This window comes from Talpa europaea (assembly GCF_964194135.1).
Source record: "Talpa europaea genome assembly, chromosome: 15".
Taxonomy (NCBI): domain Eukaryota; kingdom Metazoa; phylum Chordata; class Mammalia; order Eulipotyphla; family Talpidae; genus Talpa; species Talpa europaea.
This window is the reverse complement of record NC_140083.1, coordinates 80507667-80568614: the sequence shown is the minus strand read 5'-3', so window position 1 is coordinate 80568614 and position 60948 is coordinate 80507667. Positions and strand designations below refer to the sequence as shown.

The 60948-nt window shown below is 46.1% G+C and overlaps 1 protein-coding gene across 1 annotated transcript; it reads right to left on the bottom strand.

The window, feature by feature from the left end:
• Positions 1-1231: 1231 nt before the first annotated feature.
• Positions 1232-38879, bottom strand: NCKAP1L (NCK associated protein 1 like; the record flags this gene model as incomplete). The annotated part of the gene is made up of 31 exons (XM_084255627.1): positions 1232-1420; positions 5685-5774; positions 7509-7618; positions 7959-8075; positions 8981-9074; positions 12031-12111; positions 12413-12495; positions 12614-12707; positions 12847-12944; positions 15735-15865; positions 17601-17819; positions 20524-20655; positions 20893-21038; positions 23117-23236; positions 23393-23525; positions 26353-26498; positions 26714-26772; positions 26958-27039; positions 27430-27562; positions 27733-27842; positions 28380-28476; positions 28753-28809; positions 30013-30169; positions 30266-30314; positions 31953-32090; positions 32178-32268; positions 32765-32907; positions 33611-33667; positions 36706-36798; positions 37526-37636; positions 38778-38879. The coding sequence occupies 31 exons, from the start codon at positions 38877-38879 to the stop codon at positions 1289-1291; spliced, it is 3405 nt and encodes a 1134-aa protein (XP_084111753.1). The 3' UTR covers positions 1232-1288.
• Positions 38880-60948: the final 22069 nt, after the last annotated feature.

Genomic DNA, 60948 nt, shown 5'->3' with positions numbered 1-60948 from the left:
TAATGTCAGCCAAATGGTTTTGCTGAAAATCAACTTCCTTCCAATTTGCTTCCCTTTCATTATGGAAGTACGGCCTTAACCCTCATTAATCAGCCGGCTGACTACATTTGCCCATGCCAGCCACTCCGGACCGGTGACGTGGATGAGCTGTTGCTCTGGTCCTCCCTGCAGTAGGCGCACAGAAGCCATGGGTGGAAGGCACTGTTCCCTCCACGGAGTTAACTAAACCCAGTTTTCTGCTATCTTGAATGCCCCAGGCTTTGTGACACTTGAAAATTCTAATTAGTGCAGAAAAGGGCTAAGTTGAAACAGCTTGAACCTCCCTCAAGTATACCCACTTTCAGGGCCTTATAACCTAATGAGCGCTACGAAATTTAAGATCTAGAAGAGAAATCCCTGCCTGGAGCAACAGAGGTACCCAGGATGACAAAGGGATCTGGTTTAAATAAGTCCCTCCAGGAAGCAGGGGGAGCACCCCCAAATGGCTTGGAAGGGAAACCAACATGACTCAGGGCCAGTTAGTTGTGATGTCACTTTAACTGGACCTAGACTGTCCCTGGGCTGTGGTAATATCAAAGAAAAAGCAGGTGAGGTCAAGGTGAAAGAAATAAAGGAACTTCCTCCTTACCCACAGGGATGGGAGAGCACGGAGCGGAGCGGGTGGGGGGAACCAGGCCCAGCGACAGTCTTTCCAGAGCCCCTCCTCACTGCCCCTGTGGGGCGCAGAGCTGGAGGCAGAGGCCCCGGGACTCCTAAATGGAGCCCCCATGAAAGAAAAGAGGGGTTCCGTCCCTCCCACGGTACAGTAGGAGCAGGCTGACCGTTCGCTGAGCACATGGGGGGAGGAGGAGAGGAGATGGGGGCTCATGAATGTGGAGGAGACAGCGCAGCCCCAGCGGGAGGGGTGTAAGCTCATTACGGTTTAAAGTGATGACTGATCATCTCTGGCCGCCAGCGTCAGCCCCGAGTAGTGATGAAGGTCGGAGAGACCCATGCCAGTCCCGGTGCACGCTCTGGCCACCAGAGGGGAGAAAACAGACTTCTAAGTCACTTTTTTTTTTTTTTTCATTGTGAAGAATTCCCACGTGGCCCCAATTCCCTGTTTCTAAGCTGTCCTCCATCCCCCCACCTCCCGCCCCACTTCCCCATGATTTCTCAGGCCTGGACTGTTCCTCTGTGTGCTTGTCATCCGCTCTGGCTCCCGACCCTGTCCCCAGTGACCCCACCCCATGAGAAAATGGCCACAGCGTCCAGGAGGGCCTGGGTTTAGGCAGATCCAGAGGCCCCATCAGTGGGTATTGGCTTGCATTCGTTGCAGGTAGAAGGCCCGGGACACCTCCCGATAGGCATTTCGGAGCAGGACGTAAGGGAAGCAGGACTCCAGCATGTCCAAGGTCAGGAAGGATGACTCCTCCACCACCTGGAAGAGAAGAGGCCGAGGGCTGAGGTCAGGCAGGACCTGCTTCCATGACACTGTTCTTCATTCAGTCCCCGGGGTCCTCAGAGTTACAAGCGAGCAGGGCTCCACGTCAGACTCCCCTGTCCCCCCTCGCTGGGTTCAGCTCCAGGAAAGCAAGGTGGCCCCTTGCGCTCCATTTCAGCAGACCCTAAGCCCCTCCTGGGTGTTCTGTGTAGGGCTCAGAAGAAGACAGGGAAGAATCATTTCTCTGTTGGCAGAAAAACTCCCGTTCTCGCTCATGCCGGATGCTAAATCATCTGTGGGCGGGCAGCACAGATGCAGGTAGGGATGGCTAAAAGTGTCAGAGACAACACTCTGCAGAGAAGGAAACAATTGCTGCTGCAGGCCGAGAAAGGGGCCTGAAATCCACACGGGTCCCCTGGTCTCCTCTCTGTCTCCTCTCTCCCTCAGCACAGAGCTTGGGGAGCAGTAATGATGCTGCATAAAGGAGCAGGCATGATTAATTAGTTTAATTAGAAGCCTGTGTGCTGTGGTAATCCCAGCAGCCCCCACAGCCAAGCAGAAAGATAGATCAAGATGCTGGATAAGAATGAGGGGGTGGGGCCTGGGGGTTGGGGGGGCGTATTCACAAGCCCAGCCCAGCCCAGCGCTGGACAGAGGGTCCCCAGGCCTGAGGAAGGCACAGGGGACGTGTCCTTCAGTACTGAAAAACACCCCCTGGAGGGAGGACCCTCGTGCTCCAGCGGGTCACGCGGCCGACCCTCCCCAGTGTGTCTGGTGTTTCAAGTCCTGAAAATTCAGTCAGAAAAGAGGATCTACCAAAACTATTATAACACGTTTCTCTCCCTGAGTCCTTTCACATTTTAAAGCGTCTAAGAGCCTGCTGTTCTCCAACATCACACACAACACACACAATGGGCTCAGGAGGGCAGGCGCTGCAGGCTGGCGGGTCGGAAGTCTCCCCTCGAAACGACAGCTCTAATCTTAGGTCCATAGCAGAAAGAATGTCTTGCCAGGCAAGACTTTCAAACCTGAAGGCAGGAAAGAGATAAAATCTCTTTTCCAGGCTACTCCCCTCGGGTACAGGGAAATGAGTGATGGCTTCAAGATGAATGCACTGGCGCAAGACCTCCAATCCTTTGCTCCACTAGACACAGAAAATAACAGCTCCTCACTGGAGGACGTTCACATAGTGCAAACAGCCCTGAGAGAAAGCCAAGAATCTTGGGTTCTGGTTCTTAATGTATCAGCCCATGTGTTTTGGGCCAGACTCTGCTGTCAGCTTTCGCACCCTCTCTGCATTTCCTTGCCTGTAAACTGTAAGGACTGGTCTGACTGCCAGGAGCTGGCCTGGCTCTGACGTCTAGGATCCCGTAAGTTTTGGAGAGCCATCTCCTCCCCCGTGAAGCTCATGTCAAGAACAGGCTGGCAACACCGGGGGTGGGCACTACCCACACCCAACAGCCAACACATAAAGACCCCAGGGGGAGAAGTGCCTAGCCAGGATGTGGGGCTACATGAGTAGCCTCTTAACTCAGAATACAGCTCCTTCCCCTTCAGTCATTTCCAATTTCTCTGTGGAAACATTTGCATTTAAATTGCTTTTCAGCAGTTATTCCCTCTGTCTCCCCCTCCAGCAAAAAGCACCTGGTCCTAGTTCTGTTCCTATCACTCCACAGGCCTCATGGAGAAGTCACGGGGACAGTGATTTTTCCCACATTTTGGGGCAGTGGGGGTGGGGGGAAAGCCAGAGGGGGCAGCGGGGTGGGGCAGCAATAAAGAATCACCTGCAATCTCACAGAGGTGAACAGTGCCAGGGGAGATGCAGAGGCCTGCCTCAATCATCCAGGAGCTAGAGTGAGCAGCAGAGAGTTGGGGCTAATATTTATTGAGCATCTACTATGTACTAGGCACATTCACATCTATGACCTCGTGAGTCCTAGCATGAGACAGTGTAAGGGTGATTGCCCACTTTTATGGATAAAGAATCACTCTCAGGGGCCTCCCCTGGTGGCACAGGCAGTTGAGTGCAGCGCTGTGAAGCTGTCTGCAGCCTCTGCAGTGCAGGTTCGATTCCTGGCCAGCTGGCGAGATACCCACATGGCATGGCAGACCTCTCCTGTCTTGCCTGCTGCTCCCCTCAGCAGTGTATTTCAGTTAGTCTGCCTGTTCTGTTCCCTGCTCTGTCTCTGGTGAGTCCTCTCACCCTCCCAAACCTCTGGCCTGTACCCCAGTTCTTGTATGAATAAATCTTTTTTAAAAAGATTTATTTATTTATACAAGACCCAGGGCACAGGCCAGAGGCGCAGGAGGGTGAGAGGATTCACCAGAGACAGAGCGGGGAACAGAACAGGCACACTGATGAAATACACTGCTGAGGGGAGCAGCGAGCAAGACAGGAGAGGTCTGCCACGCCATGTGGGACCCTCTCTGGCCGGCCGGGGATCGAACTGGCGCTGCAGAGGCTGCAGACAGCTTCACAGCGCTGCGCTCAACTGCCTGCGCCACCAGGGGAGGCCCATGAATAAATCAATCTTTAAAAAAAAAGAATCAAATCTCAGAAAGGTAACACACCATCAAAGACGGCTCCACTTAGCTCACCACCAGCATCTGCCTTCACTCTGCTCTCTCACCCCTTGCTACACCCAACACACGGCCTCATGTCTGTTCTCTTCTCCATTGTAACCCTTAATCAGACCAACCTAGGCCTTTTTCTATCTAGAGAAACAGGTGCAGATACCACTCAGTGCCTGTGCTTCAAGAGGGAGACATGGGGGGAGGCCTCGGCATGCTTGCCCCTATTGTTTGCGGACCTGGGCCATGAGAACAAACATAAGCCCGCACAGCAAATCAGCCATTGTGTTCTGTCTCTCAGCTTCACAATATACCTTTTGAATTTCATGGGAGGCCAGGTATTAAGAATTCTTAGGCTCCTCTTAGAGTTCTGCCCTATGACCAGATTCAAGGAGAGAATCACTCTAGGCCCCTTCTCTTCCCAGCCCACTCTCAGGGATTTGGGACGCATGTAGTCTTCCTATTGTACATCTAAACTCCCGCCATATATTCCCGAGGCCCCAGAGGTGGATCCGCCATCCACACCATGGGCCTCAGGAGAATGGACTTGGAGAAGCAGCCCAGCACAAGCCCTAAAGTGGGCTGGAGCTGCTTAGCAGCGAATTCTGAAGACCTGGAAAATGTTTATGTGGGCTTTGAGGTGGCCCAGGCCCCAGATGGGAACAGCCATTCCCCATAGGCCAGCGGAGGGGCCAGGAACGGAGCCCCTCCCGTCCATCCATTCTGAGTGTGATACTAACTGGGAAAAGCAGACATTCAGAGCAAAAGAGTAAGCGAGTTGAAGAGGTAAACAGGGTCAAGGAAAGTTTTTTTTTTTTTTTTTTAAGTTAATTGAGTCAGAGTTAGCAGAACTTTCTGCCAGAAGAGGGAAAAACCCTCAGCTTGGCAATTAAGCAGGGAGAGCAAGAACTGGCCCCTTCGTGGGCCCTCCAGCTCCCAGCCCCATAGCTTTGCAGGTAAAATCCCTCCCTCCTCAGTCCCTCCCCCTCCACCAGTTCAGCTTTGTGCTACTCAGGACCCTCTTCACAGTATGATTAAGGACAAGAAATAGGGGCCTCCCTGGTGGCGCAGGTGGTTGAGCGCAGGTAGTGAAGCTGTCTGCAGCCTCTACAGTGCCAGTTCGATCCCAGCCGCCCTCGGAGCAACTCCCATGGTGAGCAGACCTCTCCTGTCTCGCCCGCTGCTCTCCTCAGCAGTGTATTTCATCAGTCTGCCTGTTCTGTTCCCCACTCTGTCTCTGGTGACTCCTCTCACCCTCCCACGCAGCTGGACTGTACCCCATCTCTTGTATAAATAAAATAAATCTTAAAAAAAAAAAAAAGGACAAGAAATACAGTGGTGGACATGATTAAGTAAACCAAACATGGACTTCACAGAGAGTTAGGAAAGCAGACATGGTTCCCAGGCCCAGGCCAAGGACTTCGCAGGAATAGGGGCCTGGAGCTAGGGGTCAGGAAGGATCCGTCCCACAGAGAAGTCCTTGAAGACTCTGCTCTGAGATTAGCGGCAGGACTGGAATGCAAGCCAGAATGTGAGGACTAGAACCGAGGACCAGGCAAAGTTCTTGTTTTAACATTAAGTTAATATTTTGGGGAGATGACAATGCCTGTGATCCAAACCCCCAAAGAGGAGTCTCCCACGGCCCTGGCCCTCCCTCCTCCCCCCAAACCAACATAAACCAGATACATACCAGGCGCATGAGCAGAGAAATGGATTCCCGATTTCTGGTTTTGAGCCTGTCAGTCTCCTGGCCCAGTTGCAGGAGGCTGACAGAGGCCACCTGTGAGGGGAGAATTTGTAAGGAAGCAGATTTTAGAAGGTCAGAGTAGGACAGCCTCAGGCTACAGGAAGTTAAGAAAAGATCAAGGAGAAATTGTTAGGAAGTGCTGGCATGCTCCTGAAGACTGGGGTGGAAAAGTGGCAACTCCCCTAGGTTTCAGAGACAAGCCTGGCCTGTAAACCAGTCAGTGCAGACAACTGGAGGGTGCCGCGGGTGAGGAGAGGACCTAGAACAAAGGCTACACAGGCTGGAGAGTTGTCTCTTTTCCTCCAGACACCACTGTCATCAGGCTGTTTACAGCTAACTCCCCAGACCAGAGGCCTCTGATGCAGGCACAGAGCTCTTGATATTCTCCTCCTGTCAATTCCCAGATGGTATCCTCTCCTTTCACCTCCAGGCCCACAACAGATCAAAGGAAGAGGGAAAAAAACCTGATTAATTATATTCCAGGCCCAGCTTTTACTTGCATTTAGCAAACAAAGAGGGGAAGCGGGGATTCCCTCTCATCCCAGCTCAGAGATGTGGGGTGAATCCTCTTTATATCTAAAATGCTCAGGTTGTCCCAGTTTAGAGACCCTCCAACTCAGTTTCCAGGACCCCAGAATGTACTTCTCAGGACAGTGGGCTGATGGATGAGAGAATAATATGATCTGTGTGTCTTCCTGAAGGGAAATAGAAGTGGTCCTGGTTCTTAAGTCAGGGCTACGCTTTGCAAAGGGATAAGCTCTCTACTGCTGAGAATGCGCCAGCGAGCAGTGGGTGATGGACCAAGTATCAAGTGTGTGGATGGGATTCCTCCATGGAAGATTTAGAATGGAAAACTCTGGGGCCTCTTTCAACAATGGAACAAGATGACTTATTCTGTGTTTTTTCCAGAGGTAAAACTAAGATCAATGGTGATATTTACCAGGAGTCAAAACTTGGCTAAAAACAATTTTTTAATTTTTTTTTTTCCAAAAAATTGGATGTATCCACTGGTAGAGTCAGCTGCCTGGTTATAAATTCCAGTCCCTAAAAATCTAGACCAGTGGTCATCAAAGTGAGATCCCAGGATGAGCAGCATGAATGTCACCCCAGAACAGGCTCAGGTTGCAATTATTCAGTCCCAGCGCTAAACAACTACTGAATCAGAAATCCTCCAGGTGATTCTGGAATACACTAAAGTTTGAGAGCTTCAACAAAGTTTGGCTTTTTGCCAGTGCTAGAGTGGGAAAGGGCAGTGTCTCTCCCACTTCCTCCTGCCACAGATCTTATTAGAGATCTTATTAAAAGAGAGCGTATTAGAGCTCATTAGAGAGCTTATTAAAAACATAGACCTGGACTCACCCTAGGATATTCTAATTTAGTAGGCCTGGTGTAAGGCTGAGACCGCCTGAGTTCCTGAGGCACTGTACTGCACACCACAGAAGTGAATAATGAGTTCCACTGAATCTCCCAATTTCATAAATGGGAAAACTGAGGCCCCAAAAGTTTGGCTCTTTGGAGGTCACACAACTTCCTAGGTCTAGATCGGGAACTAGATTTGCTGACATTTAGTCCAATGCTCTCTCCGTGCACTCAGGCAGAGGCTGCGATAGCAACTATTAGGGAATTTAGAAGAGACTCCTGCCTCTCACATTTCCTGGGAGTTTAGACCCCAGGGCCGGTTCAGCAACAACTGTGTCTGGACTAAGATCAAACAAGTTTCCACTAGATTTTGCAACCTTCCATGCCTGATCACCGAGTCCCACTCACCAGCAGAAATTCCTTAAGATGAGTTTCGATGTTCTTGTTGTAGAGCGTGAAGAGGGCGGCGGACACTTGGATGATGGCTTTGGTCAGGCAGTGAATATTGTTGTTGTGACCTGGGTTATCGTCGGAGTTGGGAGAGGGGACCGACAGAAATGACAGCGTGAGTCGTCCCAAGCCACCCCCTGATGCTACTTTCTCTTTTTTCAAGGCTGGACCACCCCTACTTGACACCAACAGGCCTAGGAGGTATTGGGGGACTCGGGGAAGGCTATTCCTACGCAATTTCACTGAAATGGAATTTCATGGGTCGTTTCTTCTCAAGGGCTTTTTGAAACAGAACTTTGCGCCTGAATCAGAAGTCTGCATCTTCCAGATAAACGTCTCTGCCCCATGTGCCCACCCCAAGACACGAACCCAAATAGCCCAGGCCCCCCAAACTTACTCCTCACTTACCATCCCTCTCTATGCTGTAGAAGGAAGACGGGTCAGTGGCGAGGAGTGGGAGGGAAACAGCGACGAAGACCAGGAGCAGACAGGCCACCTTGTAGTCTTCCTCGCGGGACGACGAATCTGGCGGGAGAGCAGCACAGAAAAGAGGGAGCGTGAAGGCCCCCAGCAGACAGGCCTTGTCTTCTGCAGGGGGCTTCACAGTCTTTCCCAGAAGCGCCGGGAGGCTCCCGAGAGAAGGGGTCTGAGAAACGCTCCACCAAGCCCTGTGAGCAGCTGTCGGGGCAGGCAGACATGTGTCCACTTAGAGCGCGGCGCCCACGTCCTGGAGGCCTCCTCCGGACACGCAGCGGGACTCTGAGTGAGGGGCTGACACGCGGTCCGAGGACCCACCCTCCATCAGCTGCCTTTTGGGGCGCAGAGGCAGGACGGCGAGAACGTGGTCTCACCCACACCAAGAGCGAAGACGGAGGGCAAGTCTGGCAATTTGGAAAAGGCCTAACAGCCCCTCCGCGCCATCCTGCTGTGAGTGTGTGAGCACCAAAGTGCTTGCCAGAGGAAATGTGAGATGTGGTGCCAAAGACACAGGTGTGTGAGGAGGAAGAAGCGGATCCCTGGGGAGCGGGGTGAGAAGGGAGGGGCAGCACAAGACCTTGCTGGGGAGCCCAGATGCGAGCCCGCTCCCGGGTGAAATCATATGCTATTGTATGCTGTTCGCCATTGTGTCATTGGCATTCATTTTACTTCCCGGGCCGGATTATGCGTTCCTTTGAGCGCTCGCTAAGTATCAAATAGACGCTCACTTCATACTTTTTAGCTGATTTACAATCAACCGGCTGGAAGCTGACTAGAAATCTAAACTCCCCGTGTATTCTCTGGGGGTCAGGGACTGACTACATTTTAAGTCTTTCCTTAGCTTGCAGCTTATGTCCTCCGAATTCACAATCCCCAAAAAAGCTTTTCTGACACTGACATTTTCCCACCCCAAAGCAGGGCCCAAGCCCACTGTTCCCTTGGCCCCATCTTACCAGCTTTCAGATTGGCAATGGCAGCCACCAGGGCTGGGTCAATGTCACAGCCCACTCCTGCGGCGGATGCCAGCTCAAAGATACTCAAGGTCACCTGGTAATGAAGAAAACAACATTCTGGAGAGGATCCCAGGAGAGAAGTGCTTGGCAGAAGCTACAGGTCATCAGGAATCCTGGAGCAAAATTTTAAACTTCTGGCGGACCATCATCTCTCCTAGGTATCCGCTCATCACTCTCCCCGACCCACCGGGAAAAGCCCCAAATGCTTTAACTGGGCATTCAGATACCCCCTAGCACAAATTTGCTTTCTCAACCTTCCTTCTCCAAAGGAGAAATCTCTTCCTGCAGCCAGTGCAGCCACTGTCTTCAATCTACAACTGACTCTCGTACTTTCATACTTTAAAGTAGGAGTCCCCTGGCCTCTCCTCGCCTCTCCTACCTACAGGACACTCATTCCCTTGAGGCTTAACTCAGATCTCATTCTTCGTGAAGTCTTCCTGGAATCCTTCTGCCCAAATCCATCTCTCCCTCCTTAAATTGGCACCAACGGTTTAGCATTGAAAACACAGGGCATCTGGTGTTACCTGTTCTCTTCAGACAGGAAATGAAACCTGTGGTTTATCCCACCAACTGGAGTATAATTTTTTAAACTCCTGTTGGGTGTGGGGGCTGGAAGGGGATGGCTTTGGAGTGAGCAGATCTGGGTTCAAATTCTAGCACCACCACTCACTAAATGTATGACCTCGCTGAAAGTTACTTAACTTCTTTGAGACTCCGTTTTCTCATTTGTAAAATGGGGACAGTGGTACTCCAGAGTGTTGTGAAGATTGAATCAGACATGTGTAAACCATCTACCCAAGCGACTGACAGAGCCACAAACAGACTAAGAAATAGTATTCCTTTTCCTCCTCTTTTTCTGAAAGTCAGAAACTTTGACTTTTTGACCTCTCTGGTTTTATCATACAGCTAAGCACATAAAAGGCATTCAATTAATATTTACTGATGGATACCTGCATCCCTCATTGTACTTAGAATCATTCCCAGGATGCAGCCCCAAAGCCCCACTCCCACTTACTTAAGAACTTAACCCCCTTTTCACAAGGGAAAATAAAGAAGCATGACAAACTGGGGGGGGGGGATAGAAAAAAAAATTTGAGGTTAAAAAAAAAAACGACTAAAATGTTCTGAGGGAGCAAGAATAATTGTTTTCATGCAGACAACCAAGAGCATGTTTTGCAGAAAGCCCCACAGACAGAACAGTACATATACTTTGCCTATGGTACTTGAGCCAGAGGCAAACCATAGCCACAGTCTGCTCTGCCCTTTATTTAAATTCCCTCCTAACTAGATGATCCCCTTGTGGCAGGAGGCCGAGGAGGCCTGGTCCCTGTAGTTTCCTGGAGAAAAAAGGGATAATTGCATGGGGTCTTATTTTCGCCTCTCCAAATCTCCTCACCCCTCTGAGGCAGTAACAGAATCTCTGATGAGCAGGCCATGCCCCCTCCGCCCCGCCTGCTTATTTTCACAGGCAGGCGGCCGACAGCGCAGAGCTTCCCGGACATACCAGTCAGACAAGCTCCTGACAGGCTAGAGCTCTGCGTCCCAGCTCAGCAGCTGCCAGAAACTCACTGTAAAATCAGACCATTCAAAAGGGGCAGCTGTCCCACAAAAACCTCACCCCCACCCCCCACAATTCCCCCATGACCCTTATCTGATTTCAGGGAGTGAGGAGGAAATTTCACTACTTTTCTTATTTCCAGGTAAAAAAAAATTTCTGACCGTGTAACTTTAATTCTTCCTGCTGACCACTTTGCTCTTATCACTGACCTCCCGCCAGCAGAGGAACGGGCCTAAGTCCTAAGGAGCCCGCCCTCTGGGTCCGCAGGCCTTTGTTCCCAACCTCCAGCTGTATTTCCTGAATAACATAAGCGTTTGTTCCAGGTGAGTCGAAAAACAAAATGATGTAAAGGCGGGAGGGGGTGGGCAGAGAATGGATGTTTAACTTGAGGGGTCTGCAAAACCCTATCTTCCTCTGCAGTAAATGCGGCCTGAGAGAGCTGACGTGGACACAGAGGAACTGTTAGGGGAGGAAGGCTGTCCTAAAGCTAATTCCACACAGGCTTCATGTTCTCCACCCCCACCCCAGACCAAAGCCATGAGGACATTGGGAGAGACAAATCCCATCACCACCCAAGGGAAGGTGGCTGGAACCTGAGGGTGGGGTGAAGCAGCCAGGTTTGGCATAAAACCAGACACGTGGGCTTTGAGGGGGGTCCCCCATTTTGGCTCTCCGCCAGCTCTGAGAGTGACTTTGGGTTTCCAGGTCAGCGGATTGGGTAGGACGCATTGAAGACTTTATTTCCCTATTTTCTCCCTGAGTTGTACATTTCCTCAATTCCCTTTCCCTTGTCATAAACCTTTTATGAACCTTTTGTGTGTGCCTGCAGTGGAGTAGTAATAAGTCCTTTTTAAGCGCGCGGGTGAGGACCCACAGCCAGGCAACCCGTTTTATATCGGGGCTGCTCCGTAACAGAACCAAAAAGTTCCACAAGTAGGAAAGGGCCAGAAAAAGAAAGGAAACTGAGGCCAAGCTGTGTGGGTTGAAATGGAAGGGAGGAATCATTTTACAAAAAAAAAAAAAAAAAAAACAAAAAACAAAAAACCACACCTAAGCTCCTGACTAAAGAAGGGACTCACCTGCACACAGGTCAGCATCTAATTTGCATTCTTAGACGGAAACTTGCAGGCGTGGTCCCCAGAGCAGATGCTCCCCTCCAACACCATCTCCCCACTCACATGGGGCCCCAGGCTCCCTTATCTTCCTCCCCGGCAGCTCCCCTACTCTGGCAGCTCCCCTACTCTGCCCCCTCCATGAATACCCCCTGACCAAAGGCCTCTCTCCACAAAGTCTCCCCCCAGGGCTTTCCTATTCAAATCCCGCTCTTCTCTCCGCAGTATTCCTCAGAGCCCTCCCTCCCACACAGGGTCCTAGGACATCCTTCCCACAACAAAACACTCCTCACTGGATTCCACTCTGCACGCCCCTGTACCTTCATGTCTGTGTCCGGGGTGACGAACTCCTTCAGGCACTCAATGGGGCCCATAAGAAAGGGGCAATGGGAGGAGAAAACCTGGAGGAGAAAGACAAATTAGTCCACAGGACAGCGGTCAGGGCCTTCAGAGACAGGTGGAATTGAAAAAAAAAAAAAAATGGCCTTTGGCTTAGATGAGAAACGAGCCAGCCTCCCACAGCACCCCACTACTCCAGTCTCCAGGCTTCCTCAGCCCGTCCCTCCCCAGAGATCACCCAGGACTTCTAGCAAATTGAGCTCCTCTCCTCACGGCTCACCAATCCTTTCCACGCCTTCTCACACCACCCCGACCCACAGAGGTGTCTGCGTTTCTGTGGCAGCACCCTCTCCCTCAGCTCACCTCCCGAAGTCCCTCTTGGGCCACTTCCCTAAAGCTGAGGATGACACCAATGATGGTCATGCGCTTCAGCACATTGTCCGCCCCTGAGGGGAGAAGAGAAGTTAGAAGAATAGTGATGGCTTTGCTTCTTCACACCCAGATCCGGGTCACCCCAAATGCCTGTCCTCGGCAATCCTTTCTCCCTTCCAGGAAGGTGCTCACCCATCAGCTGGGGCAGCAGAGAAGCCATCAAGTCGGCCTTGCTGTAGTTGGACCTGATCTGAACAAGGACATCCATGTTTTCCACCACCAGCTTCTGCAGTTGGCACACAGAGACATTGAGCAGGAGAAGAACAGAAGCCATTAAAACACTCCCCTACTCCCCCCTCCAACAGGTTCCTGCTGCTACCCCATGCCCTGCGGCTGGGCCTCCGTCCCCACCCCTTCCAGCGAACCTTCAGTTCCACAATCTGGGAGGTCACGTGCCACATCAGGTTTTCACTCAGGAACTTCATGCCGTAGGGGCCCAAAAGTTCAGCCAGGGCCCGCATCTCTGGAACAGAGTTACAGAGGTCCCAGTGGGACTCAGACTCACTGAGCATCTGAACAGTGTTCTAGGTTGTTCCGCAAGGAAAGGAAGCGGGAAGTTGGGAGCAAAAGTGGCCTGGAATCTTGCGTTCAGGTGACAGGTCCGGCCTGTGGGATGGCTCTCTCTCCCCACGGGTGCCCACACCAAGACGTAACACAAATGACAACTGTTCATTTACATTCTTATGAGAAACCATATTTTTCCAAGTTCCTTTACATGGCACCTGGGCTTTACTCTTGCTGGACAAGCCGTACTAACTTCATTAGACGTAACATCTTCAGTTACTGAGCCTCGGTTTCCTTCTCTGCACAATGAAGAAATTAATCTCCCCTATTTCACAGAGTTGATAAGAAAATGAATAAGATACTATATTATAAAAACCTCAGACAACGATAAGGGATTATATATATTATAGAAATATAATAAGGAATTATAATTATAATTAGTAACAGCCCTCTAAGGCACGAGACATAGATATCATCCTGGTTTACCAGAAACGAGAGTTGAAGTGCTTGTCCAAGGTCACTTAACCAAGTCAAGGCCTGGTTCGGGAAAGCTCTGGCAATGCCCCACTGCCCCTAACTGTGTCCTGGCAGACACCACACCATTTCCTTCTCTAAGGTCTGACTTTTTCTCCTCCTCCTTCTACTTCTCTTATTTAATCCCTCGCTGTTATTCTTCGTGCCCAGCCTGTCTCTGGCCCTTTGCAAATTAAGTAAAATCCGCCTGGGGAAATGCCAGATCAGAGACACGAGCAACAAACTGAGGCAAGAGGAACTCTAGCTATGACCTCTGGCCGCCGGCCCTCCCAGCAGACAACCCCAGAAGACCAGAAGTAACAACAAAGTGGCCAGGAGAAGAAACGTGAGTCCAGAGAGCAGAGATCAAGGCTCCACATGCAAGTCTCTGAAGGCAGGGCCCGCTGATCTCCGGCTCCACCAATGACAGGAGGTGGAAGTGGTCATAGCAGCCGACACAGCACCTCGCCTGCAGTAGCCACCAGACATCTTTGAAGTCCCCCATTGACAGTGAGAAGTGAGCTGAGAACTTCGTAACTGGTTCACTTAGATAATGCTAAAGTGGCTGCAGAGAGGCAGAGGGGCCGACGGTCTTCTCCACAGCGGATCAAGGGGACACACACTGATCTACCAGCTTGGGTCTGCCAACCCCCCTCACTGTTGTCTCCTCCACCCCAGGCTAGGAGGGCATCCTTCTCCTGCCATCTATCTATTTTTGTAGTAGCATTGCCCCATCACCATGGCAACCCAAGGAAATTGGGGTGGGGTGGTAGAAGGGGAAATCAGCATTACCTCCTGCTGCTTGTCACTTGTCAGCAAGACCTAGAGCTGATTTTAGATGCTGCCTACAGCTTGTGGGTGGAGCTGATGAGAAGGGGACATGGAAACCTCCAGCAGGTAAAGAGTAGGGTCAGCTTACTGATGGAGTTGGGATGAGGTAAGAAGGAGGCAGAGCTGGAACACACGCTGTGTATCCCGGCTTTCATAACACCCCCCAGGAGAGGGTCGGGTCACTGAGCCATCCCCTACGCACCCAGATCCCATGCAGGAGCCATGATTTAAATGAAGGTGAGGGCAGGAGGAAGCAGCGGGATAGTTCATGAATCAGACGGTAAAACAACTCAATTGAAAAGACTCTGTATGGTTTCGAGCCCTCTTTGAAGAGAATGACTTCCCAGCCCATTCACGACACACTCCTCACCCCGTCCCCCACCTGGAGACACGAAAGCTTCTCTCCACTGGGAAGCGCACCGCTGGGTGGTTAAGCTCCTGGTTCTGGAAGAGTCGAAATCCCAGCTCTACCACTGATGAACCTGTGACCCCAGACAAGGTCCTCTCTGTGTGTCCTCCGTGTCTGTGCTGAGACAACGTGCCCAAGGCCGCTGTGAGGACTGAGTTAACACACGCGAACATGTAGGACTCGGCCCATGTTGCAGCCATCCGCTCACTAGCTTATCATCATCGTTAAACGCCAGCAATCTAAGCACTGGCTGAGGCACTAAACTTTACCCCCAAGGAAGAAGATGCTGCAACACCAGACCACTGTTTAGTAATTCCAAGCCTGAGGAGGCCATTCCAAGCCTTATGCGTCATCCTTTATCCCACCTGATATGCGCTACTCTTTTATTTTTTTTATTTTTTTTTAAAGATTTATTTATTTAATTTATTTATACAAGCACTGGGTACAGTCAGAGGCGCGGGAGGGTGAGAGAATTCACCAGAGCCAGAGCGGGGAGCAGAGCAGGCAGAAGGACCGAAGGACACTGCTGAGGGGAGCAGCGGGCGGCAGGAGAGGGCTGCGCGCCATGTGGGACCCTCCTCCGGTGGCCGGGGAGCAGCCGGGGATCGAACCGGTACGGCAGAGGCTGCGGGCAGCTTCGCAACCCAGCGCTCAACCGCTGCGCCACCGGGGAGAACCGCTACTCTGTTATTCTTTGTGGAAATGGAAACTAACAATTGACTACCCTTCAAAGAATAAACGCTTTCAGTGACTGGCCTAAGTCCTACTCCTCTCCACTCCCCTCTGCTCCTCAACCCTCAGCCCGCTGCCCAGCTCTGGGTCTCACACGCCGGCCTCTTTCTGTGGCCCTCAGGTGGCGTCCAGCAGAGACTCTGAGGAGGATGCAGATCGAGCCCCTGGGAAGGTAGACAAATTTAGATGGGGTCTGTGGGCTGAGACAGTGTCCTGCGGGGACACGCTCGGTTCCTTGACAAGGAGACCAGGCCCTGGACTCACCAGAGACATCAGAAAACTCCTCCGCACTGAAGTTCTGCTCCCCCTCCCTGGGGAGGCTGATGAAGGCCTGCATGGCTGGGGAGAAGAGGATGGTGCCGCTGCTGGCCTGTCTAAGCAGACTCTCCAGGTACCTGGCGGGTTGGGAAGGAAGCACAGATTAGTGTTCAGTCCTTTCTCCCTTCTACTGTTCCCTTCCACCACCACTGGGTGCAGGAAGAGCAGCAAAGGCCAGGGTGGGGAATGACACTCAAAAAAGAGTACAACACTGTAATTAGCACCCCAAACCGCTGGCTCAAAACAGCTGGCAGTAGTGTGCTCCTGCTTCGCCCCTAGTCTGCAGGGACGTGCCGTGCTGGCATGTGCAGCCGCCCTCAGCCCCTGCTCTTTCCAGCCGCCTCACTCCCCTCATCCTGGCCTTTCTGTCAAGAAAAAGTTCCTGGGCCTCCCTGGTGGTGCAGGGGTTAAGTCTCAGCGCAATCAAGCTATCACTAGCCTCTGCAGCATGAGTTCAAAACCCGGCCAGGGAGGTGACCCACATGGCGCAGCAGACCTCTCCTGTCTCACCCGCTGCTCCCCTCAGCAGTGTATTTCAGGGGATCCATCTGTTCTGCTCCCCACTCTGTCTCTGGTGAATCCTCTCACCCCCTGCTCCACCTCTAGCCTACACCCCAGTTTTTGTATGCATAAATAAATCTTAAAAAAAAAGAAAAGAAAAAAATCCTATGAATTGGGCACCTCTGAAATATACTTAGCCTCAAACTCTCTTTGGAGGACGCTGGACTGAGGACTAGGGTGCTAGAAGCGAGTCTCCAGCCAAACCTCTGAGAGCGACGCCTGTGGACACTGGTCATGCAGCCTCCAGACAGCCCCTCCTGTGCGGGTGAGCGGAGGAGACTGACCTCCAGCTGGTGTCAGCAGAGGAGGGCTCTGCCAGTCCCTGCCACTCACCCCGGCATAGGCTCTGGCCTTGGTCTTACCGGAGTCACAAGTTAACCGCAGGCGGTCCAAGCCTAGCCATCAAATGCGGGGTTCTTTTTCCATTTAGCTGAATTAGTTATAAGATCAGTTTCAAAATTGTGACATTAAAAATAAGGAGTTAGTGGGGCAGCAACCAGGCAAAGCTAAGTGGTGGCTGACCCTGCTAGAGGAGTCTACCCTGGCCACTGCTCGAAGTCCCCACACAGGCCACAATGCCCACTTTTTACCTACCTGGCCCCGGCAGGCATCTGATTTGCAAACCTTGGCTTAGTCTTTCCCCCTACTTAGGGGCGTCTCTGCCAGCGCCTGCTGAGCTGATATTGGATTAAGAGCGCCACCCAGTGGTTTGGGCAGGTAGGACTCCAGGTCTGTTCCATTCTTAAAATCTCAAAAGAAACGTTGCTGATTCCTACACCTCCGGTTTGGGGAGAGAGAGGACCCCCTCCCCGACCCACCCCTGTCATATTAAGAACAACCTACTAGCCTACTAAAGTCAACGTGGTCATAGCTCCGAGGGAGAGATGGGGGAGAGATGGCATTAGAATGGCATTCAGAGGAAGTGGCTGGGCGAAGAAATAAGACAACTTCAGAAAGAGGGCGTGATAGTGCTTGAAATTAAAACACAAGAATCCAGAAAAGGCTAGAACTGAAGATTAAAAAGAAAGAAAAGTCCAATTGCTACTAGTTGGGTGGACAGATGTTACATGAAGGTTAGAAAGAAACCTCCTGAGGGGAGATCAGCTTTATTACTCTAATCCTCGAGCAGAAATAAGATTCCCTTTGGGGCTCTATGACCCTTGTCACTAAAACACTTGGACCTTGAAGGCCTACCGGAAGGAAGAAGCACTGACAAGAAGTAAGGCAGTGGAGAATATAAGTAACACTGACCAATTTGTGTAGAGAGTGGTGATCGTCTGCTCCCCACTCGAGTCCAGAGGCTGCGTCTGCTGCAGGAGGGCATTGCGGATGACTCTGGAAACATCTGCACCCAAAACCTGGGCCAGCGATTGTATGAAACTGATGTAGGCCTTGACTCCTGCCAACAGCTCAGAAGGTCTTGCAATCTCCTGGGTTGTGGCATTATTGCCAGCCAGCCACACGATGGCTCTGGGCAAGAAAACGCATAATTACAATCACAATGACAAACATAGTAACAGTAGTGGCATTTATACCGTGTTCCAGATGCTGTGCTATGATTTACTACACACATTACCTCATTTGAACCTCACAGCAACCCACTGAGGTAGGTATATTATCCCCATTTTATGGATGAAGACACTGAAACAGCAATAATTCACACACGTGACTCTAATAACATTTGACTCCTAACCACTAGGCTCTTCTGCCTCCTCTGGAGAAATGCGGTCAAGTGGTAGAAATCCTAGGCTTCCCTGCCGTTTGCCCGAGGGCTCACGCACCTGCGGGCTCGGGCCAGCACGTGTGTCTTCTCCTTGGGAAGAATTAGCTCAAGTCACTGTCAGAAATGGAAAGGCACACCCAGTGACCCCTGGACGTGCCATGCCATGCTGAGCAGCTGCAGACGCCAGGCTGGTTGGAGAGCACATCTGGCTGGATGCAGTTCAACTGCCCTTTGAGAAGCAGAACAATTGTCCATCCTGTATGTTAGGGACACAGGAGGAACACCTCCCCACTGCACCCCCAATTCCTTCCAAAATACCTTCCCCAGGGCCTCCCTGGTGGTGTGGGGGTTAAAGTCTCAGCACTATGAAGCTATCTCCAGTCACTGTGGTATGAGTTCGATCCCCAGCCAGGGAGTTCACTGACATGCGCAGCAGACCTCTATCTCGCCTGCTGCTCCCCTCAGCAGTGGATTTCAGTGGATCCACCTGTTCTGCTCCCTACTCTTTGTCTCTGGTGAATCCTCTCACCCCCAACACCTTTGGCCTACACCCCAGCTCTTGTATGCATAAATAAAAATCAATCTTTTTAAAAAAATACCTTCCCCAGGAATCTGACAATTCACAATTAGAGTCAGAACTTTGACTTGAGGTTTTTCTCCTTGTGAGGATATAAGTAAAGGAAAGAGGAACCTCACACTTTGTCAACAACACTTTATCATCTCATTATTTATCCCTCAGTATGAATGGGTTTATCAGAGTCTTTCTAAAGCCACGGATGTTGGGGAATTTTTCCTTCCTTTTGTGTTTTTGGCAAAATATTTATGTCAAGAGAAGGGAAGGAAATTGGAGGGGCTGCCTCCAGAGAGGAGGCACCACTTGAGGGAGAAAAATTCAGAAAAGACCAGGACCAGCCTAATCTACCTTAGAGGTTTTCCTCAGGCCAAAGCTCTAGCCCAGACCTGGGGCTTTAGGAACGACATCCATGAAGAAAGTATGTCAGATATCCAGGGAGACAGGACTATCACCCCATCCTGGTCCAACCTGGAAACTACCAACAGCTTCTGAAGCTTTGCAAAGACAATCACCAAATTGATACCCTCTTGAGGCTGTGGAAGCACCTGAGACACTTCCTTGCACGTGGCGAGTGTATATGGAATAAAAAACTAATTTTCCTGTTAAGTAAACTGAAAAATAAACCTGCAACTCTTACAAAGAAAACACAGACCCCCACGTGTTCTCCCCACTTCTGCCCTTGTCCCCTCGCGGCCAGCGTGATGCTACTGAAACGTTGAGTCAAATTGTGCTACTGCTCTGCTCAAGCCCCGCCAAAGCTCCCCACCTCATTCAAAAGAAAAACCAAAGGCCAGACAGTGACAGAGAAGCGCCTACACAGTCTGCACATCTCGAACCGTGACCCTCATGGCTTACCAGTCTCCCCAGGCCCGTTCTGCTCCAGCCACACTGGCCCCTTCCATGTCCCCCAAACACACCAGACAGGTTCCCACCTCAGAGCCATGCTCCACCCCAAATGCTCTTTCCTGGATAGTCACACACGTGGCTTCCTGGCTTCTTCAGGAGCGCACTCCATCAAGCCGGCCTGCACCGCCAGCCTCTGTAAATCTGCCCCCCACATGCTATTCCCCTGCCCTGCTTTTTTTTTTCTGTTTAGCGTCTACCACTGTCCAGCCTACTACATATTCTACTTTTTTACATTCTTTGTCTCTCCCCCTCTGGAGGGTAAGCTTTAGGAAGGCAGGGATTTTTATCTGTTTTGCATATTACTGTATGAACAGTTCTAGAATACTGCTGACAGACAGCAGCTGCTCGACGCAGTGAGTGAACACAGTATATATTCCAAAGCAAAACAGAAAACTACAGGGATTATTCATTATAATTCTTTCCTTTATTGCCCTAACTGCACTGCCCGATTCAATACACGGGAAATGTTCCTCCTACGTTAAGGGGCAATAAAATGAGGAGGCAAGGCCAAGGCAAGGGAACGTATTTTATTGAGGCCTATTACATGTCAGGAACTTTGCACTCACTGTCATTTCTAATTCTCTACCAAGTCTCAATTACTGGTAATTTTCAACTATCTGTCTGTCTATAAGGAGAGTATCAGAAGTCTCACATTATAAGGCAGGAAACTAAGATTCTAACACGTTAGACACCCAACTCTGTATCCTGGCTGGTGTGAAGGATGGCAACATGGGTCAACCGACTACAAAGGCCCCGCTCGCCCTGCTAAGTCAGCGATGATCAATTCTGGCTGTTCATCCAAACCACCTAGGGAGGTTTGGGGCTTTTTTTGTTCATTTGCTTTTAATAGAGACGCTTGGGACTTTTGGTCTGAGGCTTCTGCCTCGGAACCTCCAGCGCGTGGCATCACCACCACGATGGATCTCACGGGACTCAAAGATACAAGCACAGGGACAAGGAACAAGTGATACCTGTTGAGTCTGGCTTCCAGGTGGCTGCTGAGATACTCCGAAGGGAAGATAGTGTGTTCGAACACAGAGAAGCTTTGCACATGATTCATTGTCAGCGCTAACTCTGTCAGGTGTAAGTGGAGCTTGTCCATGCTGGGGAAAAATGAGAAAGTAAATGAGCCTTAGTTACGGTCTGGCACGGCCTTGTTTGGCTCATAACCCTCAGACCATTTCACCTCCTCAGACTACTCAGCCCGGACGGGTACATGCTGACGCTGACCCCAAGGGCAAAGGAGAAAATTCACAGGTCAGTGCCTTCCTGTATCTGTCCTTCCCGCCACCGCTGCTGGGTTTCAGCGGCCACTTGGCCTTCTAGGCCCCGGTCCTCACTTGGTGACGACACCGCGGTTCTTCCGGTGACTCTCCGCTCCCGGCTTGTCCCTCTCGGGCTCTCCTTTTCTGGGAGTCTGCTTCTGCTTCATGGTCTTCTTGTTCTTGGCCTTGCTGATGGTCGTGGCGCAGTGCTTAGGTAAAAGCTTCAGAAACGAACACGAGTGAGTGGAAAAGTGAGGGTCCTTCCTACAGCTGCCGAGACGCCCAGCTAAGAGTTATGAAAGGCCTCTCCAGTCTGCCTTTCATCTTTCTGCCTTTCTCTCGTTTTCCTTCCATACATCTCTTTCTCTGGTGGGGCCTCTTTGGAATGTGCTGCCTCTCAGTTTTCATTATTTATCTCCCCATAATTAGACTCAGAATCTCAAGATGGCAGTCTTTCAGGAATTGGACATCAATACCCAACCACACGCTGAGAGCGTCTCCTGGTGGAAATATTCAAGGAAAAAGAAAAACAGCTGAGAGCTCCGCTCAACTGCACTTTCTAGGATCCTCCATCCTGGGAAGACATTTGTTTTTTTGCTGGTCTAGAGCCACCATCTTACTGGTGCCATTTCCTCATGTTCTGGAAGACAGTCACTCAACTGCCACCGCCCTCCAAACATTCAGAGCTCAGAGAATGGCCTGCATACTTTCCCTCCCTTTTTTTTTTTTAAGTAAGCCATCACAATTCTTGCTAGTTCGTTTAAATGTCAATCCTGCACCTCTTCTCTTCACCAAGTTACCGAGCTTGTCGTACAGAAGACGTGAACTAGAATTATATATTCAGATTTCTCCTTCAAGGTAATCACCTTGGACGTGTCTGCATTGACTCCTGTGCTGCGGGGCACACACAGAGCAGGTCTGCCTACACCACATTTGGAATTACTCTCAGAACAGTGTAAGAGCCAAGAGAAACTGGTTCTGTTATAGTCACATTTAGTTTAAGTTCAAACTCCCACTATTTCAAAAATTCCAGTCCACCTTGACGGACAAAGATGCAGCAACCTGAAATCATGCCAAAGTGTCTTAGTAGGATCCGAAAGTAGTTTCAAAAACTAACTCTGTTAGTAATGGCAACATCATTCATTATTTATTCAAAATGAAAACTTTAGAGGAAGCAACACTCATCTGGTTGCAAGAGTTCTGGTGCATCTGAAAACATGACTCACATCGCATGTGAGGCATCCCTGACACAGCACTGAGCACGTCTCTGCCCCAGCATGAGGGAAGGATTCAAACTGAGTGATGACTATCCCCACAATTTTACTTGTCTGTGTATCTTCCTTGCATTTATTATTTAAATTTTTTTCAAAGCTGTATTTGAGCTCCTTTTTCTCTTAAACTGGGACATTCCCCAAGGGCCAGTACTGTGTGCTTCCTTCTGGACCATATCCCAAAAACCCAGTTTAGGGCCTGGTGCCTATTAAGCAGCCAATTGTACAACAGCTAACATCTATTGAAAATTGCCTACCAACCCTTTGGCATACTTTTTCATGTAATCTTTATGATATTGCCATAAAGAAACTACTTTTAGCCCCCTTTAACATCTGAGCAAATGGAAAAGTTAAGGATTAATATAACTGAATATGAACACACACACACACACACACACACACTCTCTCACACACCAGCTCCTTTCTACCACAGCTGGACAAAGCCTGACTCAAACCCAGGACGAGTGGGTAGTCTGGGAAACCTAAAAGACTTCAGGGCAACAGCAGATTAATTTCCTTATTTTCAATTTTTCTGAAATTTAGGTTGAACAAATCCTGACCAGGTGCTGTGAGTCAGTCAAGGGAGAGGAAAACAAGCAGACAAGGACAAGAAAGCAGCCCTGAGGATAAACACAGGAGAGAGCCTGAAAACGTTCAGAAAACCACAGATGAGGCTGCAGATGGACAGACAGGCGAGGCAAGGAGGGTGATCTGGAGGGGGGGCCACTGTCCTAAGTGTGTGTACACAGAGCTGAAGGGGAAGCATATTAGAAAATCAATTCATCTCTTGGAATTCTTCAAATGAGACAGATGCGGCTATTCGAACAATATTTTTAAACGCCTCTATCTACTTCTAAGAGTGTAAAGATTGAAGGGAATATACTTAGGGGGAGAAAGCCTACCATAAATTCAAGCCCACCAAGAAAGAATTCGAACACTTGGCATTTGAAGGAAGACAAAGGAAGGAAGCAGGGAAGCCGCAGGGAGAGGAGAAAGGCGAGACTGAACAGACAGCGGACGGGGCCCACCTGCTCACTCAGGTTGCGCTGCTCAGCACAGATCTCCAGGACACAGTTGCTGGCCTGCTTGGCCAACTCCTCCAGGAAGGAATTGCAGCGATGAAGGCCATGGTTCTTCAGGTGGGGGTACTATTGGGAAAAGGAACCATGGAAGAAAGTAGCATCACAAGGCAGACATACTGTCCCTGTGACACAGCTCTGATACCCAGGGCCTGAGCCACCAAAGTCAAGAATAAGGATGAGAGGTTACTAGAAACGACAAGCCTTGGAGTTCAGGGTACACACCTCCTCTGGGCACATCTCATGAGTGCAGTGGACAAAATGAGCACAAATCAGGGGGAAAGCAATGGCATAACGCAGCATGGTAGGTTCCTCCAGGGTCATAGCAAACATCTTCTCAAAGGTACGGACGTGAAAGCTGCAGGAAAAGGGGAAGGAGGCTTAAAACTAGGAGTTGTTTCCTTTGAGATGGAAAGTATCATTCTTTCATTCTTTCAACAAATATTTATTGATATTCACCACTCCCTCCTTCATTTTCCTACCCCTAAGATAGATAGGATCCCAAGAAATGTATCCTTTCAGACACTTATGCTGGACTCCAGGACAGTTAAGTGAGGACCTTCGTCCCTTGTACAAAATCTGCTATTCCTCTCTCAGTATGATTCAGGTCATCCTCCTAGTTTAGAAATCCTTCAGTACAGTAGTCCCCATCCTACCATCCTAATCCATTCTACAGACATGATCATATAATGAAAATACTGTAATGTGAGCCCAATGAAACATTAATACTGCATAATTCATTTAAGACAGTGTAACTTGAAAATTTCTGCACATAACTAAGCTTATATAAAATGGTGATGTGTACAATAAAACAAAAATACTGAGAAATTTTCATTTTTCTTGATATTAAAAAACGAAATTAAAAATAAGTAACTTAAATTGGAAAAGGTTATTTGAACACCATGTAAAGTGTGATAATGGAGTAGATGGGAAAAACCAATTCTCATACTAATTCATACTAATTCACTAACTTCACCTCATCATCATCATCATACTTTTTTATAATTTCTGGTTTTGATTTAATTAAAATTTCCTTTTTAATACTCTTTTTATGGTCCATAAGTACAGTTTAGCACAATATTTTTACACAACCCAACAATAACCACTTAGTAACCAATAACCACAAGATACATAAAGACTAAAAACCAAAACACTTCTATATTTTACTAAAAAAAAAAAAAAAAAAAATGTGCACCAATTCCCTCATGCATGGCTCCCGTAATAAAGCCTTGCCTGGTTCAAAAAAAGTAAAGTTAAAAAAATTTAAGGGGCTTCCCAGGAGTTAAGTCTCAGCCACTATGAAGCTATCCACAGCCACTGCAGAATGAGTTGAATCCCTGGCCAGGGAGGTGACCAACATGGCACAGCGGACCTCTCCTGTCTTGCCTGCTGCTCCCCTCAGCAGTGTATTTCAGTCAAATCACCTCTTCTGCTCCCCACTCTGTCTCTGGTGGATGTTCCAACCCTGCCCCCCAGGACCTCTGGCCTACACCCCAGCTCTTGTATGCATGAATAAAATAAAAATCTTTAAAAAATAAAAAACCGTGAACCCATGAAACCAAAGATTGTCAAACTGGATAAACACATGGTCATTGCTCACATGCTAATAGTTATTCAAATGCTCTGCCCACAGATGTCCCACTCACAGGGTCCAGTTGGCAGCAATCACATGGTGAATATTAAATCATAAAGTGATTTATATTTTAATAGGGAGGACTCTTGGTAAAGTGATTTGATGGTACAGTGGACAAATCATAAAGCTGGAATCTATTGTACTAATTTACATCCCTCTCAAATTTTGATGGTCAGGTTCCAGAAAAACTGATTAATTTTATGAGACTGATTTTTCTCAACCTTATATCCTCTCAACTTCATGCTCTCTCTTGTCACACTCCTTACATTTGTAATTACTGCATTGATGTCCTTTTTACACCTACAATGACTACAGAGAACAGAGATAACATATTGTATTGCTGTTTAATCCCACAAATGGCAGAGTTATGCACAACAGTGGTAAGCATTAGCATATGTGAACGATACCTAAAGAAAAACTAATTTTCATCTTTAAAGATCATATTCTCCAGCTCTCTCAACTACTTTCAGTTATCTCCCCTAAACCTCCAAATTTTCCATGTCTCTTTTTAAGTCCAATATCCCAAAAATAAGTAAAACTAAATAAGGTTCTAAAGATAGCAGTGAGGGGAAAATGGACTGATGCATTGATGAGTGATCCCCAAGCAGGGAAGGCTGTACAGTACCCAAATGGCTTTCCTAAAGAAAGCCAGAACCAAAAGGAATCAACTTCATGTTCCATCACTTGGTAGCAACTGAAATGAGTGAGCTATTTAGCTTAAACATCTTCCTTTAAGGCAATCACAAAGAAAACAAGAATTTTCCTCTGTCTTGGGGAATTACACCAAAGCTATGTATGAGAAATAGTGAGGAGCAACCTCCAAGTCAGCAGGAGGTGCTCACAGACAAACTGATGATAGAAAGTAGAGCTGACGCAACTTGATGCTAAGAGATGGCGCTTCTCAAACCCCCTAAGCAGGGGCTGACGGGAAACAGGGGTGAGCTGAGGCTTCTGGCAGTTAAGCAGCTAGGGCTTTTGACAGTTTAACTTCCCCCAAACCTCAACAGTTGAACTGCTGGGGCTTTTGACCAGTTAAGCTGCTGGGCTTCTGGAAGTTACACTGCTGGGGAGAAGGGGTGTCTATGGAGAAGCCACCAGCTTGTTACATATGGCTTTGGCTTGGACCTCAGTCCCTGCTGGGTGGATGCTATGAGGGGAAAGACAGACGTGTCTCGCCATGTGCCAGCCTATAACTCTTGCCCCTCCCCCAGCTTCCCCCTCCTTGTGTAAATAAATCCTGTGATTGTTTCACACTGGGCCTGCTTTGGGGTCATGTCCTGTAGGCATAAGCACAAGGGGGAGGACCCACCAGCCAGGTTTGCTTGGTTTCAGCCCGGCAAGAGGTCAAGTGACTTTAAAAAGAATTCTGAAAGTAAAAATCAAAATCAACAAACTATGAACCAGAGACACTCCATGGGAGGTGGGGGCGGGGAGGGGAGGAATTGGGGTCAAAATAAGGGGGTTGCAATTGTATGGGGAATATAAAAATAAAATATATAATAAAAAAATTTAAAAATTAAAAATATTAAAATAATTCTGAATGAGGACATACCAGAAAGTAGACAGGTCTGAAGTTTCCACCAACACTTTCTCTACTGAGTCCAGCATTTGGGAGTGAAAGATGATGAGGTTCATGGCCTTGGCTAAATCGGGGTTCTCATGCAGGTGCAGGGGCGCCTTAGCCACACTGGTATACGCCTATGGTTGGAGTTGAGTAAAAGATGGAGAAAAACAAGATCAATAAAAAGGGCACCCAGTGTTAGGGCTACAGTTAGACTGGGGTTTATCTTGTCCAATAATTGGTTTTCTATGTTGAATTGCTCCATATAGCAGAATTGAGGTGGTAAAAAGAGATGGGGTCGGGGAGAGGGAAGAGCCTGAGAATGAGGGACTATTAACAGGAACAGACCGACCTGCAGGCGGAACCAGTCCAGCCTCAATCCAGAGAATTCAAATTTCTCTCCATTATCAACTGTAAGAAAAACAGAGGGTTAAAGAAAAAAAATAAAACAGCAGCCTAATATCCAACTGCACAGAATGATAGGTACTCTTCAAAGTCATCTTGTCCCATCCCTGACCCCAACAGGTCAGTATTTCCAGAAAGAAAAAAAGCTCCCCCACACACATCCCCTGCCTCTTCCACTGCCCTCCACTAACCTTGTTTGGGATTCAGAGAGGAGAGAGTGCTGACAAACGAGGACATGATGATGGATTCCTCCTCAGGACACACAGAAAGGTTCTAAAAGAGAAGTTGGAGTTACCATCAAGGGGGCATATGTTCCACCAGGACAGAAACAAGGACCCCCAGGCTCAAGCCCATGCACGAAGGTGAAGAACTGAGTGTCACAAACAGCAAGAATCCAGCAAGAGATGGAGCAAACTTCCTGGGTCCCCCGCCACACCAGCACCCAATTCCCTCTTTCTTTTTCTCTCCTGTTTCTATGTAGCTTCATGTATTAAAAAAGAAAAAGGCTGCTGAGGTTATTTGTCCATTTTCTTTTAACAAATGTAGAGGGAAAAGCAGGCACTTTGACACACAACAGATAGAGCATGAGATCTGGAGTGGGTCTGCAGGGGGAATCACCAGGAATCACGCTAAAATTTCCAAAGTATTATCAACGAAACATACTTGAATGGCATCACTGAGCACAAGGGCATCGAATCTGGCCAGGTACTGAAGGTGGTACTTCTGGATCACTTTGACGTGTCTTCGGACCAGAGCCCTAATCTCCTCCAATAAGAAAAGCAGCTCTGCAATGCTCCTACCAAGTCGAGGATGCGAACAGAGAGATGTATGAGACTAGAAATATGAACTGAGACAGAGACCGTGATAACAGGGCAGAAACTGAGGCTCTGAGGTCATGTGATGGCTCCCCGTCCCTTCCCCCAATCCCACTGAAGGTCAAGGTTCTTAACCATGTCAAGTACTAACGAGTCAGCATAGTCCTCCGGAGTCTTTGTCTTAGTGACATTTTCTGCGTGACGAACCAGCCAGGTGACCTCATCACGAATGAGGGACAGGGCCACGAAAGCAAACAGGGCCTAAGGGAAGGAATGGACTATGAGAATTTTCAAAGTTAAAAGTGAATTTCAAAGCACAGAGAAATTGTCGTGAGAGTACCCATATGGATACAATTTTTAGCCACACCAACAATAGTGCCCAATAAAAATCACAGACCCACAAAAAAACTATGACACAGAATCAGATGGACATAATGTTGACATTAGCTCATAATCAATACCCTTTCCTCCCTATCAAATTAAATTTCAGAAATATTCACTAGGCATTTCCATGGTTAAAATAAAAGCAAACTCTGCCTTAATTAGTTCATCCTCAAACAGAGGGTAAGATAAGTACACAATGGCTAAAATGCATTATATACTATAACAGGGTTAGAAAAAAAAGGAAAGATACAAAGTTTGGGGGGTTCCCAGTAAGAGTCAAAGGAATCGTATATAATTATACAAATAGATCACAAAAGACTGGGAAAGGCAAAAACTCATGAATACTTAGTCGTTCCCCAGAGAGAATCTTTTACCACTGGTCATCAGTCCCCTCCCAACACTGCTTGCTCTTGCCTTGGGACCCAGCAGCCCTGGTTCATCGGTCAGCACAGTCTCCAGCTCCTTCACTGCCATCCGCAGAAACTGCCGCCGCTGACAATGAAACTGGCCGCTGAGAAAGGAAACCAAAGAATATCACCTCTCCGCTCCCCTTAAGATCGCTGAAAGGCAGTGCGGAGGAGCCTGCACTCAGGAAAGGGCGTCAGGCAGGAGAAGGTTCAACATTAAAGCAAAGACTTGGTAGGAAAACACCATGTGAAGCAATAGCAACTTTGGGGGTTCTTGAAGGAATAATACAGTACAGAAACTGAGGGTGTCTCAGGTGAGAACAGAGGTCAGGAGAGGCACCGAGTCCCTCCCCTCTTGTAGAACGTGCTTCCCACCTTACCTGTTCGCAATGACATACTCCTTGCTCTCCTTGACATCTGCCACGCGCTTGCCGTACCTGCAGAGCCACACAAGCACAGTGACGCCATCAGAGGCCTTGTCGTACCTTCCCAGCTCTCAGAGCTTCCAGACTAGGGAAAGCATCGGCAGCCCTTGCTGTCAGGGCCTTTCCAAATCCTGCTTCTCACCCCGGCCTGTTAATAAGAGACTCACAGAGCTTAGAGACCATTCACTTCTTCATTACTTTGCAGATGAGGAAAATAATACATAGGAAAGAGAAATCACTTTCCCAGGGTCATAGAGGGTTATAATGGCACAGCGGAGACTAGACCTCTTGGCCCGTGCTCCTGCAAACTTCTGTGCAAACTTCAAGTTGAAGTTCTCTTCCAGGTTTGAAGGAGGGAAAAGCAGCAGCACATACATATGACACAGGCCCTGCTCTCAAGTAAAAGCATCACTCCAGCTCTACCTTGGTGAGAGTCCGGTCAGCTTTCCACTTTGACCTTTTTGCATTTCCGAAGCTTAGTTTTGCAATAATAAAAGGTATTTGAGCCCTTCCTCAATGCCACACCGCCTCTCCATAGCTCTCTCTATTCTTCCGCTCTTGGTCAAACTTCTTGAGTTACTTATTAAATTCCTTGCCCCCCATTTGCTCTTAAACCACTACAGCCAAGCTCTCAACCTCACTACTCAACTCAAGTTGTCCACAAGAAGGGTGCTTAGACCATCTTGATAGTCAAATCCAATCAACACTGTGCAATCCTCATTTTATTTGACCTCTCAACATCATCTAACAGACAACCAGGACTTCCTTCTTGGGATGTGTTCTTCCCTTGGCTTCAGTTTTCTCTCTTCTTCTCAACACCCTTCCCTGAGCTCTCTCTGCTTTTCAAAAACTGCTAATACAAAGTTGAAAAAATATGTATGCTTTATTCTCTCATTCTCTCTCTCTCTCTCTCTCTCTCTCTCTCTCTCGATCTCTCCCCCCCCCCCGCCACTCACCCCCCGCAAAAATCACACGGCCAGTAAGTGGTGGAGCTGAAATCCAAACCCAGGCTGTCAGGTTTCAGAGTCCACACTCTATGCTATTACATTAATCAATGTATCCCTAAAACCCAGTGGCACGCCTAGTAAATAGCAGGTGTTCAATAAACATTTCTTCAGTGATTAGAACTGGTCCTTACCACCACGCATGTAATCAGGACACTGATGGAGGAACTAACCATCCCCAAAAGATGAGTTTGGTTCTCTTGTCTCTCACCCTTTGCAACTGCTAAACAGCTCCTCAGTGACCCTGTGCACCTGGAGCACGTCCTCCCGGATGAGGGTGATGTACAGGGAGCCCTGCAGACACAGCTTCCACAGCTTCTGGCACTGGGCGTTGGAGTTGAGGCACCCATGACAAAGAAGAAACCCAACTGTAGGTGGGTAAACAGTGCAAGGGAAGCCTTTCAGAACTTGCTCTCCATGTAACACGTTGCCACATCCACCCCCACCGCCTCCCACAAACTTACTGATAATCCAACGCTCCATCACTTCCACAGACAGGTACTCACACGCCATCTGTGAGAAGACAGAGATGGTCGAGTGGTTATTTGATTTGTTCCTCCCCCAAAGACTAACACACTCAAGACAAAGGTAAACAAGGTAGAGGGTCTCCCTGGTGGCAGTGGGGTTAAAGTCTCAGCACTATCATGCTATTGCCAGCCACTGTGGCCTGAGTTCGATCCCTGGCCAGGGAGCTGACTCACATGGCACAGCAGACCTCGCCTATCTCACCTGCTGCTCCCCTCAGCAGTGTATTTTAGTAGTTCCACCTCTTCTGCTCCCCACTCTGTCTCGGGTAAGTCCTCTCACCACCATCCCCTACCTCCGGCCTACATCCCAGCTCTGTATGCATAAATAGAAATAAATCTTAAAAAAAATAGAAACAAAGGTAATCAAATTAGTATTTAAGTATCAAAGCCAATTTTATCTTACCAGACTGGATTAGGTCTGGGAAACTAGCTGGGAAACCTGCTAATAACTAGCTGGGAAACCTGCTATCAGAGGATAGCTGAAGTCAGAACAAAAGGTTTCACAGAACTGCTCCCCAAAAGTTCAGATACTTTTAATAACAGAAGAGTAAGAGTCAAAACCTCTTCGTGATTTCTCCACTCCTTTGGATCCTTTTACCACTGAAAGTACACATCACTTATTTGGCACTTCTCTCTCATCCTGTACCATCAATTGTATTTTTTTTTAAATTATTTTATGTATTTATGCATACAATAACTGGGGCGTAGGCCAGAGGTGTGGGGGGTGAGAGGATTCACCAGAGACAAAGCGGGGAGCAGAACAGGCAGTCTGACGGAAATACACTGCTGAGGGGAGCAGCGGGCGAGTCAGGAGAGGTCTGCCACGCCATGTGGGTAGCTCCCTGGCTGGGGAACTCAGGCCGCAGTGGCTCATGATAGCTTGATACTGCTGAGACTTAATCCCTGCACCACCAGGGCAGCCCCATCAACTCTTTTTGTGTGAATAAATGGCACATCTTCCCCATGAGTTTCTTGAAGCAAGGCTGCTGTGCTCATGTAGTAGTTGAATAAAAACAGTTAACTGATGCTACACTCAAGATCCTGTTGTCTAAATAGGTGCCTACTGACTCAGTTTCACCCATTTGTTCATTCTGTGAATATTTGCTAAATTCCTTCTAGGTGAAGGCATCTACTAATTCTGATCCAAACAAAAGCTCCCACCTACCCATAATTTTTTAGCTACAAGAAATGATCAGTCTTGGGGGGCCTCCCTGGTGGCAGAAGGGGTTAAGCACCGCACTATGGAGCAAACCACAGTCTCTGCAGCAAGAGTTCGATCCCCGGCTGGCCAGGGAGCTGACCCACATAGCGCAGCAGACATCTTCTGTCTCGCCCGCTGCTCCCCTCAGCAGTGTATTTCAGTCAGTCTGCCTGTTCCGTTCCCCGCTCTGTCTCCGGTGAGCCCTCTCACCCCCCTACACCTCTGGCCTGTACCCCGGCTCTTGTATGCATAAATAAATCTTTAAAAAAAAAAAAAAAAAAGAAAGAAAGAAATGATCGGTCTTAAGGTGTATCTTTAAAGTGGGCTTGAGTACTTTGGGGCTGATATTTCCTGAAGCAGCATCGTTACAGAGATGGCCTTGGCAAATGAATGGCTCCCCTAGCAAGAGGAAAAGGAACTCACTGTGTCTGAATGAGCAGGGTTAATCATGGCTGCTGGGCTGCTAGTGAGGCTTAGAAGCTGGGCACTGCGCCACTGCTCAGCCCCGTGGTTCCTTCGGACAAAGAGGAAGTGCAGAGAGAGGAGGGCCCCACTTACAGCCTGCGGGGAAACAACAAATTCTTGGTGTCAGTGACAGAGACAGCACACTTCTGCCTGAGGAACTCTCCACTCATTCAGGGAACTTGCCTTTGTGTGAGGCCCAAACTCTTCTGTCAATTTCTTCAGAGGCTGGTCATACTCCAAGACCATCTGACCCAGACGGGCAAAACTGGAATCGCTAGAAGCAAGCACAGAAAAGAGGAGTTACAGGCCTCCCGTAAGCATGATATAAACCTATGTCTGCATCCAGGATAAAGGTAGGCTGGCATCTCTACCACTTCCAAAGATATACATGCTAAACTGAATTGTTTATCCAGAAAACCCACTCCAAGCCCCGGGATACTAAACTATGGTTAGACAGAACCAGATAATTTAAGGTAGATCCTTTTACAATAACCTGAAAAGCAAAGTGGAAGCCAGTCCAGGATAAAAACTAATCAGAAACAATGCAAATATGGTTGATCCATTAGCAAATATTTAAGACTTCCCTACATAGAAGAGTCGCTTGTCGGTGTACACCCTTATATAGTCTCCATTGTTTTATTTTGCCTGGGTCATCAGGTAGATGATTATTCTCATATGAGAAAGTGTGGATTCTATTTCCTTTATATTGACCTCCCACCTCATGGCACCACGTTTGAGCCTCTTCCCCTCACATATTCCCTGTGACTCACCTATGCCCGTGGAGCATCTCGTGAGCACAGTTGTATGTGCCAATGAGTATTTTTCGATCCTCAATCCGTGACAGAAGTAAAATAACTGAGGTGTACGTCACAATCAGGTCCAGGTAACTCCGAGTGAAGTCAAAGTTAAGATTCTACAAGGAAAATACACAGGAACCCAAGAAAAGCCAATTGATCCCTATTTTCCCAACCATACCAAAGAGTCCCAGACTCTGAAAGGATCTGGAGAACACTGGACCAAAAGTCGGGGGCTAAAAGTGGGTTCAAGATACAAGGAGGGGGCCTCCCTGATGGCACAACGGGTTAAGCACTGCAATATGAAGCAATCCACAAACTCTGCAGCACGAGTTTGATCCCCAGCCAGCCGGGGAGAAACCCACATGGTGAGGCAGACCTCTCCTGTCTCGCCTGCTGCTCCCCTCAGCAGGGTATTTCAGTCAGTCTGCCTGTTCTGTTCTCAACTCTGTCTCTGGTGGATCCTCTCCCCCCCCCCCCCGCCTTTCAACCTCCCTGCATCTCTGGCCTGTGCCCCAGCTCTTGTATACATAATTTTTTTTAAAAACTTAAAAAAAAAAAAAAAAGATACAAGAATGCCAGGAAATAAGGTAGCATTTAGGAGTTGGAGAAAGTAAAATAAGATCCTTGGGTAATTTTTATATTAAATAAATCACATTGCTCATCTTCTGAACATATGAATACACTTTCACTTCAGTGCTTTTTACAAAAGAATTATAACCCTGGGATGAAATAGTCATTCCCCCGGTCCCATGCCACCCCACACTGTCCCAACCAAGACCTGTGGCTCTAGGATAAAAAAAGAGTTGCAAAGAATCTTACAATATCAAAATGGCACTGGCAGGCATCAATGGTGTTGAGCAGTTCGTATACATGATCCTGGGAGGAGAATTGGAGGCAAGAATGAACAAAGAGAAGATGGCATCTTTCTACCAAAATTTGAGGGGATGGGTTCTCTCCCTCAGAGGTCCAAAGAGTCACTGAGTCACCTAAGTGAGGCAGGCACTGCTGAATAGTGAGGCAGGCACTGCTGAATTCCCTCCTCTCTCTTTCAGAGGCCCAAAGCCTGCGTTTCCACAAGCACAAGACATTATTCAATTCCACACACTTTCATAGCTTATCATCTGAGTGGCAGATGTGGCCTTTTTCCATAAAAAAAGGACACAAAATGCAGATCACCTGATGGGCCATACCACGTGCAGTCTTTTTCATAGTGATGAACCTTTGCTTTGTTCGCAATTCCTGGCCTATTCACTGCAAGTTGGCACTTCCATTTTACAAAAGCAGAACTGCTTGATCAAAGAGTGTGTTTCATACATTGCCAAAAGCTAACTTACAATAAAAAATATACAAATGGTCAATAAGCACATGAAAAGATGCTCAATCATATCGGTCATCAGGGAAATAAAAATTAAAACCACAATAAGATACCACCTCATACCTACTAGCATGCCTAAAATTTGATTCAGATAAAATTTGATTCAGTGCCAATAAGAATGTAGAGTGGAAAAATGGAGCAATGACTTTGGAAAAAAAGTTCGGCCATTTCTTATGAAATTAAACATACAAACACCCTATAATTTAGCAATTCCATTTCTAAATTATTTACCCATGTAAAATGAAAAATATGTCACCACAGTGATCTGTATACAAATGTTTACAGCAACTTACACATCATGGCCAAAAGCTGGACACAGCTAAAATGCCCATCAACAGGTAAATGAATAAACAAATTATATTCATACACTGGAATAGTACTCAGCCAAGCCAAATGAGGAAATTAATCAAAAATGCATAAAACAGGGCCTCCTCGGTGGTGCAGCAGATTGAGTGCTGCGCTGTGAAGCTATCTGCAGCCTCCACAGTGAGGGTTCGATTCCTGGCCTGCCAGGGAGATACCCACATGGTGCAGCAGACCTCTCCTGTCTCGCCCACTGCTCCCCTCAGCAGCATATTTCAGTCTGCCTGTTCTGTTTCCTGCTCTGTCTCTGGTGAATCCTCTCACCCTCCCATGCCTCTGGCCTGTACCCCAATTCTTGCATAAATAAATAAATCTTTAAAAAAAAGCATAAAACAACCTACATAAATCTCAAAAACATTATGCTGAGTGACAGAAGCCAGACACAAAAGAGAGCATGCCATAGAGATTCTAATCATAAGCTCTAGAATAAAGAAAAATCTAATGTGGAAAGCAGTTCTCTAAGGAGTTTGAGAGGCAGGGACTAAATAAGGTGTGGGGGAGAAGGCACAAGGAAACTTTGTGCTAATTAAAGTGTCCTTTCCTTTGATTGTGGCAGTGGTTACACAGGTACGCACATTTGTCAAACTTATTAAAATAGATGGGGAAAAGATGTTTCTAAGTTATCATCCCAAAAAGGCTGAACTAACTAAAATGTCTAAACTAACCTATTGGGAAACTGAGGCTAGGAGCAGTTAAGAAACTTACCCCAAATCACAAAGCTAGAAAGGGACAGAACTAGAATTAAAGCCCAGAGCCCACAGTCTTCCGCTGTGCTACATGACTTCTACACCTATATCTAGGTCTATGCTGCCTCGCTTGCTAGCAGGGCCTGCCTACGACTGATTTCTGCAACTCAACTCCTATGGGATATAAGAGCAGTTCACTTTCAGTCACTCACATAATCAATACAGGCCTTATATTCTAGAAACAAGAATGAATGGAATTAACATCTGTAGGCCTATTACTATCTGCTAAATCCTAAGTTTGCTATTTTCCACGCATTATCTCATTTAATTATCACAAAATCCCATAGAGTAAATTTTATTTGCCCATTTATAGGTAAAGAAACTAGGAGTGAAAGTTTCCAGTCTAAAGTCATGCATTGTATAAGTGGTAAAGCCATCGAAATCTGAGAAGCCTAGAAATACAAAGAAGGCTGGAAACTTTTCTCGTTCAAAGACTAAAGAGTCACGAGAACTAAATTCGATATATGATCCTTGAGAAGACTAGAGAAATGTGAATGTGAAATGTGAATGGCCTAGATATTAACTAATAATATTGTAGCAACGTTACATTTCCTGAGTATCATAATTGTGTTAGGGTTATGTAAGAGTGTATTTTTGGTCTCAGCAGATGTATGCTAAAAGTGCTTAGGGAGGGAAATATCATGTCTACAACTAACTGAAATGATTTAGGAAAAAAATAGAGAAAGATAAGTAAACATGGAAAAGTACAAACAATAAGGAAATCCAGGAAAAGAGTAGAACAATATTCATTGCACTACTCTTGGAATTTTTCAGTAGAATTGTAATAAGATATTGGAGGGAATTCTTCAAAATTTAAACCGAAATATAGAAGTCAATCATAATCCGCCCCAAAGGTAGCTATTTTTAACATTTTAATACATAACACTCCAAATCTTGCCTATATGTATACTAATTCTATGTGTATATAGCTTGTATATCTTTTAAAATAAAAATATAATTGTATCATACACTATTCAGCAAATGGCTTTCATTTTACAATACAACTAAGATATTCTTCATATCAGAACATCGTTCTTATTTTTTCAAGAAACATTAAGTGGGCCTCCCCTGGTGGCGCAGCGGTTGAGCGCTGGGTTGCGAAGCTGCCCACAGCCTCTGCAGCGGAGGTTTGATCCCCGGCCGCCGGGTGAGGGTCCCCCATGGCGCGCAGACCTCTCCTGCCACCCGCTGCTCCCCTCAGCAGTGTACTTCGGTCCTTCTGCCTGCTCTGCTCCCCGCTCTGGCTCTGGTGAATTCTCTCACCCTCCCGCGCTTCTGACTGTACCCAGTGCTTGTATAAATAAATAAATCTTTAAAAAAAAAAAAAAGAAAAGAAAAGAAACATTAAGTGACAAAAATAAACATTCTCTAAAAAAGGAATAGCCTCTAAAGGTCAATTGCCTACACTGGGGACCTGGGTTAGGACTCACCCGAAATTCCATGACATCCACAAACGACTGGTAGTAGTTGGTCAGGAGTCTAATAATCTCTGTTTTTTCCCGCTGTATGGGCCCTAATTGTTGCTGAGATAAACAGGGACAAAATTTCAAAACATGAAATATGATGACAATGGATCACAAAAACCCAAGTAAAACAGGGGTTAATTCCCAAAAGGTGTCCTTCAAGAAGGCTGAAACACGCTGACAGAGGAAGCTGGAAAATCTCAACGTTCCAATGGTCTTTAAACAGAGGAGGTTGTCTATATAGGCATGATGGTTGCCTGTAATGCCCACTAACTATAGAAAGTGCTCAATAGGAGGAAATTCAAGGTCCTTTTCAGTCTAAGAGTTTGACTATCCCAAAGTCAAAAGAGGCAGACTGCAAAGATGATACAGGTAAGATGGTAAGAAATCTAGGGCTAACATTCATAAGGGAGAAGTGTGATTCTAAAACAACTAGCAAAGAAACATTTTGCTTTGTGGGAAACAGGAATAAACTTAAAAACAACAATAAAATATCTGCCCCCCTGCTGGGCTGATAGAAATGTCTTCCTCTACAAGAACAGGGTTCTCCTGAATCTCCAATAGAGAAAGGTCAGTGCTTTGTGACCATTTACCCAGGAGGTTTCCATCCTATCTCAGAATTCTTAAGACTACCACAACCTGTCACCTGGTGGTTGAGCCTAGGAAAGTTAAAAGAAGCTACTCCACCCGCTGCCAAGTTCACAGAGGGGCGGGCAACAGTGCAAGGCCTGAGACACTCAAGCGCAGTTATTTCAGAGAAAGGAAAGAAGAGGCACCAAGTTCTCACCGTGCTGTTGCGGACATCTATGTTGGGAAATTTCTTGTTGATGTGTTTGAGAGATGACTCCATAGACTTTTCCAGTAAGAAAGATGGCTTGGATTTGGGATCTGAACAAGTCTGCACAGATAAACCACGCTATGTGTCAATATACGGCAACCCTCTCGCGTGCCCCTCAGAAACACACCTCCTCTTACATCACTCATACTCCCCCTTAGAGAAAGGGGGATCTGGGAATTAAATATAAAAAGCATAATTGTTATCATGGGTTAAAGCATAAGAGTACATCAGGAACAAGGTCAGAACATTAAGTCAACTCTCGGAAGAGCTAAGTAACCTGGACATCTCGTCTTTATTTTATTTATTTTTTTTTTTTTGGACATCTTGTCTTGACGGGTGAAGTTTAATGTCTGCCCCAGCACAAAGAGGAAGCTCTCTCCCCACCGCTCGGCCAAAGCCGGAAAGAATGAGAAAAGCAGCTGCTCAGGAGGCAGACTTTGTGAGAGACTCAGCGTCACAATTATGTCCGTTGTATCTCGTCCCAAAGAGCATTTATAGGAGACAGGGGACCGAGAACACACATTCCTGGTGATTTGTTTCATTACAAAATGGACAGAAGTTCCCCCTCCCAAGTCCCACATTTCCTCTTCCAGGAACTCCCGACTCCCAGCCCTGTCATCATCTCTTCCCTGCCCTCGGTCCAGCCCCTTGCCTGGCTCTTGCCAAGAGCTTCTCCCAATTCCGCAGCTCCTGTCCTAAACACACACATCCCCAACCACAGCACGAACTGTCTCAGACCCAGAAGGCACCCACCCTTTTTAATCTAAATATCATATATATTTTTTCCTCTTAGGGGAAGAACTTTCATAGAAAAATTTTTTGCCAAAGTTCTACCTAACTTTGGATCTCTTCAGAGCGTGGGGTATCAGCAGTCAATTATAAGACCCAGAATTCTCCACCTTAGATGTTTATCCAAGAGACTCAGAACACAATTATTTCCCACCCTCATCTCTACCCCAATACCCAGAAAAAAAAAAAAACCAAACACTTTCATTTGGGTAAGAATCATACCCAAGAAAGGGAAGCCCTAAAACATGCACCGTCCTGTGCACCCCAGTTCTAGCTGGCCTGTATAATGTGACTGACTGGTGGCGAGTTAAACCAGCCAGAGTGAGGAGTCTGCGCTGGAGCTGCAGGCCTCAGGGTTCCCCGCCCTGCTGCCGCCGGGGTGATCAGCGCTAGGCCAGTTGCTCACACTTACCTTCTTGATGTTGTATATACGGATGAGAACCCCCTGGCCTCGATCATTCAGTATAGTGAGCTTCTCGGCCAGCTTATGCTGGTAGGCTGAGGTTAAAGACATGATGGCCCCCAAGAGAGGCGCATCCAGACAGCAATGCCTGATCTCCCCAAACACCTTCAGCCTGGGCGGTGACACCCACTGGGTGGAGGGACCCAGCCTGGTTGGTGTGCTTGTCTTCCTGTCGCCTCTGCAATTGGCTCACGGCTTACAGCAGTCATTGTAGCTCACAGGCCTTACAATCTTCTTGTGCTTCCTCTTGCACATTCAGCAGAGGAGACTTCCTCTTTTTGCTCAGACTGAAATGGGTGGAGGCAGAGAAGGAGGACAGGCTGTCAAAGCTCTTCAGAGTCCGGAACCAACCTTTTTGGCCTGATCCCTCCACCAGTGTCTTCTGCAGAGCGCTACACCAGACAAACAAGTATCCATTGCCCACATGCAATCGCCTTTACTCTTTACCTCTTTATCCCCATGAAGAACAACTGTCACTCTTTACTGAACATTAGACCCACCCAGCCTTCAGGGCCCAAATCAAATACCAACTCCTACTAACTACCCCCAACCAATGTCAGATATACCTAACATTGTTTTCCATTGTTACATTTTCAAATATATGTCTCATCTCCCTGTCGCGGCAGGAGGACACGGAGCAGGATCTCTATGATCTGAGCAGACAGGGTAAGAAGTCCTGGAAACCTCAGTGGCTTTTCAGGCTTTTATTGGGATTTACCAGGTACACAGCTGGCAAGGGTGGCAGGGGGGCAAGTCTTCGCTCTGAGCTCTCCGGCATTCTCTGGTGGCCTTGCTCTCTGCTCCTCTAGTGGTTCTGCTCGCTGCTCTGCTTCTGCTGGTGTCCCCGTGACGCTGTTCTTACAAGCCCAGTCTTAGCCCAGGGGAATCCCAACTCCATATGCCCACACCCTGTTCCAGGTGCCCGCCATCAGGCATGCATTCAGGACCACAGGGTCCATCATCCATCCTAATGGTGGGAGGGCAGAAAAGCCTGATGTTTTTTCACTTACCCTACAATCCACCCCTCAGGGTCTTCTGCCAGACAGTCTATATCAGTCTATATTCAAGTTATACACACATTTCTCTTGGCAATAGGAACACTGCAGCCATGGCCCACAAAAGTAAATAGAATACATCACAATATAACTGAATACATAAAATACAACAGAACACAAATTAGTCCAGGCAGGGCACCAACCTAGTAGCAAAAAACAAGATTATTGGCACCAGCAGATGATCCACCACTTCTGCTGCCGAAGGCACTGCTCATACAAGGGGAACCACTCAGGCATCTGTCATCACACACCAGGAGCCCTCAGGCTTCCTGGTCTTCTCCTGCTGTGGTCTCAGCCACAAGCCACACCACATCCACCCCCAGGATGCACTCACTCTTGGACAGGCGATTCTGTACTTTGGGGGTAATCGCCAACCCTCAGGGTTTCTGTCTGCGGTTGCTCCCACACTGGCCTTTCACAGCCACCCATGCGACACGCAGACCCCTGCGCTCAGGCCAACCCACTGCACAAGCACATGGGTCGGGGATCCGTGGACACAAGCTCCACGTGCGGCCTCTCTTGGGTCCCCTCTTCGGCTGAGGCTCCACCACAAGCCACATTCCCCACCCGTCCCCCAAGGATGGGTTCCTCAGCTCCCCACCCTCACTCGACAATGAACAGGGCATCACCCACAGGTGACTTTAAGAGACTCACAGGGCTTCTTCCACATATTCAAGCTGCTTAACAGCCGCTTAGGCCTTCCCAATCTCAGCACCAGCTTTTGCCTTTCTAAGTTGGCTTTTCCTCGCCTGGCTGCAGAGAACTTGGCGAGGGCTTCCTCCCTCAGCCAGTCGTGGGCTAGTCTACGAAGGCCCACCAGCTATGCCTTCATTTTTATCTCCTGGGGTTTACAAACGAAACCATCCACCCTCAGGGTCCCCAAAACAACATTAACTTGCCAATGTTCCTCCGCCTTCTGGCAGGATTGTCGGTCCAAGTCCATTGGCCTCTCCCTGCATCAGCACTGGCGAGCTCTGAGTCGTGGTCCTCTTTCTTCCCCAACGATTCTGCTGCCTCGGGGGCCTTGGGCTGGTCCTCTCAGGCGTCTTCTCCTCCAGGCAAGGTCTCGTCCCGCAGCGCCCGGACCTTGTCCATCTCCTGTTCTACCACGACGCCTCCAGCGTTGTCACAGGCTCAGTCGCTACTCCTCAGTCCCTCCCGCAGTCTTTGGAGGGCTCCATACCCGACTGCTTTGGATTATCTTGCTGACTTACGCCAAATGTAGCAGCAGGAGGACACGGAGCAGGATCTCTATGATCTGAGCAGACGGGGTAAGGAGAAATCCTGGAGACCCCGGTGGCTTTTCAGGCTTTTATTGGGATTTACCAGGTACACAGCAGGCAGGGGTGCTGGGGGGCCGGGAGGCTGGCAGGCCTCCCAGCTCCCCGCGAGTCTTCACTCTTTCTGGGCTCTCCAGCCTTCTCTAGTGGCCTTTTTCTCGTCTTGTGGTTCTACTTCACTCTTTTGCTCTGCTGTTTCGTTCTCTCTGCTCTGCTGGCGTCCCCGTGACGCCGCCCTGATAAGCCCAGGTGTTCCCACCTACGTCGGCCCACACCCCACTCCAGGTGCCCGCCATCAGGCATGCATTCCGGACCACAGGGATCCATCATCCATCCTAATGGTGGGAGGGCAGAAAAGTCTGATACTTTTTCACTTACCCTACACTCCCCCAACGATTTAAGTTCCTTAATGATAGGAATTATGTCTAATACTTTTGGGCCTCCCTGGTGGCCTAGGGGTTAAATCTCAGCACTACCACCACTATGGACTGAATTGGGTCGCCGGCCAAGAAGCCACTCACATGGCACAGCAGACCTCTCCTGTCTCACCCGCTGCTCCCCTCAGCAGTGTATTTCAGTCAGTCTGCCGGTTCTGCTCCCCACTCTGTCTCTGGTGAATCCTCTCACCCCCTGCCTCTCTGGCCTTCTATGCCAAAAAAAAAAAAAAAATTCTATATATATATATATATATATAGAGAGAGAGAGAGAGAACTTTTCTATTTCCCTTCCAGTGTTTTAGTACAGTGACTTTTTTTAAATTTAAATATGTGACTTGCTCAGTAATCTAATACAGTGACTTTGAAAATATGGTCCAGCAGCATTAACATCACCTGGAAACTTGTTAGACATAGAAATTCTCAGACCCCCAACCCTGCTGAATCTGAAATTCTGGGATAAGAGCCAAAACTGTTATAACAAGCCCTCCAGGTGGTTCCAATGTACTCTCAAGCTGGAGAACCACAATTCTTCTATAATGGTTCTCAAAGGTGCTTAAACTGAAACCCTCTGAGGTTCAGGGTTTGTAGGTCTGCAGTGAGGCCTAGACATCTGCATTTATAAGTTTCCTAGGAGATTTTAGCATAAATGTCCCACTAGACATGTCAAGAAACGCTGATCTAGAACAGAGTGGACAGAGTAACTACTCAGTAAGTACGCTGATTTATTTGAATTACTGACTTGGGAAACAGAACCTATGAAGAACAAATTAACTGAATTTAACAAGGAAAAATAAGAATCTTTATAAACCTTAGAAGACTGGATGGATTTTAGCACTAAAACTGTCTTGCTATTCCAATTAGGCTTTAACTCCCTAACTTAAGAAAACTAGTTCACTATGTAGTTTTTTTTCCAAGGCAAAAAGGTCCTTGAAAAAAAATTCTAAATCAAACAAAGATGTCTTAATATCTCTTTTGCAATATATTTTCCTCACTTTTCAACCATTCCCAATTTTCATACCCAGGATGTTCGTATTGTCCCAATAAGACTGGGCTGGAGGGGCAGAGAGTTGATTATTATAAGGAATGTTAAAAGTTTTCTCCTATAGGGGTAGGATGGCCACAGGGCAAGATCTCTGATTCTACACAGATGGGGTGAGGGAGAGTCCTGGAGCCCTCAGTGGCGTTTATTGGGATTTACCAGGCACACAGCAGGCAGGCCTTCCAGCCTCCTGGCCCCCAGCACGTCTTCACTCTTTCTGGGCTCTCCGGCCTTCTCTTGCGTTCTCTCTGCTTCTCTCATGGTTCTCCTGGCATCCCCGTGATGCCACGCTTATAAGGCCAATCTCTCAGCCCATGTGTGCCCACTTACGCATGCCCACACCCCACTCCAGGTGCCCGCCATCAGGCCTGCATTCAGGACCGCAGGGTTCCATCATCAATCCTAATGGCAGGAGGGCAGAAAAGCCTGATACTTTTTCACTTACTCTACAGCTCCCAAAAGAATGTATTTAAAAATAAACAAGAAGATGGCAATACTTAACATGAACTTTCAAAAATCTCTAAAGGAGACATTACATTTTGGGAAAACATAATGCCTTCCAGTGTGTGTACTGGATTGTATCCCTAGAAAGCTCTGACACTATGTCAGTGTCTGACATAGGTGACACTGGTCCAGAAGACTGAATCATCTGCTGTTGTGAAAGAAACCCAGCTTCTACTAAAGAGATCTGTGGGGGTCTCTATCAGTCTTTCACCTTGATGGGGGTGGATAAGGAGCAGGCGGTGAGATACCAGCATCTAGGAGATTGAGCAGCACCGTGACAGCCATCTTCTTACAGGTTAGTACAGATCTGAATCTATTGCACTTGCTTTTCTTACCATTATCCTGATACTGAAAATTTTGTTGAAGACTCTCCATCCCAAGCGAGTCTCGTTTTCTGCTGCCTCCCACTAGGTGCTCCCCTGGCTAGTGAGGACAATATCCTCAGTCTACCGTGGGTGAGTTTTGCTCATTTCTGCCTTTCTGACTTCACTCGTGTGTGCTTTCCCCAGTGCCGACCCCATTAAATCCTACTCAGCCTTCAGCTCAGATAGTCCCAAGTCCAGTTCATGCGGATTTCCACAACACCCCCACAACCACACACTCTACATCTAAATTAGGTTCCACCTTTAATTGCACATTTCATATTATACCGCCACCCTCACTGAACTCTAAGGTCGGTGGAAACACATGTGTGCCTGTACTTGGGGTATGGGAAAATGCCACATTTTGTCATCAGGAGGAGTTGGGGTGCAAGTGTAGTTAAGTACAGAGGGCTGAGCCTTATGACTTAGAGGCCAAGAGCTCAGATTCTGGAGTCAGACAGCTGGAGCTCACATCCCAACTCTCACTCAGTTTCCCTATCTGTACAATGGACATGATATTCATAATTCCACTCTCATAGGGCTATTGTGTCTAATAGGTAAATTACTACATTTAAGGTGATGACCGACTAATTTACTATGCACCAGGTGCTTTAAATACTTTACAAGTAGCACCTCAAATAATATTAATAATGGTCCTCAAACATGTAGTTTTGTTAAGGTTATTTATCACCACTGAGTTGGTTTCCTGCTCTCTAAAATGGTAATCCCTCATACAACATGGGAGTGATTAAATGATGGCGTGGATGTAAACGTTTGGCTCAAGACCCGGTACATTGGATTAGAAGCCCAAAAACAAAGTAAAATTTTATTTTTTAAGTATGTAGTGAACCTAAGTTACTGTCTATGGAATTCTACTTGGTATCCCATCAAGAACGCAAGCCAAAAAAAAAAAAAAAAAGCAAGCAAGCCACATCTGAAGACAGGACTAGTTCTGCCAACTGGTAGTCCTTAGGGAAACGACGCTGGAAAGAGGAGACTGCAGATCTTCCTGGAAACTGAAAGAGCCCTGTAAGGGTAGTATAATTACTCCAGAGCATGCCCTCGTAACCCTGGCTACAAACAAGATTCCCCTGTGGAACTCCTTTAACGTCACAGTGAGCCAGGTTCTAATTCAATAGTTCTGGTGTGGGGTCAAAGGATCTGTCACTTTAAAACTAGTCAGTGTTTCTCATGTACAGCCAGGATTGAGAACCATTTCTCCAAGACTTGACTGTGACATCAAAGACTTCCAAACCTCTGAGAAACCATGGAACATATGTGGAAGATCAACTGAGTAGCTTGATTCACATCATTTGACTGAGAGATACTGTGATTTCCCTCTCCTCAAACTTCAGCTATTTGCCTCATAGGACTGTTTCTTCTTCACATGACACTTCAGATTCTTGACAGATACTGCTTCAAGGATAAGGTGTATCTCAGGAGGCTTTAGACTAGGTTTAAGTGTCAAAGTAGCGTCAAGGTTGGAATACTCTCGCCACATATAATGTGTCTTAAAATGGCCTCCATTTTTGTCTTGGCCCTACTTGGGGGATATTTGACAATCGACAATTAAGTGAATGATCCAAGGTCAACAATTCCTGTCACATATTCTGAAGCACTCTTTCTTTATTAAGACCAGCCTTATCAGTGTTTCAAAATCATACTTTTCTAGGTAGCTAGCTAGAAGAGGACTGGGGGTTATCTGAGGACTACAGTTACGTGTTAAAGCTCTATTTCCATTTTCTTTAAACCTAAAGAGAACTGAATACAACACTGGATTACACTGCAGCTTTTGTTTTTTTCTAGACAGTCAATTCACTTCGCAATAAGTGTTCATGGCTCTAATATAATCATTAATATGCAGTATAAGCTTTAACCATCCTGGCTTGTTTTCCTGAAATGTACCTGAAGTTAAATCCCTGGACTTTATCACCTGCTAAATGCCCTCAGGAAAACCTGACATTTAACAGTCTAGTCCTGAGCCCTTTGTCTACATGATGCAAAGCAGAACAGACATGAACTATTCTATGCACATCCCTACTGCTTATGCCGGTCTGCCTCCATCTTTTCTCCTCTATCAGACTAGGTTATCCCTGCTTTGCAGAAATCTCAGCCATAGCTGTTGCCTGGAAACTTGGGAGTCCTTAAAGTAAATATCTGCTATGAGAGCTAGAGATAGCTAGCCATAAGGAAAAGTAGACCTCCTCCTATTGGCAGTAGAATACAGCAGATTTGAGATGGTGTATTCTTAGCTGACGTCTAGAAGTCTTCAAATGTTAATACCTATGGCTTAGAGACTTCAGACTGGCATTCTCAAATAATTATTCCATAGCCTGAACTTCAAATGTGGAGCAACTGCTCATTCCTCCAATGCCTTCTCCCCAAAAGTGACAATGCTGACCTGTCTGACAGGGACATCCCTGCCTAGCCCAGAGCTTAATTTAAATAGGTTTGGAGAAGAAATAGAAGGGAGCAATGCTGAAGAGTAAAAGAAACCAGCTGCCCCAGGCTTGCTTTCTCCAGCTCTCAAGCTTATGCTGTTAAATTTTTTTTTAAAGATTTGTTTATTTATACATACATGAGCTGGGGTGTAGGTCAGAGATGCGGTAGGTGAGAGGATTCACCAGAGACAGAGTGGGGAGCAGAACAGGCAGACTGACTGAAATACCCTGCTGAGGGGAACAGCAGGTAAGACAGGAGAGGTCTGCTATGCCATGTGGGTCAGCTCCCTGGCTGGGGACCCAATTCAGGCCATAGTGGTGATAGTGCTGAAGCTTAACCCCTAGATCACCAGGGAGGCCCCTATGCTGTTAAGTTTCATCTTACCCCAGGACTGAATTTTCCAAGGAACTTTCCTGTTTTTAAAACTCTCTTGGGCCTCCCCTGGTGGCACAGGCAGTTGAGCACCACGCTGTGAAGCTGTCTGCTGCCTCTGCAGCACCGGTTCAATCCCAGCCAGCCGGCGAGGGTCCCACAAGATGCAGCAGACCTCTCCGGTCATGCCTACTGCTCCCCTCAGCAGTATATCTGTCACTCTGCCTGTTCTGTTCCCCACTCTGTCTCTGATGAATCCTCTCACCCTCCCGCACATCTGGTCTATACCCCGGTTCTTGTATAAATAAATCTTAAAATAAATAAATAAAACGCTCTTTGGGTATAAAGCACTCCACTTAAAACCACCTATCAGTCTAAAATAAATGTACAAATGTTGATTTTTGGTCTTCTAAGTCATTTAACTAACTGGCTAGGCTAGTTCTTTAGCTGTGTGAAACTTTCGCAAGTAAGCCTTGAGACACCTGTTATCTTTCACACCGCTCTCCTGAAAACATAAAACAGGCCTATGTCAAAACCACCTAATTTTAAATGCCAATATTTTCTTTTCCAACCCATGGTTTCTGCAAATAGGCCTCATGGAGCCAGAAGCCTTAGAAATATGTCCTTATGATCTAAACCACAGGATGCCAGCCAGCAGATTACAGTACCACCTGGCATCATGTAAAAAGGTAAGTTTTCCTGATAATAACTGTTATGTCACTGAAGGGAGAAAAACAAGCTGAGAATATAAAACATTAAAGACTTTTGTTAAAAAAGAATAAGCTTCTGACCACATATAGCACCTGGAACATGGTGTGTCTTCAGCGTTTCCTAAAAGGAATGAAGAGCAGAATACAGACAAAACCTAATAGTCATTTAACAAGAACTTTCTTTTAGAAAAATCCAAAGCTAGCTAAAAAGATGGCTAACTGCAAATATAATGCTTGCCATGTGGTCCTGATCAAAAGCTCAAGGAACATGAAGCTAATTGTGTCAACAGAACTGCTGGAGCTGATGGTAAGGTGTTTTGTTTTGGGGGCAGATGAGTGGAGTCAAGCTCTATTGCCCCTCACCCTCCATACATCATAACTATGGGAAGTCTTAGCCAAATGAGAGGAATAAAAATAAAAAGAAGTTTCTCCTCTGCTCCTATAACTTCTGGACTACTTTATTCAGAGTTGCTTACTCTTCTGAGAGTTATTTCTCCAGGATCAGAAGCAAATGAAAAACCTTCCAATGCTGCCAATCAGACCCCTGGCCCTGAAGCCTGGGATGTAGGTGAGCATGGATGAAACAGCGAACAGAGTGAGAGCTGAGGGCTTGGCCTTTTGTAGGTAGTAAGTTCTCCAGCCCTGATAATTGTCCTCGTGCGCCTCCCACCAAATCCTTCACCAAAATGATCTGAGAATTTCATCTCAGGAAAGGCAATTTATAAGAAAGAGTCTAATTAAAATCTAAATTCATGTATAATAGCAAAAGTCTTATCAATACCTAACAACTTCCAATAGAAAAAATGACCAAATCAGAAAGGCTGGGATTCATTGCATCACAAGTGCTATCCTTTCTCTAAACATGTTAAAATGAGAACTCATTAGCTCTTTAGTCAATTCTACGTTTCTCTGCTCTGGCTCAAAGGGAACTTAGTACTTAAGCACATTTTCCTCATCTATAAAAGGAATTATACCTACATCATAAGGCAGATCAACAATAAATAAAAATAAAACAGTAAATATGTCTGTTAGAACAATACAAGCTTCATTAACAGATAAATTGTGTATACATCAAGTATACAAAGTTAAATTGTATATACATCACGCTTTATCATACAGCTGTTTCCTTGTATACAACCCCACTATACCTATGGGGCAGGAGGGGTGGTTCGAGAACATTGGTTCTTTTCTTCTTGTGACTGTTCTTTGCTTCTTGTTGCTGGCTTCCCCAGCTGCCACATAAAGTAAGAAGGTGAAACTGCAGTTCAACCACCTCAGCCCAAAAGAGAATATTTCCACTCACATTTCAGTGACCAAAAACTAGTCACATCACCTCCCTAATGTGAGGGTGGTGGGGCTGTAGGCCCTGGCCGAGCAGCAGCGTCCCTGAAACCACTATGGAAAGGAGACTCAAATCTGCCAGCCGCCTCTACAATGATATAAAGAGTCTCAGGAATTGTTACTTTTTCCTCTTCTCCTTTCTAGATAACATGCGTCATTCTCCTTCATTCGTTCTAAGACATTTGGTCCCAAAACGCTGGTGTGTGAAAGGTAAGATAAATCAGCTTACAGAAGTTACTGGAATAGAGACCAGGATACATATCTTTATGTTGAACTTTTTTTAAAGATTTATTTAGGGCCTCCCCGGTGGCACAGCTGGTTGAGCCCAGCGCTGTGGAGCTGTCCGCAGGCTCTGCAGCACGGGTTCGATTCCCAGCTAGCCAGGGAGATACCCACATGGCACAGCAGACCTCTCCCATCTTGCCCACTGCTCCCCTCAGCAGCGTATTTCAGTAGATTTGCCTGTTCTGCTCCCCACTCCGTTTCTGGTGAATTCTCTCACCTTCCCATGCCTCTGGCCTGTACCCCAGCTCTTGTTTGCATAAAAAAAAATTTTTTTAAAGATTTATTTATTTATTTATATAAGAGCTGGGGTATAGGCCAGAGATGTCGTGGGTGAGAGGATTCACCAGAGACAGAGTGGGGAGCTGAACAGGCAGATCTACTGAAATACACTGCTGAGGGAATAGCAGGGAGACAGGAGAGGTCTGCTGCACCATGTGGGTAGCTCCCTGGCTGGGATCAAACTCATGCTTCAGTGGCTGTGGATAGCTTCATAGTGCTGAGACTTAACCCCTTGCACCACCAGGGAGGCCCTATGTTGAACTCTTAAAGTGAGATGGCCACTAGGACACTGGCAGGACAGAAGCCTAAGCTCCAGTTATGCACTTTGAAAGGGTTCTTGTATTCATGGGTTCTTTTCTACAACTCTGCTTAAGACTTCAGTCCTTCAAGGACTGAATTACAAAAGGTTCTCTGATTCTAAGATTTTCAAGGAAAAAAAGAGCAATTTCTAAAACTATGAAGGGGAAAGAATTAGTAAACAATACATGAACCAGCTCAGAATCCCCAACCAAAGAGCTTGAAGAGCACATCCCAGAGGCAGAGGATCCATCAGTGGAGTTACACACACGGGTCAGGGAAGGCACAGAAGACCGATATGAAACAAGCTAGCACAAAACCAGCATTTTCTGCTCTGACATGGTAAGAGCAACCATGTTTTGAGGCTAAAGTTTATCTAGACTAATTCTCTAGTTCTGGTTTCCAGCTTAACTTTTTTTGTCCTCTCCCACAGTGACTCCAAAAACAAAAAAAAAAAAAAAAAAAAAAAAAAAAAAGACCACAGATAATAAATCTCCTAACAAGAGTAAGTCCTGGAGAAAAGGCAGAGTAACTTTTTTATACTACTATAGCTTTAACTATGATACTAGCATAGTTAAATTTTTTTAATTAATATCACCAGCACTTTACTCCAAATTCTCAAGATTCTTAGGCAAGCTTTTCTTTAAAAAAAATAAATAAATAAAATAACCACACCATATTTTCTATCTTAAGGCCTCCTCCACCACAATAGAATGCAGGGAAAGGCTTAACAGCTTTAGTCAGACTTCAGACAAAGCTGTCTAGAACTCTATTTGAAATGCCACCAACACACATCAAGCTTAGGTCTTCCTTCAAAACACGTGCTATCAAAACAATATCAATCCAGTGCTCTCTTTCTATCCACAGGTCAGAAAAACTGATGGAGAAGTCATGGGTTAAAAAGGCAGCAGGCAGAATACTTAAGTCTTTTTAAAAACTTTGGGGAACTTTTAACTGTCAAGTTTTAGATTAACTCTTGTCATCGTGGGCATCTTAACATGTTTTTGTTTGTTTAAATAAAGAGAATTTTTTCTAGACAAATTTCAGTTGATGTTTTATTCTTCCTTGTTTTCATATCCTCATTTGTTAATCAAAAAGCTTCAAGGGCTTATTGCCTATTTCCCTTATTACTACAGGAAATACAGTCACCATGTGGGCCATTAATGCTATTCCTTAATTAGGTTCCTTATCCAATTTTTTTCTCTTACCTTCGAGTCATTTCCTATATGACCATCAGATCAACTGGCTTCAATCGATTATCTGTACAAATCTTTCATGCTTAGAGGATATAGTTTTTACGATAAGTTGAGTTTGGAACAAGGCCCCAAATCTACCTTCCTAATTCTGTAGAAGTCAATTTCTCCCATCTTAAATAATGCCTTATTCTATTTTATCCATTTTTTTATCAGAGATAGTGAATTTATAAATACAGAAGTGTTTACACAAAGATAGCCTTGATGAATAGTCACCAACCCTACTCAAGGAGTAAAAACATCGCTTATGAAGCAGTTGTGTCATTCAAAATCTAGGTGCCAGGGGGCCTCCCTGGTTGCCTAAGGGTTAAGTCTCAGTGCTATCACCACTACAACCTGAATTCAATCCCCAGGTAGGCACAGCAGACCTCTCCTGTCTCTCCCGCTGCTCCCCTCAGCAGTGCATTTCAGCAGATCCACCTAATCTGCTCCCCACTGTCTCTGGTGAATCCTCTCTCTCTCACTCACTCACACACACACACTCTTGCACCTCTGGCCTACACCCCAGTTCTTCTACGCAAAAATAAATTAAAAAAAAAAATTCTAGGTGCCAAATCTCACTTGAAGGAGTACCGAGCCTTTGAAGAAAGTACAATATAAACTGAAACAGAACCCTCTTTTTGGCTTCTAACATAACACTTAGTCAAATAAACTTTATATGCACATATAAATCCACCTCTGGCACCTGGGGAGCTAAGTCCAGTCTTTGCATTTGTTCTCAACTCTCCCTTCTCTGCAACACCCTAGTTTGGGGATTTCATAAACACAAAGCTCAATTCACTTTAAAAAATCACTAAAGTTCCTGTTTTAGCATTTTTTTTAAAAGATCAATTCTTAATCCTCACCTCATTTAAACAATCTTTGTCAGGCCTCCCTGGTATCACAAGCGGTTAAGTCTCAGCACTGTGAAGCTATACGCAGCCACTGCATCACGAGTTCAATCCCCAGCCAGGGAGCTGATCCATATGGTGCAGCAGACCTCTCCTGTCTCTCCTGCTGCTCCCCTCAGCAGTGTTTTTCAGTAGATCTGCCTGTTCTGTTCCCCACCCTGTCTCTGGTGAATCTTCTCACCCCCCACACCTCTGGCTTGTACCCAGTTCTTATATGCATAAATAAATCTTAAAAAAAATAAACAGTCTTTGTCTCTCAAGTCAACTATATCACAAGCCTTCATGAGGGAAGGCAGCATCACATTCTACTTTGCATGTGCTACTACTCCCACTAATTAGTGCCTCTAGAAGATATCCAAATACTTGGTGCTTACACCAAGCCAAGACCTAATTTATAACAGACCAAATTAGTTCCTGTTAAACTAATTTTTTTTATTGCAGCTAGCTAACTTTAAAACAATGACTTTGGGGTTTAGCTGCTTTACTGATTAATTCAGATATATTTAAACTTCCAATTAAAAGTGTAAGTTGTATTCACATGACTATTTTCTGTCCTTAGGAGTATGATCCCTAAGTATTTTCTAGATCCTTTTCAAATTATCTTTTTCTTTCACAGTTAAAGAAAAAATTAGGAGAAAAACCAGACACTTTTAGTATGTAGCACATTCTAGTATACTTTGTAAAAAGAAAGGCCACTAACTTTCTCAGATTTACATAATATAAATAAGAAATATTTTTATATCTTAATTAAGGCCTTACACATACTTTGAATTTTTTAAATCATACTTTGGTATATTAACACCAGACTATATAAAAACAAAAGAATGTTTCCTGGGGAAAAAAATGGCCCAAAAGGATAAAGATGTTTTCCTTTATCATATTTTAGGCATATGGAATATTCCCCTAAAAGGTCAATCTTAACTGGGTGACCACATAACTATTTCTTCAAACGAGGATACTCCTGAGTATGTGAGGGGCACATGGTTGTCAGGACAACCAGACAAGTCAGGTCACCCACCCTACTCTTAAGGAATAAAAATATCACTTACAAAGCAGTTGGGTCATTCAAAATCTTAGTGCCAGATTTATTCAAATCTCACTGGAAGGCGTTTCGAATCTTGGAAGAAGGCACAATAGAAGTTAAAACATCAACTTTTTTTGGCTTCTAACATAACACTTAGCCAAGGCTTCAAGAAAGACCAAATAAGCTTTTTTTCTTAAAAAAAAAAAGCAAAGTTTAAAAGTCATTGCCTCCAAGCCTGCCTAGATTCCCCAAAGTCCTACCTTCCCCCCACACTCGATGTACAGGTGATATATGTTTTCGTTTAAGCAACTTTCATTGTAATTTATTATTATTGAACTAGAAGATGCCTTAGGAGAGACATGATCTTGACTATACACTAGCTCCTGTGTCCACCAAAAAAAAAAAAAAAAAAAAAAATCAAAGTTGCTGAATGTGGAGAATCTACCCTTTATAGACATGCTGGGGTAAGAAGAGACCCAAGTGCTCTGGGCTAAATATTTATACTAGAATAAGTCAGTCTTTCAAAAGCCTTAGGAACCAGAGTCACTCATCTTCAACAAAAAGTCCTAGCAAGGCACTATGAATTATATTTATGTAACAGCAGGAAGACTTTCCAGCTATAATGTCTCTTCCCTAAAATCGGGTTTTAGGGTTTCCACCCTTACATTCACAGTTATGAACTGTGAGGGAAACTGCTGAGGTCCAGGACCCCTTTCCTAAAATGCACACTGAAATGTATCCCACCCATTCTACATATTTATTCTATTGCTTGTCCATACTTTATGAACCTTTTGCCCAGGCTTTCCAAGCAGCAGGGGTATAAAACAGAAAAAGACCTTAAATATTTCCTTCCCTTCTTCCCACATATTCTCCTACAGGATAGATGCCTTACAATTGCTGCAGATCCTGACAAAACACCTGTGCTCTCAGATCAAATAATCAGGTATCTACCATGTGGGCAACATCATCTTAAGAACTGTAGTGCCACAGTCCATTATGAGAAAACAAAGTTGACAACTAAAGTTGGAGACGGTTCTCAAACTTTAGCAGGTCCCAGAATCACTCGGCAGTCTTGTTAAGACGAAGATAGTAGGTCCCCTCATCCCTGAGTTCCTGATTCAATAGGTCTGTAGTAAGGCCAAAGAATTTACATTTGCTCAAGTTCCCAAGTGATACTGATGCTGCTGGTATGGTCTGAAGACCACAGCTGTATTGTCGTTTTTTAAGAGTTTTATTTGTTTTATTTATTTTTGCGTAGAATTGGAATGTAGGCCAGAGGTGCGGGGGACAAGAGGATTCACAAGAGGCCGAGTGAGGAGCAGAACAGGCAGGTCTACCAACATACACTGCTGAGGGGAGCAGCAGGCCAAAACAGGAGAAGTCTGCTGCACCATGTGGGTCAGGTCCCTGGCCGGGGATCAAACCCAGGCCATCGTGGTGGGCAGCATCGTGGTGGTAGAGCTGAGACTCAACCCCTAGGCCACCGGGGAGGTGGAGCCCACAGTTGTAAGAACCACTGATGACACAGGGTTTAAGTCCTGGGAGGAAAAGAAGGTAGGAAGAAGTTATAAGAATATGTAAGAACTTACTCCAGGCAGAGAATAGAAAGTCCTCATTGAGAAAAAATGACCTTAGGGTTTAAACATTTGACAGTCTTTAAAATAACATCAAAAGAAAGGCAGTGTTAGAATTTTAAAACTGTGCAAGACTAGTTTTTCAGTTTTTAGTAAAATTTCTTTAGCATAATTGCAATTCTTCCACACTTTGAACAAAATTTTCCTTTAAGAAGTTTCTGCCTTTTGCTGTCACCCCTGAAGCACCACTGACCAAAATGAAGTTCAAGCCCTTTGTGACTTCTGACCAGGCCAAGAACTGTAAAGGCATTTCAATGCACCACCCACATGTGTAGGAAGATGATGTCTTCCCCTTTCCAAAGAGCAGAAACAGAAGTAGAATGTTCAATCCATTCCCATACACAAGGATGATGAAATTCCAGGACACTACTACAGGCAGCACATTGGCACAGAAACCAGGTTTAGAGGAAGGATTATGTTATCTACACGGAACAAGCGCAGCAGGAGAAGGCAAACAGCACGAACATCTACGTGGGCATTCACGTCAGTAAGATGGTTGCACTAAACTCAAACCAAACAAGGACCGCAAAAATATCCTACAGCAAACGCCAAATCTCACCAAGCAGGAAAGGAAAAGAATAAATACAAGGAGGACAAGTGAGAAGATGCAGGAATAAAGTGATCTAATGGACAACTTTCATTAAAAATACTAAAAACGAAGAAACAGTTTCCATTTCCTTACGTACCTGTACATTAAGCCCTGCGAAGCAATATTGCTCATGGTGTGCAAACTGTAGCGGCAGGAAGACACTGAGCAGGGTTTCTGATCCAGCAGACCGGGTAAGGAAAAGAGAGTCCTAGAGTCCTCAGCAAGTCTTCACTTTACCTGGACTCTCCGGGGTTCCCTGGCAATCTCCGCTGCTCTCTCGTGGTTCTGCTCTCTGCTGTTCATTCTGCTGGTGTCCCCGTGACGCTGCCCTTATAAGCCCAGTCTCTCAGCACAGGTGTATCCACTTACGCGCGCCCACGCCCCACTCCAGGTGCCCGCCATCAGGCATGCATTCAGGACCTCAAGGATCCATCATCCATCCTAATAGCAGGAGGGCAGAAAAGCCTGATGCCTTTTACCTTACCCTACACAAACTTTGATTTGCAATTTACATCTTAGATGCCTGCACCAGAATGGGTGTGAGACGGTTATGTGTTGTGAGTCCTGGGGAAAGAAAATACATAAAAGTCAAAGAAAAACAGAGAACAGATTTCTCAAGTACACTGGCAATTATGAAAGGAAACGTGATTACAGAAGTTTAAAACATTCACATATTAAGACACAGAAAGAATGTAAAGTGCAGAACCACCACCAAAAAAATCACTGTTGGTTTTTTTCATTCATTGTGCATTATCCTGTATTTCTGGAGCTGGATGTTGGCTATTCTTGGCAAACTCCCACTAGCAACTCATTTTTAAAGATAATTTATTTTCATTAGCTCCCCAGTGGGAGGACCTCGCCCTCCCACTTCGCCTGAAAAACTGTGTAACCCACCCCAACTTTTCACCTTCTTTTAAAGCAATGTTTTCCAATCTAGCCTCACCAACAAAAACATCTATTACGCTCCCCCATAGACCTCTCATTCTGAAATATTTTGCAACTACACCTATTAAGTAATTTTCCTATTCTTAATTATTCACTTAACTCCCAGTCAAAAGTTATAATTAGATGAAAGAACTAGGACTCAGTTAATAAAATTCAAGCCAGAAACAAATAAATATTTTAGCCTTTTGATCGGCAAAAGCTTACATTATATCAGGCTTTTTGAAAAATTGAGTCTCTAAAGAATCTCAAGGACAACAGAATTCCTTCAACCCTAAAACTGAGAAAACAAATTTTTAAGTTTTTTGTTGTTGTTGAGAAAACAATTTTCTGGCATTTTTTAACTAACTACAGTACAGATCTCTTTTTTTGTCTCATTTGTACAGTCTTTAACTAATAATTATTAACTCTAAAAATATAATCTATAATTTAGGGATAAATGCTAGCATGTCCATAAATAGAAACAGCAAGGATCAGAGTCTGCTTAGGCCTTAATCCCAACTAGATGACCCTGTGTAAATAGCCTGGGTCTCTCCTGTTTTTTTTTTTTTTTTTTTCCTTTTCAAATATATTCAACCTGGCTGGGAAATCAATCTGAAAGAAAGCTCCGCAGGGATCTCAGATAAAGCAGGAACTTTCTGGGTTGGAAAGGAATGAACAAAGCATTTAAGAATAGAAAGAACAGATATGTGCTGCATTTTTATTTTAAATCTCCATTGAAAGACAGGTTTGGGTTGGACAATTTTTGGGGGGGGTGGTTGTTTTGGTGTTTTTTGAAAGTTGGTGGGCATGTCACTGCTACTAAATGGAATAGCTTTATCAGTTGTGGATCCTGTCACCCTGACAAGGCATCACTGAAGGCAGTGAAGCCTGATTTTGGATTCCTGTTTGGTACCCATTACCTATCCTCTCAAGGCCTTAGCTCTCCCTCGGAAGTTTCCATGTGCAGCTGTCTGAATGAGCAGTACTTATGGGTCACAGTAACAGTGTCAACAATTTCACCAGAGTACTGCAATTTAAAGCCTGAAAAAAAATCACTTTTCACTTCAAATCATACTGGCTCCAATGATCTGCATGAATGATGTTGTGAGAAATTTAGGACTTGATAAAGATTACTTTAAAATATTCTGAAACTGATTTACCAAACAGCACTTGTTCTAAAATGCATTGTGCTAAACTGGAAACGAAGCTTTCTTTCTTAGCAATTATCTTCCAAGAAGCACTTTAACAGCTTGCTCCTCCTTCAAAAGAGTCATCCCGGCCACCCAGGTGAAAAAAGAGCTTTTGTAAATTCAAAATAGTGCCTAGGTCAGTGGTTCTCAACCCTGGCTGCACATTAGAATCATTTGGGTTGCTTTTTAAAAATAACTATGCCCAGCCCTCTTTGATTAATTGGTCTTGGATGGGAAGTTGGCATAGTACGTCTTAAAAGCTCCCCAGATGACGCAGACAAGATTAAGAACCATTAGGCTACAAGAATGCTTGCGCCAGGCTTCCATCAACACATTTCTTTTTAGGGTCTAATATGAACCAAAGACTTCATTGGAACTCTTCAGCCCAAAGGCTGATTTGAAAAAGGAAGAAGAAGAAAAAACCCTGTTAAAAATTTACAATTACAAATTATACATGTAAAAATAAAATGTCCCATTCCCACGATTTTCACTAAAGCTACATTCAGTTCCTGCTGTCAGAATGGGTTTTCCTTGGGCCTCCCTGGTGGCGCAAGGGGTTAAGAAGCAACCTGTGAAGCTCGTCACAGCCACTGCAGAATGAGTTCGATCTCCAGCCAGGGAGCTACCCACATGGCGCAGCAGACCTCTCCTGACTTCCCCACTGCTCCCCTCAGCAATGTATTTCAGTCAATCTGCCTGTTCTGTTCCCCACTCTGTCTCTGGTAAACCCTCTCACACCCCCACAACTCTTGCCTGTACCCCAGTTCTTGTATGTATAAATAAATAAAATCTTTAAAAAAAAATAGGTTTTCATAAGTCATATTTAGGCTCTAGCCTTTGTGGTAGCCATCTTAATATAGAGAATAAATGAAAACTGAAATGTTCCCCAAGTCCCAATATTTCAAGCTGATCTCCACACTGCCTCCTATATCATGGGCAGTACGAAAATTACTATTTAGACTATATAACTGAGGCTACCAGAAGAATGATGAGAGCAAGGCTGGGAGGGTGGTGGGCCATAGGTGTCTTGGTGGTGGGTATAGTGTGGTGACAACACCTGAGGGGAGAGATCCTACACTTGCAATACACAAACAGTGCAAACCAATGTTACTGTAGTAAAAAAATAAGTATCATCTATCACACTTCTTGGTTTAGCAAAATATCACAAGCTCTACCTGTAATGTCAACATCTTCCTTTTTTTCTAACTAACTTTTAAAGACCACAAATCCCTTTTCTCCATAAAGATTTCTTCCTATATCAATTTACAGTTTCCTCCATTGTCATCTGTTAGATTATCAATGAACCCTTCATCACTTTTGAGCCTATTTTTCTAAGCACCTTGAGGATAAAAACCACTCCCCGCCCCTCTTTTTGGTATCAATGTTTCCACAACAAACGCTCACAAAAGATGTTGGATTTCCATTATCATTATGACCTCCTAGCCCTCTTTAACCTTGCCAACTCTTTCGAGTTCTTCCCTCAACTCTCCAACTTCCTTTAATCCAACTAGGGTATCCACCCTACAAGCATTCTCAGATACTACTACTGACTTTCAAATGCTGGACCTCTCCAATGCATGCTAAACAAAAACGAGATTCTTGTCCTTGGTGATTTTTTTAAGTGTTTTTTTTTTAAGATTTATTTATTTATGCATACAAGAGATGGGGTACAGGCCAGAGATGCGGGGGTGAGAGGATTCAACAGAGACAGAGTGAGGAACAGAACAGGCAGACTTGACTGAGACACACTGCTGAGGGGAGCAGCGGGGGAGACATGACAAGTCTGCTGCTCCATGTGGGTTGCTCCCTGGCCAGCCAGGGATCAAACTCGTGCTGCAGAGGCTGCGGATCACCTCATAGTGTGGTGCTTAACCCCTTGCGCCACCAGGGAGGCCTGATTTTTTTGTGTGTTCTACCTATTTCCTTTATGATTTACCTCTTCCCTACCCTCAAAATCTAAATTTATCTTTCTACCTAGTCAACTTCCTCAATCAAGGCTTCTTTCCAATCAGTATCCACGGCTAACTGTCCCATTCCCTCCCCAAGTTGCCCTTTCGAAGCTTTTCTTCTCCTTTCTAAGATGGCGGCCGCAAAGCCCAGGGAGGGCAGCACAAGCTCCCCCCACACAAGGTCACTATCTTTAGCAGCCAAAGGAGAATATGCTCTAGGGGTTCTAGGGTGTGGGGCAATGGGAGGCCTTAAGAGTCGTAAGGGCCCAAAAAACGGGGCCCATGAGCCAAAGCCCCTGCCCACACCACGCCAAGGCCGACGCCTCCGTCACAGGAAGTGGAGGCCCCACCCCCAACTTCAGAGGCCGGAAGTGAGCGTTGCTGGGGCGCGGTTGTGGGGCCGAGGCGACTGTACGGAGAGCGTGTGTCGACTGAGGTAAGAATGGCATCGCGGACCCGGCTTAGGGCCTCCTAACAGCTCACCTTTAGGGTGCCGGGTTCTCTTCACCACTGATACCGCCATTTTCTGCCCAGAGCCCGCGTCCTCCTGTGGGTTCTCAGCCCTTGTCCCGTCTCTCTCCCCGGGCGGTTCGCAGCCGCCCCCTCGAGGGCCTCCCTAGGGCCTTTCTCTTTTTTTACATGCCTTCCCATTGCTTAAATCTACTTTGAATGTTTTGTTTAAAGAAAGAAAAACACTGTTTTACTAAGGCCCCAGCTCTGTTTAACCAGTTGCTTCAGACAACACCCAGCCCCAAACTTGACTGCTTCGCGTCGTCGTTTATGCATTTCTCCAAGGTCTAGTGCTCTGGAAAAGGTAAAGAACTTCTTGTTAACAGTTTGATGTGGAAGATACCTGATGGGTGCGGCTGAATAATGACGCTGTGGTTTGTGCTGCCCGTCCTCTGCTAGAATTAGACCTTTTTGCCACCAAAAAGAATAGGTTGGCTTCCTACAAGGTGGTGTATCTGGTCCTGACTACTCCCCTTAAGTGCCGAAAATCAAGGAACAGAAAAGTTGGTTCTTTCTTCCAAACCGCTTTTATTTTTATTTTTTTAAGATTTATTTATTTATGCATACAAGAGCTGGGGTACAGGCCAGAGGTGTTGGGGGGGGGGGCGGTGAGAGGATTCACCAGAGACAGAGCGGGGAACAGAACAGGCAGATGGACCGAAGTACACAGCTGAGGGGAGCAGCGGGTGAGTCAGGAGAGGTCTGCTGTGCCATGTGGGTTGCTCCCTGGTCGGGGGATCGAACTTGTGGTACAGAGGCTGCGGACAGCTTCATCGGTTGTGCCTTAACGCCTTGCACCACCAGGGAGGCCCCCGCTTTTATTTTTAATGAAAAAATATAAAGTAACTTTGTACAAGTGAAATGTGTCAAAAGGAACGTTAAGATTTCTTAATCCAGACGTGAAAAATATTTTTTAAAAGTTTCACTAATGAATATTATTAACAGATGGGCTTAGCAGCAAATTAAGAAACTAGAGTTCCAGCTGATCCCTTGTACTTCTTATAGGTTCCAAGGCTGCTTATGTCATAGAATGGGGGATAAGGGGGGTGGAATTGTATGAGGGGCCAAAGGAGAGCTTGCTCTGTAGGCAGGAGCTGTAAAGCTGGCCAGTTTTCAGAAGTTTACTATAGGGATGGTTTTATATAAATTTAATTTTTTCCCATAAGTTTAAACAAGGGGGGTTGGGGTTTCCTTCTGGTAGAAGAGGATTCAATCTACAAAACCATTTCTCCTCTTCATTTTCCATGCTTCTGTTAACAGATTTCTTCTGTTATGATTGTTATCCATAAAATGGACAATTCTTAAGTCCTAACATTCAGAAGTTTCTCCTCAGCGCATAGGAGGAATGAGTATTAACCGAACAGACTTAATCTAGTTTATCCATTTTAGCATAGATTAGAGGGAGGAGGGAGGTGAAACGTTACTGGGAAAAGTGTGTCCCCTCCCTGATCATGTTTAAGAAAAAAGTCATGGAAATAGTAAACTAAAATATCTCTGGGCATGTTAGATGGATTGAGGGTAAACTGTCTGACATAGACCTCAGCATTTCCAGGTCCCAGGGGGAGAAAGACTGGCAGTCTGCCCACCCTGTATTTTCAACAAGTTGAGAACTTTAAAACTATTCCTGTGTTCATCCGGAAATGTAACTACTAGAACAGGGAGGGAGCGGAGCGAGAGATAACAGCATTCTTGTGGTGGTGACTTGCCCCCTCTGCTGTTAAGTTTTTCAAGTATTAATAGTTGGTAAACATTAC